Source organism: Amblyraja radiata, chromosome 2 (genome assembly GCF_010909765.2).
Source record: "Amblyraja radiata isolate CabotCenter1 chromosome 2, sAmbRad1.1.pri, whole genome shotgun sequence".
Taxonomy (NCBI): Eukaryota; Metazoa; Chordata; class Chondrichthyes; order Rajiformes; family Rajidae; genus Amblyraja; species Amblyraja radiata.
In genome coordinates, this window is record NC_045957.1 from 40,776,830 (window position 1) to 40,846,174 (window position 69,345).

At 42.8% G+C, this 69,345-nt stretch overlaps 1 protein-coding gene across 1 annotated transcript; it reads right to left on the reverse strand.

Moving 5' to 3' along the window:
* Positions 1-4,661: 4,661 nt before the first annotated feature.
* tspan13 (tetraspanin 13) lies at positions 4,662-57,241 on the reverse strand. The gene is made up of 6 exons (XM_033045515.1): positions 56,900-57,241; positions 25,209-25,376; positions 17,463-17,543; positions 11,686-11,799; positions 7,171-7,278; positions 4,662-6,042 (listed from the first exon to the last, which is right to left on the reverse strand). The coding sequence occupies exons 1-6, from the start codon at positions 56,960-56,962 to the stop codon at positions 5,968-5,970; spliced, it is 609 nt and encodes a 202-aa protein (XP_032901406.1). The 5' UTR covers positions 56,963-57,241; the 3' UTR covers positions 4,662-5,967.
* Positions 57,242-69,345: the final 12,104 nt, after the last annotated feature.

Consider the following 69,345-nt stretch of genomic DNA (forward strand, 5'->3'; position numbering starts at 1 on the left):
CTCACAATAAACCAGTTGCATTATTCTTAAGCTGCTGGAGAAGTATTACAGAGATGGCTGAACTACATTCCCAGTATTGTCATCAAACACACTGACAAGTGGGAGGCACCTTTGAGGTCTGGCAGAGTAACCTGTACCACGCTGGGGCCAGGCATCAGCTCCCATACACCTCCTCATACTTCCCCCCCCCCCCCCCCCCCCCCCATGAACATAGCCCCACAGAAGGACATTAAACTATCATCTCCAAGAATATCACAAATTGCTCAGCAAGACAGGCAGCATCTCACTCTCTAGAGAGAGAGAGAGAGAGAGAGGAAGGGTGACGTTTCGGTTCAAGACCCTTCTTCAGACTGAAAGTCACAGGAAAAGGAAACGAAAGTGAAATGAAAGTCCCGTGAAAGTCAGTCTGAAGAAGGGTCTCGACCCGAAACGTCACCCATTCCTTCTCCCCAGAGATGCTGCCTGCCCTGCTGAGTTACTCCAGAATTTAGTGTCTACCTTTGGCTTAAACCAGCTTCTGCAGTTCCTTCTCACATATCTCCAACAACGTCCTAGATCTCATCACTTCTGGCTATCTCCCCAACACAGCTTCCAACCTTACCATTCCCCCACTCCGTCCTGCCAATTTTTATCTCTTTCCCAAAATGCACAAGCAGGAGTGTCCTGGTAGAGGGCAGAGCTATTGTTTCTGCCTACTTCTGCCCCAATGGACACATCTCCAAACGCCAGCAACATCCAGATTCCAGCCTGCCATCAAACTCACTTGGATTATCTTTGAAACCTCTCACCCCTTTTTCCATGTTGTCTACCACAAATCCATATCCTCCCACCCCTCCTCTTGCAACAATGACATCCCTCATCCTCAATTTCTCTGACTCTGCTCCCAAGACGAGGTTTTCCATTCTAGGTTCTAATATTGATGTCCTTTCTTCACTAAACATGGTTTCCCCTGCTGTTGTGGATGAAGCCCTCACCAGTCACCTTTGTGTCCTGCAGTTCTCTTGTTCCAACTCCCACCCTCCCAAATGAAACAAGGAGAGTTCACTGGACCTCACCTTTCATCCTACCAGCCTACACAACCAACACATTATCATCTAACATTTTGACCACGTGCAATGCGATCCCACCAGTCGGTCATTTCCATCTCCACTCTTTTCAACAGGCCATTCCCTCCACAACTCATTGGTTTGCTCATCCCTTCCAACCTGACCAAACCCATCAGCAACAACAGCTACTTTCCTCTGCAACCACAGGGGATGTAACAACTGTCCTTACACTTCAATCCAGGGATTCCAGCAGCCCTTCCAGATGAGGCAGAGGTTCATATGCACCACAGCAAACCACATTGACATGCTTATAGATGCTCCTGATGTGACCTTCATTGTGTTGGTGACACCAAACATAGACAAGGCAACCATTTCACCAGTATTTGTGCTCTGTCCACCAAGGTCTGCTGGACCTACCAGTTGCTGATCATTTTAACTCCCCTTCCCATAAAGACCATTCTGTCACTGGCTTCCTCCATTGCCAGAGTTAGGGCACATGCAAACTGGACGAACAGCACATATTCCACATGTGTAGCTTACAATACAACAGTATGAACATTGAATTCTCCATATTCAAGAAAAAACCCTCATGCCTTTTCTTTCTTGGGCCACATGCCTATACGCACACATTTCTCCCACCCCCCTCAATCATCCTGATCCTTTCCCCTCCTTTATACTAATTTCCATCCCCAAGTCGTTCATTTCCCTTTGTCGTCCCCTCTCACATATCCCTCTGCCTTTACATTTCACTCTTTATCCAACATCCTTTTGCTTCCTTTTCACATATAGCACCCTTGCATCTTCCCTCTAATACCTTTGGTTTTTATGTTTAGCAGCCTCACATTTACCAACGTATCAAAGGCCTGTGCAAAACGTTGCCCTGCAGGTTCTTATTAAACCTTTCCCCAATCACCATAACTTATGCCCTCTAGTTCTTGATTCCCCAACCTGAGGAAAATGACTGTGCAATCACCCCTTCTAGTCCCTTCATGGTTTACACATCATTATAAGATTGTTCCTTATCTTCCTGTGTTCCACTGAATAAAGTCCCAGCCTCAAATCCCCGTAACATTCACGTAAATCTTCTTTGCACTCTTTCCAGCTTAATGGCATCTTTTCTATGGCAGGGTGACCATAATGAACACAATTTAACTAAATTGATGCAATATACATGCTTCCAAATTTGTATTGAAGTGGTTGACTCTTAAATGCCCTCAGAAAGGTCTTCGGGCATAAGTTGGTTCAGGTAATTTGGGGACAAGTATTTGAATTTGCCAGTAACACCAATTTCGCTTGAATTAATCAATTAATTAATTTAAGTATTGCAATCCTGCTGATATAGAAAGACTATTTCCACTGTGTTGAGTGGATTTAATGTAATGTACCCAAACATGAAGAAATTGCAAACAATGTAAACATACTTGGAAGACTCTATGGATGATGCTGCTTCTGAATGAGAACACATCTCATTCATTACTGGAGGGTATAGTTCCTGATGCTCAGCTCTTATTAATATAAACTCCAAACCTACTATTCTAACTAAAGACATGTCCACCACCAAGGATAATGTACAAGTGCAGCACTAATATTTTGCATGCTTTAGCAAATCAAATTCTGGACACATGTCTACTTGAGCCATTTTAATTCACGTCAAGAGTGTTACATATTTGAACTGAAGTTTACTTCTAGTCTTTATTACCATAAATTAATTAGAATTAATTTACTATAGTTATGTGTCAAAATCTACCTCAAATCATTTGTGATTTTTATTTTGTTTGATTCATACACATCCTGTCATCACTACAATTTCATCCTGGATTGCCTTTCAGCCATTTTAATCAGCTTCATTTTGGCAACTGTTCTCTTCAATCCCATCTTTCACCCATATAACAATTCGATAACATGGTGTTGGTAATGTCCATGTTGTGCATATTGTGTACATAATGTTGATATTGTGCATTAGGAGACATGAAGTACAGGTGCAAAGAACAGAAAGAAAATCATAGCAATCTCAAGTCTGTGAATATCACAAACCAGATCACGTGGAAATCTGTAATTCTAATCACTGCAATGGAAGTCCATCCAAAAATGATTGTATCTGGGAGAAGTTTTTAGAGCTATAAATGAAGGAATATAAAAGTTGTGATCGCTGAAGTGAAATAGACAATGGGTAGGTGGGGACCCGGCGTGTCCCGTGTTCAGAGATGGTAACGTTGGGGCATATTTTGTCAGGATGTAGAACTAGTCTTTCTCAGGTTTGGTATACTTGGCAGCATAACCAGGTCTTGAAGTGCATAGCTGCAGCAATTGAGAGGAGAGCACGTGAATTCAGTGGGCATCAGGACTGACAGGGTAGCGATTCATTTTATCCATGAGGGAGAGAAAGGTAGAGGAGGGAAGTTTTCAGACAGATACAAGTTTGAAGGGGGGTTTGGGGGTGAATTGGGGTTGGGGGGTTGTTCTGGGATGCCAGAACCACTGTTCAGCCTTCCCAAGGTGTCGTGGGCCTAACTCACCACAACACCAGTGAAGGGAGGTGCCTGCTTGATAACCCCTATACTTGCATCGATATGATTAGTTTTGTTTTTTAAGAGCTAGTTAACATGTAGGTAGCTGTTTTTTGCATTCAGAGTTATTTTTTGTCTTCAGCATAAGTTGACATATTCAGTTAGTTAGATAATACTTTGGTTTTGGGCTTGGTTTTCTTAGTTGGGCACTTATCCTGGAGTTATAGCACAATACTGTTTTAATAATAATTTAAGATGACTCGGAGGTGGCTTTTCAGAAATATGCACAAATGTCACTCACAGGTTCCCTAAGAAAGCCAAGCTTGCAGAATTACTGCAGATGGCCTAAATTTAATGATGGAATTGTAGGACCTACTGAAGCCCATGACAGAAAGCAAAGAACAAACAACACCTTGTCTCGCGTTTATTCCAGAATCCCCTTTTACCTACATTCTCACCAATCATAAACCATGTGTAGATAAGGCCAATTAGTGCATCTGACCTTGGAATTGTTATTGTGCTGGACCTTCTTGTGAGGCTGCTGGCGAATCGGCAGGGGTGGCAGGCTGTATGCAAAAGCATCGTGGGCGCGAAGGCGCCACAGAATGAATTACAGGGGAGGGATGTCAGCCTGGTGGTGGATGCAGGTTTAAGTGATGTGGCCAAATATCTTACTGTGCTTCAAATATATAAGCAAATAAAACTTGACACTGAACAACACAAGCAGATATATCAGCAAAGTTGGCTACAGACTTGGTCAATGAGGCACAAATGTAGGTGCTTTTTAAAAGGCTGAGAGATCACCTTTAGGAAAAGTATTCAATAACCTAGGCCTTTGCTAACTGGAAAGCTGTTGAAGTAATTATGTCCAGGTTGCCTGTATAGAAATTGGAAATAAAGATTAATGACAATGATAATAGGAAAAGGATAAAAGGTGAAATATATTACTATTGAGATACTGTTTAACCAGGAGCCAATGTGCATTAGCTAGGATAGGGTGATTGATAAATATGACAGGAGAAAAAAATAATTCTGGGTGTTCTCAAATTATACAAGGAAATTTAAGAATAGACAACTGTTAAACACAAAAATAGATAAAAATCAATTCACTCATTCACATGTGAAATTTTAATGGTTAGAATCCACAATTATCCATGGTCTCTTGAAATGTACTAATCCCATAAATTTATAATAATTCTCCACATTAACATATTTGAAATCACCTCCATTTCAAAGTTACAAATTATCAGTGACTTGTACACTTATTGAAATATCAAGCGACGAATGCCTATTGTATACAATTGGACAATATTTTAAATAACTGAATAAACAATTTCCTTAATCACATGCAGAGACAAAACAATTGCTACACAAACACATTTCCAATTTAGCTACGTTTCCAATCAAACAATCTTACTGTGCACTAAAAGCAAAATGCAAGTTTTCATCATCATCACGTTAAAATCAGTGTAAATAGACTAAGGTATTAACAATCAGGCGAATGCCAAAACTATACTAAATTTATCATTGATCAATACACAATGGTGCTTCATCAGAAGTTCACATTAATCACACTGACAGGTGCAAAGGCAAGTAAAAGAATTTCCAAAGCTAGAGAAACAGTATGGTCAGAAGGGACTGTGTCCCCCCCCCCCCCCCCCCCTGAGGAAATTAGTTTTGCTATTCACATCCATCAAGTACTTCTAAAACTTGAAGCTTTTACAGTATAGATATATGCAATCTCTCAAGTGACTATTCCTAGCAGCTGATCAAAAGATCGATATCCACAAATTCCTTAAATTATTCATTTTTGTCCTAGATAGAAAACATGTAACTGTCTTCTGAAAATTCACAAAGTACAGTATACTTTAACAAACCATTACATAAAAATAAATAGCATTGGCTTGTATTTAGTTATTATACTCCAACTTGTTTAATATTAGTAATGATCATCGATTAATCAAAATCTCTCCAATTTTAGCCAAATGCATTTGCTGAAAATGGATTTGTCAAAAGCCAGTACATCGTTTTAACACTGCAAATTCTTGAGGTGGCCGTTTTGTTTCGTAATAATGCAAATTACCTTGCTTTCCTTTCAAAAATACATCCAAAGAATTGCACAAAATGGTAATTTTGAAAGCCACTATTAAGGAATCCTCTTGTGCTGAACAAGAGACTACAACCAGGATTAAGCTGCAGTCAAAGAGAGTGGCTACAATTCCAAAAAAAATCAACCAAGTTCTGTTCTCAGTTTCATTACAACAGGAAGGAGTAACAAAAAAACTTAAATTCCACTTCAAAAATCATTATCTTGCAAGCAACTTGGGACTTGAGTTACAGGAAGTCTGAAGAAAATGCACAGGATGCATCAGAAATGCAATATTCTAGCAGTGGGACATTTCTGAAAAATTATCCTACAGGAAAGCACTTGGGTTTGCTCGTGGATCTTTCTGGTTCCTGTATCTGTGCGTTAGCCAAACTCCCAATATCTGAAACAAACATACTTGCAAGTTGTTTTAATTTGGTAACACACGAGAACAAATAAAACAGTGCGAGTACTATCTCATGTTAAACATTTTGAACGCAATGACATAGAAACATAGACAATAGGTGCAGGAGTAGGCCATTTGGCCCTTCGAGCCAGCACCGCCATTCATTGTGATCATGGCTGATCGTCCCCAATCAATAACCCGTGCCTGCCTTCTCCCCATATCCCTTGACTCCACTAGCCCCTATAGCTCTATCTAACTCTCTCTTAAATCCATCCAGTGATTTGACATATTATAAAAGAGTAATTTTTAACATTCATCATATCAATTATTTAAAAGGTAAGAACCTATCTCTGAATTTAGAAGTAGAAAAAAAGCACGTTACCCAACAGGATGAACAATGAATTCTCCAATTTTAAGTAATACCTCCCCTTCGTCTCTCTTTCCTGTGCTGCCCCCTTCCCAATGTGCACCCATTTCTCCCATTTCCCAGCCCCTCTTCCCCCACTACCACCTATATCCCTCTATCTGGGTTTACACTTCACTCCTCATCGCTCCTTACCTTCTCTCCTTTGTCTACCCATCTGCCAATCAAAACTCCTCTCACCTGTAACTACCTATCATTTACCAGGATTTCTCACCCCATCAGTCAGGAGGGTCCCAGCCCAAAATGTCACCTATCCATTCCTTCCACTGATGCTGCTGACCCACTAAATTCCTCTACCACTTGTGTTTTACACAAGATTCCAGCATCTGTAATTCCTTACATCTCCACACTTAGTTTAAATTAGTTTAGGACTAGACCAAAATAAAACTTGATTTATGCCCCACTGAGCATGCTACTTTTAACATTTGCTTTCTCATTTTGTTTCTTCAAGTCAAGGTGTCAATCAAATCACACAAATTGTTTAATTTGAGAAATATATATTCTTGGTTTTGATGATTCCTGTAAGGTTTTACATACAACCTTGAAATCATCATCTCATATATAAACTAAAACTGCTGTGTGACAATTGGAATAAAAACTATTTTAGTAAGAGTGTATCAGAAGAACTGCATCAAATCTTTATAAATACTCAATGATCAAACTACTTCTTTCATTAAGTTATTTTAAACAATTTAGCTAACCTCAGTGAAGCTGAAGAAAAGTCCTATACCGCCAACAAATCTCAGAACTTCACCGGCATAGGTTCTTAGAATTGGGCCACACGGCTTACAGGTAAAATTCGTACAATGCTGCAAAAACAAAGAGACAGAGATTATTTCCCATCACTATTCATTCACAAAATATGTTTTTTTTTTAAATTCTAAATAAATCTTGTGAACTTGTTGGACCATTTTTCCTCCCTCGAGGTAGGAACATCCCACCATTTGCTGAACATTGGTGGGCAAGCAAATATGCATTTCCCAAATCCAAAATGCCCTTAAGAATACTTTGTTCCATCCCCTCAAAACATTGCAGTCCTAATGGTGGAAATACTTCTACAGTGATGCACAGGAATGGCAACATAATTTCAAAAGCAGGATAGTGTGATTTGGAAGAGAATATGCAGATTGTTGAATTCGTAGGTACTTTCTTCCCCTCTCCACCTGGAAATTGATTGATTAGTGGGACTGGATGTTACCATCCCTAAGATTTCACTACAATTGACATTCTTGGTTATGACCACTAGGTGAATTTGTTAACAATCAGACACATCTTCAGTTGTGTACCTCAACGTCACTGGGTGTTTCGGCCTGTTATCACAAGACACCCTCAGTCGAGGCAGGCCCACCGCAGGTTGATCAGTCCTGGGTGTGTGTCTTATTGTTAGCCTCTAGATGGTCACGTGGCAGCCCAGACAGCATCTTTCCTCTTCAGCCACAGCCAGTGACTGCTCTGTTCGGCGGCATTGGCAAGTTCTTTTATTGCCCTCCTTTGTGGAAGGCCATACAGATCTAGCTTTGAAGTAACCTAGGTCATATTTCTGGGGTGTAACTTGTGAAAAACATACACCACAGCTACAATGGAAAGGAAGAAAATGTTTAGAATGAGGAATTGGATACCAAATAAGCAGACGGCGCATCATTCGGTGGCGTCAAGTTTGAGTTTTATTAAAGCGGCATTCATCTAAATGTACAGGGTATTCAATCTGCACTTAACAGATGGTGGAAAACCTTCAAGAATCAAGAGCCTAGATATATGCTGTAATATATCCAGAAATATGATTATACCCACATCATTTACAAGTAGCTGCTTTACTTAAGCTACAGATCCACGGGAAGTTTCCTCAAGGATGTTGATGGTGAGGAACTCAGTGACTCAAGGACTACAGCTGGAAGCCTATCAGTTTCCACTGCCTTTAGTTTCAACAGTATTAGTTTATCCTTTTCCTGGTATCAGTCCTCTGAATACATTTGTACAATAGGAGCTATCGCAGTGAACATTTTACATTATGATTCTCAAAAACCTCCAGAGACTTGATGGGCCGAATAGCCTAATTCTACTCCTATTCCTATTCCTTATGACAATGGCGATCTTTGCATCAGGGAAGATATCATAATATCAGATTAGTAAAACTGCAACACCGGAGGAGTCCATTCAGCGGAACCTCCGGTCGGTCCTCGAAGAAAGGGGAACTAAATCCCCATTCATAAAAGAGAAGGTGAGGGTACTTTGTTCATGCCAATGCTACTTGTATACCAGTGTTCAAATTGAACATAACCAGTCTAGTGGCCTCCACAGAAAGCCCTAAAAGGAGCTAGTGTACTTTGGCACAGAAATAGAGGAATGCAAATGTATGGGTAATTGTCATCAATTTCCATTGAACACCAACTGCATGGAAAAAGTCTCCAGTATGTTTTTTCATTTGAAGAAGTCAATTTCCATATGACTAATATGTCGAACGCACTGATATTTATTTGTACAGATAATTTCAACATTATATCAATAGACATTGAGTTTAAGAGTTATGGGCAACTTGTCAGGTGTTCTAGATCTATTCATTATTGATTGTCAGCTTGCTGGGGTTCACAGAATCTAGGGTCTTCTCAATTACCCATAAATTATGGTCATTTATGGAAGTCATCAGTCTGGTCTTTTAGTTAATCGTCATTCTCTTGCCTTCAACCTAGATATGGCAACTTCCACAAAATCCCGATAAGCAAATGACCCATTTCCAAGATGTATGATTCCAAAGCACTGCATGGCAACTGGGCTCTGTGTCTGCGCCTTAACATTAAGACAAGCAGCTGAAATAATCTTTGTAGATTTAGGCTACTTTTAAGTAAAGACCAAATTTAAATTTGTTTTTGTAAACAAATACGAAACTGAACAGTGGTATCAGTCATCAATAAAAAAAACTCTTGACACTAATCTAAAAAGAAACAGAACTGCTTGCTTCAGAAATATCACACATGCTGTTCAACAACAGACTCAAGGGATTTTGATGATTACAAATACATCTCATCAGCACCACTGTCCAGTTTTGTATCAGTACCAATACAGGTGCACAACCTTTTATCCGAAGTTCCAAATAACGAAAAGCTCCGAATAGCGGACATTTTTTCGGTCCTTGAAGAAAGGTCCTTGAAGACGTTCACCGAGGGCAGCCCGCAGAGGTGACAGCGGAACCTCCGGTCGGTCCTCGAAGAAAGGGGAACTAAATCCCCATTCATAAAAGAGAAGGTGAGGGTATATTGCGCGGGAGGGTTAATAATTGACAATCTGCTGCTGCCTGCCCGCTGAGTTAAAAAGTTCCCACGGTAGACTCACGATACACAGTGTATCATGAGTCTTGCGTAGGAACTTTTTAACTCAGCGGGCAGGCAGCAGCAGATTGTCGCTCCCTTCAGTTTCACCCCACCTACACCTCTCTGCTTCCCGGCCATGTGTGTGACCCCTTCCCTCCCCATTCCAGCTCCCCGCCCATTGCACTGGCGCGGGGGCTTTGCACTGCCTTCACGTCGGCGATGCCAGCAGGTCAGTGCCAGTCACCGGAGACGTCAGGACCAACGGGACACCGACCCCCAGGCCCACTGCAAGCACGGAGATCCCAGAGACCCACAGCCAGCAGCAGCCCAGCCCCGTTCCAACTCCAGGGGAACGCGCTTCCCATAGGGACAGAAGCTGATGGTGTGCAAGGTACGTCTTGGTCTTGGGGTTGCGGATGAGGGGGCGCAGCTCGGGCTGTGACGTCTCCGGCCATCCCCCTGTACAGGAGCTGTGACTGGGAACTGTGGGGTTGTTTGCAGTTGCAGAGGGAGGGGGCAAGGGCGGTACAGTTCCCAGTCTCAGCTCCAGTCCAGGGGGGTGGCCGGAGACGTCAGGGCCAACGGGACACCGACTGCAAGCACGGAGATCCCAGAGACTCACAGCCAGCCGCAACTCTAGCCCAGCCCCGCTCCAACTCCAGAGGAACCCGGGTTGCGGATGAGGGGGCGCAGCTCGGGCTGTGGGCGAACTGCCACTTGTCGCTGTAGCGGCCCATCGGGGAGCGGGTTCCTGTTGGTCCTGACGTCTCCGGCCACCCCCTGGACAGGAGCTGAGAGACGTCAGGACCACCAGAAGCGGCTCCCCGATGGGCCGCTACGGCGACAAGTGGCAGTTCGCCCACAGCCCGAGCTGCGCCCCCTCATCAGGACAACGACCCCCAGGCCCACTGCAAGCACGGAGATCCCAGATCAGCAACTCCAGCCCAGCCCCGCTCCAACTCCAGAGGAACACGCTCCCCGTAGGGGCAGAAGCTGATGGTGTGCAAGGTACGTCTTGTTCTTGGGGTGGCGCAGCTCAGGCTGTGGGCGAACTGCCACTTGTCGCCGAAGCGGCCCATCGGGGAGCGGATTCCTCTGGAGTTGGAGGGACAGGGAGACACAGCGGCTTTTGAGAATGGTGGGCAATCACTTCCAAAGTTCTGCCCACACAGTCAGTACACCTCTCCTACACTTGTCTCCCGCACTAAAATCATCTCGCAGAGAATGATCCCAGCCTAACCCTCCCTATTCTCTCCTATTCTGCAAGAAAAAACTACATTGAAGACTCAAACTCGCGATCGAGTAACTGCCGGGATCGAGGCGCAAACTCGCGACCTTGCGGATATGAGCCGAGCACTCTACCACTGAGCCAGCCGTTAAAATCTACGCTAAAAATCTTCCATTCCGAAAGACGAAAAATTCTGAATTACGAAAAGTGTCTGGTCCCAAGGCTTTCGGATAAAAGGTTGTGCACCTGTACTGTCAAGTATCAATTGTATCAAGATGATTAAAAAAAACATTTTAATTTGTGCTTTACCTGTAATTTATTGAAAAGAAGGCCAAATTTAGACTGATAATCTCATTTGCATATGTTAATGTCAACGTGACGTGAAGTATTAAGATTCCCAGAAAGAAACCACCTTTACAACGAGAGTGAAAGCATTAAGGAAGAAGCCCGAAGTGGTGCTACAACAAAAGGGTGTATTTGTCTTTAATGTTCAGGCACTCATTTCTTAACAATACTGTCATTTTTCTGCTCAGCTATATTGGTCAAACAAATGCACAACATTGTGCTGAATTAATATAGATTTAACACCCCCAAGAAAAACATGCTGGATTTATATCCCCCCCCCCCCAAAAGGACAATTAAAAACATTGATATATATTTTTCAAAGCAGCTTGTTCACTTACAGCATTGCAGGTCTCATTTATGCCCATTTCATTAAATCCACAGCACTTTAAGTATCCTTCCACATCTCCTCGGGTATCTACTGATTTGTTCCATCCCACTTCCAGAAAATGGTTCTAAAAGAAAAATAAATTACTTTGGTGGGCAAATAATTGGCAAAAATAGCTTATGTAAGATGCACTATTAATCTTTCACAGATTCCATAAAAGCTTCACAATGCCTGCTAAAATAGTTTAGTGTCTTGTTAATGTTGCATCCAAAAGCCAACTTATGTTAGTTTGCTGTATTTTACCATTGTATTTAAACAACTTGGCAATAAACAGGAAAGGACTAAAGCAATATGAATGAGTCCAAAATCACAAGGCTGAGGCTCAGTGGTATATATTTAGCTTGTATATAGTCTCATTTTGGGGGCATCAACAAACCATGTTTTTTTTTTTTTTTTAATGCAGATGCTGGAAATCTGAAATAAAAACAAAATGCTGGAAAAACACAGCGTCTAATAACATCCATGGAAAGAGAAAAGTTAATGTTTCAGTCTGGACCCTTCATCAGAATTGAGCGAGAGAAACAAGCTAGTTTTGGTAATAAAGAAGGTAGGGCAGACAGTAGGGGCTTTTGTAAAATAATGTGATGGTTAAAATCAGATTATAATTCTTTGTGTAATGTGTTGGTAATGTTGTGTCATCTGGTCTCTGGTCCATGTGCCCAGCAGGTCAGACAATACTAGAGGAAAAATTAAGGATGGCAAGTTAAAAAAAAAGCTGGTTCTTATACAAACAGAAAGAGAGAGTTATCTAAACTTGGAGAATTCAACATTAAATCCTGTAGGCTCCAATATGCCCAGGTGGAAGACGAGATGTTGTTCCCCAAGCTTGCATTAGCTTTGTTGCAACAATGGAGGAGGCCAAAGATAGAAAGGTCTGTGAATTAACACGACAGACAACTGGAAACTCAGTCACTTCTGTGGACAAAGCGCAGTTCACCCAATCACCACTTGGTTTCGCCAATTTAGAGGAGGCCATTTTGTGAATGTTGAACCACTAGATTGGAAGATTTGAAATGATTGATGTTTGGGCTCCTGGTTAGGGCTCCTGGATAATGGTAAGGGGACAATTGAAAGCAAAGATGGTGCACCTCCTACAGTTGCATGGGAAATATTCATCCGGCTGGGCAGGATCAGAGCCCGATGGACCCAAAAATAAACAAAAGGAAAAAACATATCTGGCCATTACTGGTATAACACAAAATGAGATTAAAACAGATATCTTATTCCACTTATTTTATTTAGCATTTGAAACCTTTAACAATATTTAACTGACATCTACCCCCCATCTTATTACAAACATTTAAAGTTGAGTATTGCTGCTTTTCAATTTTATTATTCTTTCATTTTGTTTGTCAGTCTGGAAGAAGTTAACCAAGTGAGCACAATTCCTCCTTCTGGGCAAGATTCAGCAGGGTTAGAAGATTTAGGTGATTTTTGTCCTGCGTCTCACTGGCAAGATCAGCAAAAAATGTGTCACATGTTACTCCTTACAACCATTTCTCCATCAGGTACCTCAGTGGGTCTGGAGTTACATCTAAGCCAAGGATAGAAACTTCCTTCCCCGAATGACAGTGCATCTGGTGGTTTCTCAAAAAAAACGGTGTGGTAATAGAGTCAGCGTCACAAAGCAGGAAAACAGGCCCTTCAGACCAACTTGTCAATGCTGACAAAGTAGCCACCATCTTAGGTAGTCCAATATCTAATAAACCTTACCCATTCATGTACCCTGTCTACATGCCTTTCAAATGTAGTTATTGCATCTACCCCAACCATTTGCTCTGGCAGCTTGTTCTATATACCTACCACCCTGTATGGAAAAAGTTGCCCCTCAGGTTCTCATTAAATTCTTCCCTTCTCGCCTTAAACCAATGCCCTCTAGTTCTTGATACGTGTACCCAGGGGAAAAGACTATACATTCACCTGATCTATTCCTCTTCAAGATCAGCCTCCCGTGCTCCAAAGAAAAAAGTCATGTCCTACCCAACCTCTTCCTTTACCTCAGGCCCTCAAGTCCTGGCAACATCCTCTTAAATATTCTCTGCAGTCTTTCCAATATAATGGCATCTTCTGATAAAGGGTAACCAAAACTGAACATTATACTCTGTGTGGCTTAACCGATGTATTTTAGACCTGTAACATAACATCCCAACGTCTATTGTCAATCCATTGCTGATAAGTCAGAAGCCTTCTTCACCACCCTATCTATCTACCATACCACTTTCAGGGAAATATTTATTTGTACTCCAAAATTTCTCTGCCTTACAACACTCCCCAGGGTATCACTGATCATTGAAGATCCTACCCCATTTTAACTTCCTAAAATGCAAACCTCACACTTATCTGAAGTAAACTCCATGAGCCATTCCTTTGCCCACATTTCCAGATGATCAGTATCTCGCTGTAATTTGTGATAACCATCTTCTGTCAATTATACCACCTAGCTTATATCGCTTCGCAGTGTCCTTGGATATACCCAATGGCCTTGAATATAACTGATCAGGTGATTTGTCCAACTTCATACATTTTAGGACATCCAGCATCTACTAAACTGTAATACAACTGTCCCCAGGATATTGCCAACAATGTTCTTTGGTTCCATAGTCTTCATGTCTTTCTCAGTGGTAAAAACAGAGGAAAAATATTCATTGCCAACCTTACCCATCTCCTGCAGCTCCGCATATAGATATCACTTAAGTTTATGAAAGGCCCCATTCTCTCTCTGGTTATCCTTTTCCCTTAATCTCTATATTACTAAAACTCTCATCTTGTTTGTTTGTTCGTTTGTTTCCCCGGTTTGTATTTGCGCAAAAACAGTACACGATAGTACTACGATGTTTGACCCATCTTACTTACCATTATCCTGTGATGTAAATTAAACAAGTTCCGTTCAGATTGATGGTATATTTTACACGTCATTGCCGTTTAAAATGTAAAAAATAAAAAATAAAACAGCGCCCACACTTGCCCCGCCCCCACTTGCCGTCTTTACTTGACAGGCATCACAAAGGACACCCCATGGTCCTCAGCGCGCCTTGACAAGCGTCACAAAGGACACCCTATGGGTCCCCAGCGTGGCCTTTGCACAATTTCAGACCGCCATCTTTTTTCCTGTCACAACGGCGACCTGACGGCTCTGCGGGTATGTTTCCTTCTATTCTAATTTCTGCCCCCCAGGCCCTGGGCTGGGGTTGGAGCCGGTGTAGAAACCGTGGGTGGGGAGAGGCCACAGGGAGAAGACGGGTGTAGGGAGGGAGAGGATGGGGAAAGTGGGGGAGGTGAGGATGGAGAGTGGGGGAGGAGGGGGGCGGGGGGGAGATGAGGGGGATAGGGAGAGAGGGGTTATGGAGGGAGGGTGACTGAGGGTAGGGGAAAGGAGAGGAAGGGAGAGGCGAGGAAGGGAGTGGGGGAGGGGAGAACAGGGGAAAGAAGAGGGAGGGTGAAGAGGAGGGGGAGGATGGAGTAAGAAGTGAGATGGCGAGGCAGTGGGGGGAGGGTTGCCGTGACTTACGTCACAACGGGGATCTCTGGCATCACAGCGGGAACCCCTCACCCGCGCCTGCGCAGTTAGGGGCTATGAGTGAGTGCTGGAATATTGCGTTGGGGGAACGGGACCTAACGGGTCCCACTTGGTCTAGTATACTTATAAAATACCTTTTTGCTTTCCTTAATCTTATCTGCCAGAACTATCTAATCCCCTTACTGCCTTCCTGATTTATTTCTTAAGTATGCCTCATAACCTGAAACTCCTCCAGGTACACACTTGATTCCAATCCATAACCTATACCATGCCATCTCCTTATTCCTGACCAGAATGTCATTGTCTATAGTCATCCAGGGTTCCTTATTCCCACATGCCTTGTCCTTCACTCTAACACAACATGCAGAGCTTGAATTCTCAGCATCACATTTTTAAAAGCATCCCACTTTCCAGACATCCGTTGTCCACTTAACTTATTCCAGTACATTTTCTGTCTAATACCAAAATTGGTCTAGCCCCAATTTAAAACTTTTAACTTGTGAGCCCACTCTGTCCTAATCCATAATTTTTTTGTGTGTGTTTTTTTTTTTTTGAAGCTACAGAATGGTCTCTGGTCCCAATGTGAACATTCACTGACATTTCAGTCACTTGCTCAGTCCAATTCCCCAAATGCAGGTCAAGCTTTGCCCTCTCCCTTGTGGTGCCCTTTGGAAATAGCCTGAGGAAACTTCCACCCATCTAAGCCCTTGATACAATGGCAGTACCAGCTGGGAGTTCCTGTTGGAAAAGTTAAAATCGCCTACTATGACAACCCTGGTAGTCGTGCAGTTTTATGTACTCATAGCGTATTTGATCTTTTAATTCCCGTTGACTATTTGGGGGCCTGTATTACACTCCCAACAAGGTGATCATCCCCTTTAAATTCACAATTCCACCCATAAGGCTCACTGGACAAACCATCAGTATTGTCATTGTGGAATATATCTATGATATTCACCTTAATCAATAAAGCAACTACCCTCTTCTTTTATCCCCACTTTTCACAGTACCACTTGTGCCCTGGAACATTAAGCTGTCAGTCAGTCCCTCCCTTTGCCAGGTTACTCTAATGGCTATAATATCCCTTGCGCATGTACCTATCTATCCACACCCAGAGTTCATCCACCTTGCGCATCAGGCCTCTCGTATTAATATATATTCAATTTAATCCAAGTCTTTCCTTGCTCCCAGACGTAGCACCATCCTATCCAGTCTACTGAACTTGCTGACATCAACCTTTTCCAACATCTTCCACCCTTCCACGTCTCACTACTACATTAGATCACATCCCCCCAGCTAATCTAATTTTATCCCTTCCATGTAGCACTAAACCTGCTCACCAGAATATTGGATCCCCTCCTGTTCAGGTGCAAGAGGGATGTGTTACACCAGAATTAGAGGGGAACCTGTCCCTCGTGCATAGTTGTTTTTATTTTTAATTCAGTGTTTACGTCACTAACTGAATTCAGCAGCCAGGGGATTTGGTAGTGCTGAATGAGCAGATTTTCTGGACCATTAAATGTTACTCCAAGAAATACCCCACAACTCTTATTTCACCTTCTGCTTTAAAAAAAACATGCAACGCACTTGCATATAAATGTTTCTGTGAATCCGGTGTATCTAAAGAGAGCAGGAAACTGAGACCCCAGTGAGTATAAACGCATTAAAACAAGCCCCACATTCATGCATTCTGAACCATGGGGCACACCAGGCCACACTCCATCCCACAGCGTCACACCCCCTCAATCACTCTCCACACCCCCAGCTCCCAACTATAAATCTGGATGTGTAATGAGGCAGAATTTCCAAACAATTATGTACCAGTTGGAGTTTAAATCTAAATTCCCTTGCTCCATGCAGGATTTAAATTTCCCTCTGACCAAAAATCATTTGGATACAGGTAGACATAAAATGCTGGAGTAACTCAGCAGGACAGGCAGCATCTCTGGAGAGAAGGAATGGGTGACGTTTCGCGTCGAGACCCTTCTTCAGATTCTTCATTTGGATATTACTTCAGTAACTTCACCATTATGCAGCTGCCTGCATACTGTTCAGATCCAAGGTAATCAGTGCAAATACTAACACAAAATTTCATTATTAAATGCAATGGGCAAGTAATGCCTGAGCAGGATAAAGGTTAGTTCACAACAAAGCAAAGGAGAACTTAAAGCCATTTCCAAATTTGTGAAATGAAGAATAAAGAATTTCCTCACCTGTTGATTCTCATTGAGCGCTAGGCTGGCACAGGAGATCGAGAATTGCACAACAAACACCAAGAACAGAATGATCATGTACTAATAGCCAGCAGTCAAGGAAGAAAACACCCTTTGATATACACGATACAGTACAAATACAGATACATACACATACTGAACTAACTCCTTGAAATCAAATACTGTTTAAAAAATTCTGGTTATAAAATGAGGAATAATTGTCACTTTTAATTTACATTTTAAAATAATATTAAAGTTTAAAAAAATAATCCCTGCACAAAACTCCTATTCTGATGCAACAAATATTATTCAACCCCAAAATGAATGTTCTGCTTGCCAATTGGATTAAGTAATTAGAAAAATCTCACGCATTATTATTTTCATCCCAATATATTAACAGATCGGAAATAAATCAAGGCGACTGCTGGTGAAAGGTAAAGAAGAAAAAACAATGTGAAAATTGCAATCATGCTTGCTCACGGAAACATTCCTCTTTCGGTTTAGGTTTATTATTGTCACATGTCTCGAGGTATAATGAAAACCATTGTTTCGCATCCTACCCATTCAAATCAGAAAATACCAAACACAAATACAATCAAGCTGAACTCCAGTACAATAGTTAGAGCAAAGGGATAGATACAGAGTGCTCTTTAAACAAATGCTGCCTGACCTGCTGCATATTTCCAGTACTTTGTTTATTTGTCTAGCACATGCAGGTTTCTTGAATCTCATCTCACAAAATGTTTGGACCACAAGCAAAAAGAATAAAGTAGCAATTGTATAAAGTACTTTCAGTCCATCAGAATATCGATTATTTTTTCAAATGAAATGGATGGGCCGCTCCAAAGGGGCTTCACAATATCCAGTGTTAATCACGGCAGACTTACATTATGTAACAGTGATAATTTTTTCAGCCGACTAAAAAAAAAAATCCTGACTCGGCAATTCCAGTTTTCTCCATCATTCTCTGCTCCAAAATTATAAATATATTAACCACGCTTTATGGGATCATTTTTCTAAAATGAAATAAGCCATTCAAATTCTAGCCATTGCTTCGGACAAGTAAGTAAAACTGAAATCTTAACATTTAAATTGCTTAGGGCTTTTGAATCATGGAATAGGTAACATTGATTAGTTCCAATGAACTGTGATGATGGAGGCGAGGTGTGTAGGTGTGATGAAATGGAAAATACATCTATTTTTAATTGCAATTCAGGTTTGAGAGGACTGGATAAGCCACATGTAATTGAGATAGTCATGTTGAGGTTTCGTCTCAAAACAAACAAGATCCACTTCAAAAATCTTCAGATGCTGGAGTTGATCTGAATGAGGGCGATCTCACACCTTTGATGGAAGGCAGCAAAATGATGCATGACCAAAGTTTAATTGCAGTGTTTTTAAACAAAACAATTTACCTTTTAAAAATATGGCAGTTTCAAATCTAAATCCAAAATATCATTTTGAGTAAAGTAACTTGTGTAGATTATTAGATGACTAAGAGACGTTCCACTAGAATACATTTCAAGTTAAAATTGTAGCTACAGAATGTTTTATCAATGAATCTCATTGGAATTTTAATCATGAAAATCTAGACAAATAATATTAATTTATTGAATAATATTCCTTGCAGAATCCCAATCAAATTTTCTGTCTTTCCCTAACTGAATTCATTCTCACAATTTCTCCTTTAATTTCACTCATTTACTGAGCATACACAGCAAGGGCCAGGAAGCGAGCGGGTAGGATCATCTGTAGCCTCTTTTTGCTCTGATATTTTATTTAATTCACATGTTTAATGAATAATTATTATTATTAATGTTTAATGTTTTATGTGTCATTCCTAACTGTCATTGTATGTCGTGCTGTCACTTGCGGGCGGAGCACCAAGGCAAATTCCTTGTATGTGAATACTTGGCCAATAAACTTATTCATTCATTCATTTTACCCCCGTCAAAAGATGCCAAGGGAACATACATGAATACAAACTATGCCCTTCTCTTAGTGGAATAAGTGAATATTCCTGTTCGTCCCCTTTCCTTACAGCACTTGCTGATACATCGATGACCATCTTGGTGCTGCTCCATCACATATGGAACAATCAACTTCCCCCCTGTCATCACTTGGACGTACACAATTCTGACTTCCATTTCCTTTCTTCTCTTCATCTCAGGGTGTAGAAACATAGAAAATAGGTGCAGGAAGCGGCCATTTTGCTCTTCGAGCCTGCACCGCCATTCATTGTAATCATGGCTGATCATCAACAATCAGTAACCCGTGCCTGCCTTCTCCCCAAATCCCTTGATTCCACTAGCCCCGAGAGCTCTATCTAACTCTCTTTTAAATTCATCCAGTGAATTGGCCTCTACTGCCTTCTGTGGCAGTGAATTCCACAAATTCACAACTCTCTGGGTGAAAAAGTTTATCATCTCAGTTTTAATGGCCTCCCCTTTATTCTTAGACCGTGGCCCCTGGTTCTGGACTTCCCCCAACATTGGGAACATCCTGCATCTAGCTTGTCCACTCCTTTTCTAATTTTATAATAATAATAATAATGCATTTTATTTGCTGGCGCCTTTCTGGACACCCAAGGACACCTTACAGGACATAAAATCACAATACATTTATCAATATTAAAATCAAGTTGATTAAAAACAAAAACAAAAAAAATACACAAAACATTTTAAGTCATTAAAATCAGGGTGAACATGGTGGAAGTTATGTCGGGTATGCTAATCAAAACAGGTGTGTTTTGAGTTGTGATTTGAATTGATCGATAGTGTCCAGGTGACGGATGGGAGGTGGGAGAGTGTTCCAGAGACGTGGGGCAGAGCAGCTTAAGGCTCTGGCACCCATGGTGCTGAGTCTAAATGTGGGGACAGTTAAAATTGCAGCTGAGGAGGAACGAAGTGACCGGGAAGGAGTGTATGGTACCAGCAGGTTAGAGAGGTATTGGGGAGCAAGGTGGTGTAGGGCTTTGAAGGTCAGCAGTAAAATCTTGTAGTTAATCCGGTGGTGCACAGGGAGCCAGTGGAGCTGAGTGAGGATGGGTGTGATATGGTCCGATGATCTGGTGCGGGTGATGATCCGGGCTGCAGAGTTCTGAATGCATTGGAGGCGATGAAGAAGTTTATTGGAGGTGCAAGTGAGGAGGGCGTTACAGTAATCGATGCGGGATGTGACCAGAGCGTGGATGAGGACTTTTGTATTGTCTTTGGAGAGGGAGGGGCGGAGTCTGGAGATGTTGCGGAGGTGAAAGTATGCAGAGCGTGTGATATTGCTGATGTGGGGGCCAAAGGAAAGTGTACTGTCCAGAATGACGCCGAGACTTTTGACATGGGAGGAGGTGGGTATGGGTGAGCCATCAACTGAAATGGTGAACGGGTGGGTTTTGGAGAGTGTGGACTTTGAGCCAATTAGCATGATTTCTGTTTTATTTCCATTGAGTTTTAGAAGGTTGAGTGACATCCAGTTGCTGATAGCTTGAAGACAGGTGGTGAGGGCAGTTGGGGGAAGGGAGGTGTTTGGTTTTGTGGAGAGGTAAAGTTGTGTATCATCGGCGTAGCAGTGAAAATTGATTCCAAAATGACGGAGAATATTGCCAAGAGGTTGAATATAGATGATAAAAAGCAGTGGCCCCAGCACCGATCCCTGAGGAACACCATGGGTGACTGTGGCAGTTGTGGATGTGACTTTATTTCCCTGGATGAACTGTTTTCTGTCGTGTAGATAGGACCTGAACCAAAGTAGTGCATTGTTGTTGATGCCGGTGGCAGATAGACGTTCCAGAAGAATTGGGTGGGAGATGGTGTCAAAGGCTGCTGGGAGGTCGAGGAGAATCAGGATGGATAAGTGGCCGGTGTCAGCTGCGAGAAGGAGATCATTTGTAATGTGTTTATGTGTTTCTATAAGATACCCTCTCATTCTTCTAAATTCCAGTCTTTCCAATCTTTCCTCATTTGACACTCACCATCCCAGGGATGAACCTCGTGAACATACGTTGCACTGCCTCAATAGGTTAAAGACCAATACCTATCACAAGCCCAGACATGCACTCCTTTCTTTACTATATCTCATCTCATTCTACTCCCAATACGAACTACATTTTCCCCAATGTTCTTTACTGTAACTGTTTTGAATGACATATGGTCACTAATAGGCTTACAGACCAATGTTTACAGTCCTATTATGGTGCTGCAAGTAAGAGTTTTATTCTGTTGTCGGTACATTTGACAAATAAACACTCGACTCTCGGCTCAGATTCTACACAGTGCTTACAAGATGGCTTCCCTCTTCCTTAACTATAGCTTTCCTTCCAGCATCGCCAGAGCCCTCAACCACATTGGTTCCACTTCCTGCACTTCTGTTCTCAGCATTTTTCCCCCTCTCCCAAAGCAATCTTGAAAAACACTTATTTTCAGTTTCTTTCTTCCAGTTGTCCATCACCTAAATGACTTATTTATTTAAGCTCCCACACTGTTCCAATGAAACCAAAGAAAGTTCAAGAGGAAGGTTCATCATAACCCAAAAGACGTCACCAAATTCACCAGTTTCGGATAGCAATTGTTTCAATTGATTTAATTTTGGCAGTTCTGATGAAAAATCAACCTGAAATAATCTTCTGTCTAGTTATTAACAAAGGGATTTTTTTTAAATCAACTGGATGCAGATAAAAATAATATTAAAAAAAGACAAAAGAATGATGATTAGACAGTGTATTTTAAACTACAGGTATCAAAAATTCAGTTTAACATCATTTCAGGAAATAAAGGATAGAATAAAAGGGGATGGGATATTTGAACCTCATCTAAACTTAGCTGCCATCTGCAGGTAATCAACAATTTAAATAATGCAAATGCACCATGTCCCAGAAACAGGTACGTGCTCAGTCTTATTGAATAATTAATTATTTACAGCCTTGCCTAGCGATTCTTCCCCTACACAGGAAATGAAAACTACATAACCTTTACAAATAATAAATTTTTATGATGTTGGACAAATAAGAACACAAAAGCCAATTAATCTTCAAACAAAAACTCTATTCAACCCTTTGTTTGCACTCCTGATGCAACCACCTTCTCAACCCTCCCTGTGTTTACCTGGTGACAGACTAATTTCATATTTTACCAGTGAGCAAAATAAAACAAGGATTTCCACATCTGTTCAATCCACCAGAATTTTAACAATCAGCATCTGCATGGGATTTGATCATTGTTGCAACAAATGTTGCAACAAATACTAGGAACCAACCGAGTTAACATCCTGCTGAAGTTACCGGTACTGTGCCAAGCCTTCAAAGCAGATGAAGGAATTAGAAAAGGTGAACTTAATTTATGTGTTACTCTAAAATGGAGCATAAAGTAAACTGTTTCAAAACAGATCTGCATTTTTTCTTATCGATGACTGAGTATCAATATGCACTGAGGAGCATTCAGAGCCCAGACTGGGAAAACAAATACACTCAAATTAGATTAACTTCCCAGTTGCCAAATTGATAAAGGGCAATATTCAAGATTTCTCGTGAAAGTGAAACTTCTCAAATTTCATGGCAGTATAGACATGTAACTTACTTAAAAACAAATTCCCTGCATTACAGTTCTGCCATTTTTTAAGTATAGAATTTGATGGCAAAGACCTCGTGGATCAGATCAAATAGGTCCTGATGCAGTGTCCTAGACCACAAATTTCAATAATTCCTCCCTCCCAACCCCCACAGATGGTGCTTGAATGCCACCACCAGATTGATTTTGCTGCATATTCCACCTTGTGCAATCTCTGATGTCTCCAGTCCAAATAGATCTTTGCCAATTTGTGCTCCAGACCAGCTTGTTGCCACCTTGCATCACCTTTCCTTATCCATAAATCAATTGACAATCTTGTTCCGAATATGATTAATACACAAAAGCCTCTCAGGCAATGTCAGAAATGGCATTTATAGATGAATGAAACCAGTACTGTTGAATTACGACTTCCATTAAATATTGCTCCTCAAGTTAATTAACGCTTTAGCTATAATCGCTAAATATTCTCTGCGTCAAATTTGATGGCACATAAACCGCACTATAAGCCAGAAATTCACATGGATATTGCCTCGATTGGATGGCTCGACATAAGCTTTTGGTACATTGGCCTTCATCGATCAGGATACTGAGTATAGAAATTGGGATGTTATGTAGCAGTTGTACAAGTTATTGATGAAGCTGCATGTGGAATACTGTATTCAGTTTTGATCACCCTGCTATAGGAAGGATGTCACTATTAACCTGGAAAGAGTCCAGAGAAGATTTACGAGGAAGTTGCAAGGACTTGAGGGGCTGAGTCAGAGAATGGTTGGGCATACTAGGATTTTATTGCTTCGAAGGCAAGAGGCTGAGAGGTGACCTTATAAAGGTGTATAAAATTGTTTGGGAAATAGAATCCATAAAGGATTTTACTGAGGGTAGGGGACATGAGACACATATGTTTAAGGTAAGGGGCAAAACAAGGGGCAAAACCACCTCCAGTTTAAATTCCATTTGGAATATTTTGGAGGACCAAGAAACCAAGAACCAATAGAACATATGTTTAAGGGGAAAAACGTAATACCAACTTGAGTGGCAACCTTTGTCCCTCAAAAGGTGGTGGGTACATGGAATAAGCTGTCAGAGGAGTTAGCCGAAAGAGGTACAAAAATAGTATTTAAAAAGACACATGGACAGGTACATGATTAGGAGAGGTTTGGAGGGATATGGGCCGAAGGCAGACAAATGGGACTAGCTTAGATTGGGCATTTTAGTCGGCCTGGATGAATTGGGCTGTATGGCAGTTTTTGTGTTGCACAACGCTATAAAGTTTAGTATGGATTGGACAGATAGCACAGAAGTGTCAAACTGAATTCAATCGGTAGAAATCAAAATGATGGATTTAGGAAGGTGAAACGAAACAGGAAAATACATGAAATAAATCCAAAGATACAGAGGTGTACAGGAACAGAGGGATCTGGGATAAAGAGGCCCAAAGACGTCAGTAAGATATAGGATGCTGATGATGAAAGCATTCAAGATTCTTGACATTCATTTGAGGTGCAGAAGATAAGATTGCAGGATTCTGCAGTGTAGAATAACATGAGGGCAGATTGATGCAGTTTTTTTTTAGGATGGAAAAGGAACTGAAACAGTTTAATTAAGCTGTGAACCGTGAACTGGAATGGTTTACTTTCTCTGGTAGATGAATCACAGCTCAGCAATACAAGGATTAGCAGGCTCAGGATTTGAAAAAAGGATTCAACAGTAGAGAATGATAAAATGGGTAATTAAGGACAAATGGTTTAACTTTGCATCTACTTCCAACATTGGATTTTTTTGATGCAGATATTGCATAACAGGGAAATAGAGCCCAAATACAAAATGCCACCATGTACTTTGGGCAAGCATTATGCCTTCATCAAAAGAGCACGCATTAATTAAATCCATCCATTTTTTTTCAATTTTCACAGCAGCCACTGTCATTTCCGATCACGATGGCTAATTAGGGGAAATTGATTGAATGAATACAATACAGATGTCTCCAAAGTGTCTTACACCCAGCAGATTTGCCTCTCATTAATCTTGGTTGGCGACCAGAATTCCTGTTGAATAGAAAAGCCAGTATCCCCCGATCTACTATGTCACCCAACAAATCATTATCAATCCTTCCCCACCCCCATATTTTCACCTAAATATATTTAAAACCAAGTTTCAAAACACAATATTATTCTGTTCAAAAGGATACAAAAAACAGCAACACTTGGTGGTGTTTAATTGCTCCCAGCAGTCCAATCAGAGCGATTAGGAAGAGAAAGATTCCCACGCCAATAACTCCTGCGACGACAGAGAAGCTTGTAACAAGTCCAAAGGTTTTACCCCATGCTGCAATTCCAATCAGCAACAGACTGACCAGCTGTAGAAAGATAAGAGACATAAATTCATTATTAGAGGTACCCATCATATAGTTACACAATACACTGAAAACATTACCACTCAGAATCAGCTATTTAATATCAAAAGTCCCATTTTTTTTCTCTCCTGAATTCCCAATCACTGTGGCTTCAAATAGTTGTCCAGGTTTCTCCACAAAGGAATGCCGAGCCATTTTTCTATACACCAAAAAAAATTAAATACAAATAACAAAGCCTTATTTAGTTCGAAACTATTGTTTCTTCTTCAACATTGATCTGATAATTACTAAGATTTGCACGTCTCAATCTTATCTCTGTTTCAGCAGAAATAATTAAATCCTTCAAAATTGCTTTTCCAATGAGTTTCCATCCATGTCATTCCCTTGATGAACATTAACCAATACGTGTGTGTAGGAAAGAACTGCAGATGCTGGTTTAAATCGAAGATAGACACAAAATGCTGGAGGAATTCAGCGAGAGACAGCATCGCTGGAGAAAAGGAATGGGTGACGTTTCCGGTCGAGACTGTTTTTCAGATTGATGTCAGGGGAGTGGGCGGTACAGAGATAAAATGTAGTCAGAGACAGTAAGACTGGCTGGAGAACTGGGATGGGGAGGGGATGGAGAGAGATGGAAAGCAAGGGCTACTTGAATTTAAATGTCAATGTTCATACCGCTAGGGTGTAAATTGCCCAAGCGAAATATGACGTGCTGTTCCTCCAATTTGCCCTGGGCCTCACTCTGACAATGGAGGACACCCAGGACAGAAGGGTCAGTGTGGGAATGGGAGGGGTAGTTAAAGTGTTGAGCAACCGGGCGATCAGGTAGGTTTAGGCGGACTGAGCAGAGGTGTTCAGCGAAACGATCGCCGAGCCTGCGCTTGGTCTCGCCGATGTACAGGAGTCCACACCTGGAACAGCCGATACAGATGAGGTTGGTGGAGGTGCAAGTGAACCTCTGCCTCACCTGAAAAGACTGTTAGGGTCCTTGGATGAAGTCGAGGGGGTAGGTAAATGGACAGGTGTTGCATCTCCTGCGGTTGCAGGGGGAAGTACTTGGGGAGGGGATGGTTTGGGTGGGAAGAGATAAATTGACTAGGGAGTTGCGGAGGGAACGGTCTCTGCGGAAAGTAGAAAGGGGTGGTGATGGGAAGATGTGGCTGGTGGTGGGATCCCGTTGGAAGTGGCGAAAATGTTGGAGGATTATGTGCTGTACGTAATCCTCAGACATTTTCGCCTTCAAAATGAATCGGGGAGAGCTGGCTGCCTGGATACAGAATTGGCTTCATGGAAGGAAGGTTTTTTTCAGACAGGAAGCCTGTGACTAGTGGTATGTGGTTCTGGGCCCATTACTGATTGTGGTTTATATCAACAATATGGATGAGAATGTAGAAGAAGTAATTAACACATTTTCGTATGTATTAATACATTTTCATATGTGTTAATGTACTAAAGTAGATGCTTTCACAGATAGCAAAAACAGTTATCAACAATTAAGCCAGAATCTTTATCAGCCGGGCAAGTTGGCTGAGAAATGTTTTAATGAAGTTCAATGCAGATAAGCGCAAGGTGTAGAAATTTGGAAAATCAAACCAGAGCAGGACCGACAGGGAGAATGGTAGGGCCCTGGGGAGTATTGTGAAGAAGAGGAATCGAGGAGTACAGGTGCACAGTTCCCAGATAGTGGTGTCACGGAGATATGGTGGAAAAGGCGGCTTTTGCTACATTAGATTTCATCAGTCAGGGTATTGAGTATAGAACTTGGAACGTTCTGCTACGGTTGTACAAAATGTTGGTGAGACTGTATTTGGAGTATTTTTGGTCACCCTGCTACAGGAAATACGTTGTTAAGTTTTAAAGAGGTCAGAGAGGATTTGAGGATGTTGCCAGGACTCGAGAGAGTGAGCTTATAGGGAGAGATTGGGCAACTTTGGGGTGGAAGCCAAGGAGTGATCTTAAAGAGGTGTATAACATAATGAGAGGAATTGATAAAAGGCTTTCACACAGAGTAGAGGACATACGTTTAAGGTGAGGAAAAGATTCAAGAGGCACCTGAGGGGCAATTTCTTCCATTCAGAGGTTGGTGGGTGTATGGAATGGTATAGGCAGTACAGTGGCACAGTGGTAGCGTTGCTGCCTTACAGCGCCAGAGACCCGGGTTCGATCCTGACTATGGGTGCTATCTGTACAGAGATTGTACGTTCTCCCCATTACTGTGTGGGATTTCGCCGGGATCTCCAGTCTCCCCCCACACTCCAAAGACATACAGGTTTATAGGCTCATTGATTATGGTAAAATTGTAATTTGTCCCCAGTGTGTAGGATAGTGTAAGTGTGTGGGGATCGCTGGTCAGCGCCAACTGGGTGGGCCGAAGAGCCTGTTTCCGCACCAAATTTCTGAAGAAAACTAAGCAGCCAGAGGAGGTTGGTGAGGTAGAAACAATATCAGCATTTAATTGACACTCAGGCAGGTACATGGATCGGATAGGTTTAGGATATGGACCAAATGTTAGGCGAGTGGTAGCTTGGATAGAGCATCTGTCGGCATGGATGAGTTGGGCTGACGAGCCTGTTTCCGTGCTGTATGTCTATGAATATTTTCAGACCACAAACATTTAGCCTTGTTCTCATTCTAATCAAAAACAAATATGCAAATGACCCGCCTCAAAACTGTACTAGCCGTCTTTGATTCATTCATTTTCAAATGCTTCCAATTCCTTACAAACTAAGGATTTATGTTGTTAAGTCTCAGGAAACTGAATTACGGGATCAAAGTTCGTCAATTACGTCACCCAGTTCCTTTCCATTTTACATACATTTCCTTTGCTCACCGATGGCAAAGAAAGGTGCAGCATAGTTGTGTTTAATATAATTTTTAAGATAAAAATGTTTGTTCACAATTTTCCCCAAAGATTTCCTTGCAAGAAGTTACAAACTGGCTGCAGATTAGTGCTATTTGTTTTGAAGAAACAATGAGCTGTGCTGCCAAATGAGGTCATTGTTATTTTGTTTGCCACAAGAGACGACGTACAAAAGGTGCCATGCAACACAACTGACAATTCATCCAAAAACTGAGCTCAGATAACAATGTCATGCATAGTACTTATTCTGTAACTTGCCAAGAGTTATCATGCATAATTACTCTGGCCTTAGTTTTCGGCATGTATCATATACTTAGAAATGTTCACTAAACAGATTATTAAAGTAAAATTTTGAAATAGTATAATCTGAATTAATCTTAATACACTGCATGAAAAATGTTCTATTTTACAGTCACTATTTCGCAAAAAAATATGGATTAGTTGAAATGTTCTCTGCAAGAAATAGCACGAGAGAGGTATAGGGGAAATTTCCCTGGCAAGGGAAATGAAGCATTTTCCTGCAGGTTTATGACTAAAGATAGTATTGGCAGAGCTTTGCATAAAATTGGTTGCCTCAGCTACCATCACAAAGCCTGACCCGTTGAGTTACTCCTACATGTTGTGTCCAATTTGTAGTCAATTCAATTTTACTAAAATCATTCACTATTGAGGATTGAGCTTTGCTGACAAGGCCCACGGTTACTGCCCATTTCCCAAGTTTATTCAGAAGGTAGTTTAGACACTCCTTTACAAGCTGCTGCTGTCTCCCTAAATGGAATCCCACTGTGCTTCTGGTGATTGAACACATCAATAATTATTTTCAAATCAGGGTGGTGTGTGGCTTGCAGGAAGTGGAGCTACTGTGCTTCTGCAGACCATGGCCCTTTGCTGCTGGAGCATACAGGTTGGAAAGTGCTAGTAAAAGAGAAAGCAAATTACCACAGCACATTTTGTATGTACAAGGTGCAGCCTCTGTAAACTGGTGGAGGGAATAGAAACATAGAAAATAGGTGCAGTAGTAGGCTGTTCGGCCCTTCGAGCCTGCACCGCCATTCAATATGATCATGGCTGATTATCCTACTCAGTATCCTGTACCTGCCTTCTCTCCATACCCCCTGATCCCTTTAGCCACAAGGGCCACATCTAACTCCCTCTTAAAAAATAAATATTTACAGGCATTGATGGGGTGCCAATAGGATTGATTGTTTTTTCCTGGTTGGGTTGTTGGCAGCTTTTTGGGTTGTTGGAGTTGCACTCATCTAGACAAGTGAAAGTATTCTATCGCACTCCTGATTTTGTGCCATGTAAATATTGGAAAGGCCATGGTGCTATTCACCATAGGATACCCAGCCTCCAATCTGTTCACATACGGATGGATAGATCAGTTGAATTCTTGCTCAGCAGTGACCCACAGGATGTTGATGGTGGGATACATAGTTTAGACTTTAGATTCACAGCGTGGAAACAGGCACTTCGGCCCACCGAGTCCACGACAATGGTCGGCAACCTACGGCCCACGAGCTGGATCCGGCCTGTAACTTGAGATCATCCGGCCCGCAGGCGTATTTATTTTTTAATTAATTTTCTCAACCTGGGTGCTACAGCCAGTCCCGGGTCTCGCAGGCGACCTGGGAACTGCAGCTAGTCCCGGGGACTCAAGGCAGCTGGGATTATTAGTATGTATTATTACTAATTTATGTATTATTAGTATGTATTATTACAAATTACTAATTTAGTTAGTATGTATTATTATTATTACCTCCATTTATAAACTATGGCGATAGATGTGGCCCGCCATCCGCTCACAAACATGGGTCCTGGCCCCTATGCAAAAAAGGTTGCTGACCCCTGCACTAGGGACAAAAAAAATACAGAAGCCAATAAAACTACAAACCAGTACATCTTTGGAATGTGGGAGGGAAACGGAGCACTCGGAGGAAACCGACGCAGTCACAGGGAGAATGTACAAACTCCACAGACAGCACCCATAGTCAGGATTGTACCCACGTCTCTGGTGTTGTTAGGCAGTAATTCTACCACTGTGCCAGGCAGATAATCAGAGTATTTCTTGTTGAAGATCATCTGCTATGCCAGAATATTGTTTAAGTCTAGCTGTATGCAGGACTCTCGCTTAACTTTTTTTCCCTGGTGCCAGCCGGGCAACCTTGGTAGCATTTTAGGTTACCAAATGACAGTTTAGATTACTTGCATGATGCGTGCGATAATGTGCTCGGAAGTGTGTAGTTACCAGTCGGAATTATACTCAATGAAGCATTCACATATTATTTCTGCTTCAAATAAAGTCACAAACTAAACATATTCACCAATCAAGACATGATATATCCCACAATGACATGCAGCAATTAGAAGGCAGTCGGTGCCGAATGGATGGATTGAAGCAGGTGAATTTGTACGTGTTGGTTGGAGTAGGTAAAATTGTGAGGGGAGAGCACAGGGGATGTCAGTAGTGTTGAATGTGGGATTCAGTACGGGATGGATGGGGGTAGACAAAAGTGCTGGAGAAACTCAGCGGGTGAGGTAGCATCTATGGAGCGAAGGAAATGGGCAACGTTTTGGGTCGAGACCCTTCTTCAGACTGTTCCCACCATTCTTCTTGAATGGGAGGATCAGTACAGGATGGATGGGGAGGGTGGGGGAGATCAGCGCAGGATGAATGGGGGGGGGGGGGGGGGGTCAGTACAGTGTGGATCGGAGGGTCTGTGCAGGATGAATGGGATATCACTACAGGATGAATGAGGGGAAGGTGCAGGGTAAATGGAGGGTGGGTCAGTACGTTATGGATGGAGGAGAAGTGCAGGATGGATGGGAAGGGGGGTAAGTACAAGATTAATTGGGGAACCAGTGTAGGATGGATGGGGGGGTGGCAGGAGAATCAATGCGAGGTGGATAGGGCGATCAGCGCAGGATGAATAGAGGGGGGGGGGGTGGGGTAGATGGGGAGGGGAGCACAGGGAGGACTGAATAGAGGCGGGAATGGGGATCAGTGCGGGATGGAGAGGTGGGGTCCCAGGATAAGGGGGGTTGGAGGGGGCGTACAAGAGAGAGAGAGAGAGAGAGGAAGGGGGGGGGGGGGGGGGGGGGGGGGGCGAGGTGGGGAGGAAGGAAGGTCAGCGCTCCTCGGACAACATCGCCCCTCTGCCTTGGCCGTTGGGATCTCCTCGCCACCGGCTCCCTCCTCCGCCAGCCAACAGCAAGGTGCGGGGCCGAACGGTGCAGCTCAAAGATCCTATAGCTATAGGATCTATGGTGCAGCTGCTTCAGAAGGGTCGGAGTGAATGACGGGCCTCGCACAGCGGCAGCAGCGGCCGCGACAGCGGCTCCAACTCCTCCTCCTCCCTGATAGTGGCCGCTGCTTGCAAACCCGCTAACAGCACTTTCAAAACAAACCCTCCCGCATGCCGAGTCCTCCCCCTCCCTCCCTCGGCGTGCAGGAGGGTTTGTTTTGAAAGCGCCATTAGTGGATTTGCAAGCAGCGACCCTTATCAGGGCGGGCGGGGGACGGGTGGAGGAGGAGATGGAGCCGCTGTCGCGGCGCTGCTGCCGCTGTGCGGGGCCCGTCATTCGCTCCGACCCTTCGTCACCACGCACCTAGTATCTTTGCCCCGCAATACAGCCAACGGCGACACAAAACGTCACGTTCCTTTTCTCCAGAGATGCTGCCTGACCCGCGGAGTTACTCCAGTTTTTTGTGTCTATCTTCGGTATAAACCAAGTTGCCAAGCTGGGCAAAATGACTCGCTGTTTAGGTTGCCCGGCGGCACTTTGGGTGGTGAATGGCACCCGGGCAACCGCTAATTTCGAGCCCTGTGTATGTAAGCAAGGACAGGTACATTCACCAAACTGTGCCAAATGGAATTAAAAATTGTACTATTGTCAGTAAACATTCCCTCAACTAATGTAAGATTGAAGGAAGGGCATTGATAAAGCAGCTGAAAATGGATGTGAATGCACCGATGTGGCTAAAAAAGGGATTCACCTGGCTCTTTCTGGGATGTGGCAATTCATCCATGAGGAAAAGGACTTGCTGGCTGGGTTTGTGTTCTTTGAAACAGAGAAAGTAGAGGGAGGAATTTTTATCTTGAGGTTACATAGAACAGTACAGCACAGGTACACGACCTTTGCCCGTGATGCCTGTACCAACCATCAAAGACTCCCATATGCCTTGCATATGGTCCATCCCCTACCTGTTCATGTGTCTATCTAAACCAAAGATCTTTGATCTAAACTGCTCTTAAATGTCACTATCGTGTCTGCTCCCATCACTTCCCCATGACATCACATTCCAGGGACCTACCAATGGAAAAAACCCGATCGTAAATTTCCACCTCTCCCCTTAAAGTTATACCCTTTAGTAGTGATATTTACTCTGATTGTCTACCCTCTCAATTTCAGAGGTCTATCAGGTCTCCCCACCAGCCTCCGACACTACAGAGAAAATAATCCAAGTTTGCCCAACCTCTCCTTTTATTCTCAGATCAACATCCTGGTGAACCTCTTCTGCACCCTTTCCAAAGTCTCCACTTGCTTCCAGTAATGAAGTGACAAAACTGCATTATCCAGTATCCCAAACATGGCCTAACCAAAATACACCCCAATCAACGAAGGCAAGCATGTCTTATTAACCACCCTATCTGCTGATGTTGCTACTTTCAGGGAGATATTCTTTGATGCAAGAGAAAAGGCTGAAGAATGTCACAAAGTTAAGACTGAGCATCGTAAAGTTGACATCATTGTTGTTAAATTTTAGATTTTGTTGTACGTTCAACCGCCATCACAAAAATAACACATTACAAGGACAAATGGAAAAGTGAACAAAGGAATTGACGATGGATCCATTGTTTTTAAAGAGCATGACAGAAATTGTGCAGGATATATATATACTCGCGTAACAGGCCTAACAGGAAACTGCACTTAGTGATTTCAAGCTGCGCCAAAGAGCTCAAACATACAGATATTTACATTTATTAAAACGATGGCTCTCCATACTCCACTGCACACAAATGTTTGTAAACCGAGATAATATGAACACTTCCTCAGCTGAGCCTTGCTAAATTACTATGCTGATTACAGGAGGTCAATTTTTGTTTCTAACAGGTAAAGTAATGTGAAAGTGACCTAGTGGCATAGATTAAATTGTTCTTGAAACATCAGTAACATAGTTCACAAACAGAAAATACTGGAGGAGAGATGGACGCTTCATCAGGCCTGTTGAGTGTTTCCTGCTTTGCATTTCCATGCTCTCGTGATACAGCTACATGATGTACTAGCAAAATGTTGCAGGATCAGCATTTCCTCATGATGAGCAAGTGTGAAAGAACATAACATGTGACGTGACAAGTTATACAAATAGAAACATATACCATACCATATACAAGAAAAGAATGTTTCAATTATTAGCATGGAGGCTATTATTAATCCTTATTAATGCCCATTTCAAAACCATTAACTGATATTATCAGTCCTCTTTGAAAGCATTTACTTCCTGCTTTTTGGCAAATAAAAAACACCTGGCATATTCATTAGCTGTTTCATGGAAAATTAAGGAGAGAAAGAAAATAGATTGCCGTTTACTAAATCAGTAATACCCTTTAACAGAATGATAGTCCTCAACAATAAAAGCTATCACAAAACGGAAGTGAATTGGTTGAAACAATCTGGTGTTCAATGGAAAATTGATTTAAATAATCCATGATGAAGTAAACACAAATAAATCCAGGACAAAGTAAGATTATTATTAGAGGGAAACCTATTATGTAAGTAGAACAGATGAGACTGTAAACTGAAATGAAAACTTAGATATGGCAGTACATTAGTGACGCAGTGGTGCTGGTTTCCGACGGGCACGGTGATGGACGCATCACACATCTCTGTTCTCCATGTAGCTGGCAAGCTCCTCTTTTGTCTCTACACATGTGTCTTCCATCAACGTCTTCAGCACCGTCTTGATTGGCCGTCCCGGGTCACGTCTTCCATGGGTGGGTTCCCACAGCACAACCTTTCTGGGTGGCGGTGAAATGAAAACAGCTTCTGTCAATGAAGATGAAAGGTCTAAACTGCAAGTAATGAAGCTCTCCATCTCATCCACAAACACTTATTACTCCTCACCAACACAGAGAACTGTGTTTCATTGATAACCACCGCCTCTACTACAACAATGGAATCCACATGGATTTGGGGAGCATCTCTTCAGCCATTTGGAGAAGTTGATCTGGTAAAGTTGGTTGTGGAGGACCATGACATGACTTTATGCCAGACAGCATTTCCGGGGAGATTCGACAGATCCCTCTCTTTCCAGATGCAAATGGTCGGATTGCAAATTTGTAACAAAAACTCTTCATCACTGAGTTTTAGGAATTAATTCCAGTTATTGTTTGCTTCCAAGCCTCATTATTTTCTAAGTTTGGATACAACCTTCTTGACTTTCTGTCAGTATGAAATGGCAGCAGAGGTGACTGTTGGATGAAGTCAAGATGGATGAAAAACAACGTATGTTTGAGGGGTTTTTCAAATCTTTCTTCCAGAGAGTATTGGCTGCCTCTCCCTGCGCCAATTTTTAGCTCCCATACTGCTCATGGTCAGCAGCATCCTCTCTCCATTCACAAAGTTTAGGTCTAGTTGTCTACACGACGCCAAGGAATATGCGGGGGACAGCACCAATGACTGACTCTCCATGATCTTACTAAAACATTTTGACTAATTGTCAAATTTGACTACCCACAATTATTCACCTTGTGTTTGCTCCATCACAGCTTGCAAGCCATGTTTCTTGCCAATCCCAGTGAAGACAAACAAGGCAAAGCCCCAATAATGCCCAACATTTGTGGATTATTCTCACTGCAACATTGTGCTTCACCACCAACAAACGTGGTAGTGGAACTAATGGGAAATTATTTGATCTACAGCCAGTAAACTCAAAATAAAAGTTACCTGAACATTAGTGGCAAGATAGGATTGGTGCGAACTGGGAGGACAAAGTCCAGTACATTGCTGACTCGTTAACCAAAACATGAGGAAGCTGCTTACACTCAATATCCGCAAGACACAGTTCCTGTCACATCCTGCCTCTGCTGCACAATGCTGCCCTCCAAGAATAAAGGTCACTGCAAAACACCTAAACACATGAACTACTTACTGTGTTATGGAAACCACCACACTAGAGATGGAAAACATCAATGAAATGCACCACAACCTTCAATTCAAAAGCACAAACTTTAGTTATTTGAGAAAAGTGGACATAGGAAGATTAAGACTTTGAACCTGGTGCCAAATGCAGTCTATCAGGCAGCAGTGAAACCTGGACTACCTACGCAGGTATCTCCAGACACTGGGAAAATAATACATGTCAATTCCAGAAAATCCTCCAAATTAACTGGAAGGTTAACCAACAGCAGTGTCAGAGTCTCTGTCACTTTTTTGTTGTTTGCATTCAGGTCTGTATTTTTCATTTTGTCTCCTGATCTCTTCTCATGGATAAATATCCTCCAAGCTTATAAAATACCTATACTTCATTCTGGATATAAAGGAAGTTTCATGACTTTAATTGCAACTTTGTTTATATTAAATATCTGTTGTGTATCTGAAGTTGGCGATTGGCGTTGAGGTGCAGTGTAGTATCCCGTGTGAAATTGGCAACTTCAAGCAAATGAATGATGTCAAACACATTCTTATTCAATAAAAGTCTCTATAAAACATTTAATGTAGCTTTGCATTTTTCATCGACCATCTCCACCATGCCCAACTAAATCTATCCCACAGCTAAGACATAAGATATGTCATCAAACTAAAATAATAGCCAGACATGATCTATTCCAAAGCAAGACTGTTCTGAAAGATTGAGTCATGTTGAGCTAGTCCTAACTAGCTCAACAATTTCAGCGGTTCATTCTGGAATGTGATTTCTAAACAAAAATCCATTTATGAACGCATTCAATGTCTTAATTATTAATTTATATCTAGCAAACATTTCATTAATAATTACAGCCAACGACTAAGTTTCAATGCAAGTAGAGGACATGTAGCAAACACTAGGAAAGAGTGTTAGATTTAGCTCTTAGGGCTAAGGGAATCAAGGGATATGGTAGAAACGGTGTACTGATTTTGGGTGATCAGCCATGATCATATTGAATGGTGGTGCTGGCTCGAAGGGCCAATTGGCCTACTCATGCACCTATTTTCTATGTTTATATCAATTTTTTCAATTAAATACCATGATGATTGATACCAATTATTAGGTTCATCTAAAAAACAGCTCAATAGACAATAGACACTTCGAGCCAGCACTGCCATTCAATGTGATCATGGCTGATCATGCACAATCAATACACCGTTCCTGCCTTCTCCCCTGATTCGGCTATATTTAAGAGCCCTATCTAGTTCTCTCTTGACAGTATCCAGAGAACCGGCCTCCACCGCCCTCTGAGGCAGAGAATTCCACTCACAACTCTCTGTGTGAAAACGTGTTTCCTCATCTCCGTTCTAAATGGCTTACCCCTTATTCTTAAACTGTGGCTCCTGGTTCTGGACTCCCTCAACATCGGGAACATGTTTCCTGCCTCTAGCGTGTCATAGAAACATAGAAAATAGGTGCAGGAGTAGGCCATTCGGCCCTTCGAGCCTGCACCGCCATTCAATATGATCATGGCTGATCATCCAACTCAGTATCCTGTACCTGCCTTCTCTCCATACCCCCTGATCCCTTTAGCCACAAGGGCCACATCTAACTCCCTCTTAAATATAGCCAATGAACTGGCCTCAACTACCTTCTGCGGCAGAGAATTCCAGAGATTCACCACTCTCTGTGTGAAAAACGTTTTCCTCATCTCGGTCCTAAAAGATTTCCCCCTTATCCTTAAACTGTGACCCCTTGTTCTGGACTTCCCCAACATCGGGAACAATCTTCCTGCATCTAGCCTGTCCAACCCCTTAAGAATTTTGTACGTTTCTATAATAGTCCCCCCTCAATCTTTTAAATTCTAGCGAGTACAAACCAAGTCTATCCAGTCTTTCTTCATATGAAAGTCCTGACATCCCAGGAATCAGTCTGGTGAACCTTCTCTGTACTCCCTCTATGGCAAGAATGTCTTTCCTCAGATTAGGAGACCAAAACTGTACGCAATACTCCAGGTGTGGTCTCACCAAGACCCTGTACAACTGCAGTAGAACCTCAAATCCTTTTGCTATGAATGCTAACATACCATTCGCCTTCTTCACTGCCTGCTGCACCTGCATGCCTACTTTCAATGACTGGTGTACCATGACACCCAGGTCTCGTTGCATCTCCCCCTTTCCTAATCGGCCACCATTCAGATAATAATCTACTTTCCTGTTTTTGCCACCAAAGTGGATAACCTCACATTTATCCACATTATACTGCATCTGCCATGCATTTGCCCACTCACCCAGCCTATCCAAGTCACCTTGCAGCCTCCTAGCATCCTCCTCACAGCTAACACTGCCCCCCAGCTTCGTGTCATCTGCAAACTTGCAGATGTTGCATTCAATTCCCTCGTCCAAATCATTAATATATATATCGTAAATAGCTGGGGTCCCAGAACTGAGCCTTGCGGTACCCCACTAGTCACTGCCTGCCATTGTGAAAAGGACCCGTTTACTCCTATTCTTTGCTTCCTGTCTGCCAGCCAGTTCTCTATCCACATCAATACTGAACCCCCAATACCATGTGCTTTAAGTTTGTATACTAATCTCTTATGTGGGACCTTGTCGAAAGCCTTCTGAAAGTCCAGATATAACACATCCACTGGTTCTCCATTATCCACTCTACTAGTTACATCCTCGAAAAATTCTATAAGATTTGTCAGACATGATTTACCCTTCATAAATCCATGCTGACTTTGTCCAATGATTTCACCACTTTCCAAATGTGTTGCTATCCCATCTTTAATAACTGATTCTAGCAGTTTCCCCACTACCGACGTTAGACTAACTGGTCTGTAATTCCCCGTTTTCTCTCTCCCTCCCTTTTTAAAAAGTGGTGTTACATTGTGTCCAATCCCTTAATAATCTTATATGTTTCAATAAGATCCCCTCTTATCCTTCTAAATTCCAGAGTATACAAGCCCAGCCGCTCCATTCTCTCAGCGTATGACAATCCCGCCATTCCGGGAATTAACCTTGTGAACCTACACTGTGCTCCCTCAATAGCAAGAATGTCCTTCTTCAAATTAGGAGACCAAAACTGCACACAATACTCCAGGTATGGTCTCACTAGGGTCCTGTACAACTGCAGAGGGACCTCTTTGCTCATATACTCAAATCCTCTTGTTATGAAGGCCAACATGCCATTCACTTTCTTCACTGCCTGCTGTACCTGCATGCTTACTTTCATTGACTGAAGAACAAGGATCCCATTGTACTTCCCCTTTTCCCAACTTGAAACCATTTAGATAATAATCTACCTTCCTGTTTTTGCTACCAAAGTGGATAACCTCACATTTATCCACATTAAACTGCATCTGCCATGCATCTGCCCACTCACCCACCTGTCCAAGTCATCCAGCATTCTCATAGCATCCTCCTCACAGTTCACACTGCCACCCAGCTTTGTGTCATCCGCAAATTTGCTAATGTTACTTGTATCCCTTCACCTATTAATATATTGTAATTAGCTGCTGTCCGAGCACCGAGCCTTGCGGTACCCCACTAATCACTGCCTGCCATTCTGAAAGGGACCCGTTAGTCCCTACTCTTTATTACCTGTCTGCCAACCAATTTTCTATCCATGTCAGCACTCTACCCCCAATACCATGTGCCCTAATTTTGCCCACTAATCTCCTATGTGGGACCTTATCGAATGCTTTCTGAAAGTCCAGGTACACTACATCCACTGGCTCCCCCTTGTCCATTTTCCTAGTTACATCCTCAAAAAATTCAAAAAGATTAGTCAAGCATGATTTCCCCTTCGTAAATGCATACTGACTCCGACCGATCCTGTTACTGCTATCCAAATGTTCGGCTATTTCATCTTTTATGATTGAATCTATAGAACATTGGAAAATGCGTCCATGATTTCTAGAGCCACTTCCTTAAGTACCCCGTTATGCAAACCATCAGGCCCTGTGGATTTATCAGTCTTCAGTCCCATCAGTTTACCCAATGCCATTTCCTGCATAATGTGGATTTCCTTCAGTTCCTCCATCACCCCAGATCCTCTGGCCACTAGTACATCAGGAAGATTGTTTGTGTCAAAGTACCTGGTCAACTCGTGCGCCATTTCCTTGTTCCCCATAATAAATTCACCCTTTTCAATCTTCAAGGGTCCAACTTTGGTCTTAACTAATTGTTTACTCTTCACATACCTGAAGAAGCTTTTACTATCTTCCTTTATATTCTTGGCTAGCTTACCTTCGCACTTCATCTTTTTCCCCCCGTTTCAGCCAAATTATGACAAAATATAGAATGTAGGTTATTTGTTATCAGTCACCTCATTCCAGAAACAACAGTACTTAAAAAATAACATTTGTTTTACTAATTTACGAGCATGTACCATACAGAGTCTGTTGAGCCATATTCAGCAAAATGTTGTGATAATTGCATAAAAGGTATTATTGTCTAAGAAATTTGGTGTGGAATGATAATCCATCTCAGTACTCATTTAGGCAAGTCCCAAGCTATAAATACTTTTCCCCCACCCCAATCCCCCTCGCCTGATCTTCATTGAACCTACCATTTGACCAATCTGTTACTCAGCTGCTGTAATGTTTCCTTCCTATCAAAATCTCTGTGTAGCGTCTCTGTCCCTATCTTCCTATTCCCACTTTGAAATAAAATACAACTTTAGACTTAAAAATGTCACAGGATCGCTATATGAATGCAAATATATGGTATTTTATCCTAGCATCAACCAGGTGCGAGAATCTAACGATGATTGAAAACAGGTGGGAATCTACTAAACGCGATCCTCCTGCAAAATGTTTAAGTCGAAAGTTGTATTTTATTTCAAAGTGGGAATTTGAAGATAGGGACAGAGATGCTACACAGAGATTTTGATATTTAAGTGAGTTTTAAGAAATTCTCAATGTGTCACCAATGCATCGATCTACATTTCTCAGTAAATGTAATAGTGTTTTGAACGTGTTGTGTTAATGACGCCGCGTGAATTGTATTCAAAGTAACGCAGCGTCATTAATACTTGTTCAAAACACAATTACATTTACTGAGGAATGTGGATCGATGCATTGATGACACATTGTATAACTACTTGTTAACTACTGGCTGTTAACATCTGCTACAGTAGTAGTTAACACATTGTTTGTGTCTGATGGCCGTGCAGCGGTTGTTATCCAGGTTCGTTTTGTAAAAAAATCCATATTGCGAATGTTTAAAAAAAAAAATCTTTATTTAACAAAGCGAATTTGTATTTCCATATGAAATACGGAAAATTAACGCGGGGCCCCCCTTGGGCGCGGGGCCCAATTTGGAAAAATCGGTCCAATCGGCTTAAGGCCGGCCTTGTGCATGGGGGAAACTTAGAGAGGCAAGACTTTGGACCCTAGTGAGCAAAGGCAATATCTCCAAGATGGAGGCAAAGACATCCTAGAATTCTTGTTAAAGGTAAGAGCGAGGACAATAGAAAGAATGCCGTAATAGGACAGGGGTTCATAAAGAAAATTAGACTAGTTATTGTTGCATATCACTGTGACTCAGAGCAAAGATTTTGGGAGAGTGAAGCTTGATATGATTAAGCCATATATAACGATCAATAACCATGCCAAGTTACAATTCATAATGTACCCCTTGGACCCAACAGGCTGAAGGTGATAAGCATCATGGAGGCAAAGCAGTAGGCAAACAGCTGCAAAAACATGACTCATGTACAACCAAATGATGGGAGTTCCAGAATTTGTGGCTGCAACTGACTTTAGGAACAGTTTGTGTTTTGACATAATCCAATTGAAAATAGAATTAAAATGTGATTGAATGTTGAGAATTTTTAAGGATAATTTAACTATTTGAAGGTAGATTTACCAATCATCAAGAAGTTGAAACACCTGAGAGTTTGACACTGTCACGGTGCTAACCTTTTGCATTATAGTCAGTTTTTAATATTAATTTAAAGATCTAGCTGACAGAAACAGATTACTGAGAGGAGAGGCAAGTGGATCTAAAATTACTTTCTAGAATGAATAATCTTATGGTACAAAAGATAGGAATAGCGATCAACAAAGATTAACTCAACGAGGTAAAGCCAAATGAAAAGAAGGAACATTTAAGAGTATTGTGTACAGTTCTGGTCACTGCATTACAGGAAGGATGTGAAGACTTTGGAGAGGATGTGGAGACTTTGTAGAAGAGGTTTACTAGGATGCTGCTTGGATGAGAGGGTATTAGCTATAAGGAGAGATTGGAGAGAACGGAATTGGGTTTTTTCCTGGAGCATCAGAGGCTGAGGGAAGACTGAATAGGTTTATAAAATTACAAGATCGGGTAGAGTCAAAATCTTTTCCCCAGATGGAAATGTGCAATACTAGAGGGGAGAACATTTGAAAGGAGATGTGCAGGGCAAGTTTTTTTGCTTTACATTGAGAATGGCAAGTGTCTGGAACATACAGAGAGGTACGGTGGTGGAAGCAGACATGATAGTGGCATTCAAAAGGCTTTTAAGTAAGTACCTGAATTTGCAGGGAATGGAGGGATATGAATCATTTGCTGGCAAAAGGGATTTGTTTAAATTAGCTTCATATTCAGCACAGACATCATGGGCCTTTTCCTGTGCTGCTCTATGCTCCTATGATAATAACAGCATGGGCATTTGATGGTCAGAATGGACTTAATGGGCAAGAGCCTGTTTTCAATGCTGCCTTTCCATGATTAATACTATTATCACGAGGACTTTAAAAAAAACTGAAGCTTGAAGGAATTCATATTGATTTAAAATAAATTAGTATTTGCATATAACTGCAAATGTTATGAAAATTGGTGGCTTGTTGATAATAAGCACAGTTTGGTAGAAGAACAATATTTATCAGCATGTATTTTGAGTAGAGCAAATGGTACATGGAATTTAATCCTGATAAGAGTTAGGCAATACATTTTGGGAGGTCTAATGAACATAGGACCTAGACCATGATTGGTCAGATCCTGGGGTTACGAAGGAACAAAAGGAACTTGAGGTACGTGAATCCTAAAAGAGGCAGTAAGGGTAGGTTACATGACAAATATGGCATACAGGATGTAGGCTTTCATTACCTAAGGCATAAAAACAGAGGATTTTTTTATTTCACCAAACTAGAATCTGGAACTCACTGCCCTAGAAGATGGTGGAGACGGGTATTCTCACATTTAAAAAGTATCTGTGAGCATTTGAATTGCCAAGGCATAGAAGGCTACAGAGTAGGTGCGGATAAATGAGATCCATATAGATGGATACATAGTCAGCATAGATAAGGTAGACCAAAGAGTCAGTCTCTGCATTCTATGACTCCATGATTCATCATGCAAATCCTATTGAAACAGTACAGAAACAGGCTCATCAGCCCAACCCATTCATACCGACTATGATGCTCCACTGAGGCTAGTCCCATTTGCCCGCATTTGGTTCATATTCCCCTCAACCTTTCCTAACCATGAACCTATCTGTCTTTTAAATGTTATTATTGTACCTGCCCCAACTACTTTGTTTGGCATCTTGTTTCATATTTCCTTGGTGTGTAAAAGTTGCCTCTCAATTCCTATTAAATCTTTTCCACTCAACTAAAAACTATACCCCTTAATTTTTTGATTCCCTTGTTCTGGGCAAAAAGACTGCATTCTTCCTATCTATTCCCCTCATGATTTTATACACTTCTATAAGATCATTCCTCAGCCTCCTGCAATGAATTGAATAAGAGTTCTAATTTGCCCAATCTCTCCCTATTGCTCAGTCCCTTGATTCCTGGCAACATCCCAGTAAACCTTCTCTGCACCTTTCCCACCTTAACAGCATCTTTCCTTCAGCAGAGTTGACAAAAACTGAACACAACACTCCAAGTGCAACCTCACCAATGCCTTGTAAAACTGTAACATAATGTCCCAACCTTTGTACTCAATTTCATGACAGATTATGACCAGAGTGCCAAAAGGCACTTTCACCTGATTGAATGTTCTCAAAACTCAAATCTGAAGATATAACAAATGTTTTGTATATTATTCATCAAGTAGCATCTGCCTCGTCCTGATTCTGAGCAAAAATGTAGCTGCTAAAACCTTCAGACTGACTGCATTGCACTATGTATTACAAAACAGATCAATTCTCAACTTGCCTGGTACAAGCAATAATAATTACTCCAATTACGACCATTAAAAAAGTATACTCCTCTGCCTTAAATGACTCAACACCTCTTACATTATTCCTGCCGTTTGGAGCTTTATACATTTTTTAAATGATTCATAAATGATTATTTTTTTAATATAAAGCACAATTGGAACATTAATGCAAGAGAGAGCAGCTTAAAGAAAAAGACACTTCACATAATCCACTCTAATATTTATCTAACCTGTTGTCAAATCAATATTGCACTGAAGTCTAAGGGTTTTTTTTTAAACATTCCTATTGGGATAGTCCAAACCTCTAAATTATTGTTTGAAATATAGGAAATACACCTCTCATTTGCGTGCATCACCTTTCCAAAAAACGCAATGTGCAATTACATTTAATTTTAATGGTCATTTTGAGTGAGGGATAATTATTGGGAAAACATGAGATAGCTCATCCAATGCCTAGGATCTACAATATCTTCCATTTAAGACAGTGATAAGCATATGGGCCCTCGAGTTTAATAAATTATCCCAAAGAGAGATGGGGGAAATAGTGGCAGCAATTCCGATATCCAACAGATGTCAAGAAACATCTATTAGGAATTTGGGCACTGAAGGCATGATTGGCTTTGTTGAATACTCCAGAGATCTTCCACGAGGTAGGTATTTAAAACATATGATCACCTTCAGAGTACACTGTAAATAGCCAAAGAATACAATCTGAAATTCAAGATCATCTTTAATCAGTATTCATATTATAGCAGTACAGCAGGTTGTTAGCTATTAGAATGTTGTGACCGCTTCCAAGACTGACCAGTGTAGGAAGTGGATGATGGTATAAATCGTACAAGAGGGTGGGATTAGTGATGCTATTCTACTATGATTGGTTCTCATGCATAAACCAATCTACAACCTTCCCCGTAAAGAGTGAATATGGTAAGCATACATGTCGTAAGAATTTAAACATAGTCGCCATATCTATCAGGCGGTCTAATAATACGGCCCGAACGCATACAGACCAAGCCCTCTCCTTCTTCGCCAGAAAGATTAAAGGGAGGTGGTGAACCCGGAAAAAAAAGAAAGCAGCAGGGGACACCCGTGGTGACCGACAGGGGGAGCATGCAGGAGAGTTATTTTTGTGGTTAGTCATAGCCGCCGGTCGTGGAGGGGTACGGGACAAGCTGGAACTGGTGGTGGGCGCGGCTGCAGACGGCTGGAACTGTAGTGGTGGAGCGTAAGGACCAGCTGGTGGTGGACGGGCTCCTTCACAGCAAGCAAGTGTTGGCGGCTCCGACGATATAGGGTGCCATCATAGTCCACAAGGTAAGATCGTGGTTCTTCAGCCAGGCCAACAACACTACCCAAACGGGAATGTCCCACGGAAGTTTGTAAACGAACGACTTGGCCCAGTAGTTGAGGTTTGAGTGGTTTGCTGGACTTGTCATGCGACCGATGCTGTGACTCTGTTGGGCATCCACGCATTCCAGGATTTGGGGCTGATTTCCTTTGACCAGTCGGTCCACAAGCTACTGATATCTGTAAAAAGAATACCCAGATTTGTTCGATGGCAAACTAGGCAAGCTGCCTGTGACCTACAAGATATCCATTGACCCCAATGTTGACCCTGTCGTCTGCGCACCGCACCGTGTGCCACATGCCATGAGAGACAGGATTGAGTCTGAACTAAAGAACATGGTCTCCTTAGGTGTGCTAGAAGAGATCAGTGAACCCACTGAATGGGTTTCTACCATGGTTGCTACTCTCAAGAAGGATAAAAACGAGCTCAGCGTGTGCATCAATCCAAAGGATTTGAACTCTGCCATCAGGCGCCCTCACTATCCTATGAGGACTGTCGAGGACGTTACGGCACAGATCGGACGAGCTACTGTATTTTCTTTCCTTGATGCAAAGAGCTCTTTCTGGCAGGTACCGCTGGACGATGAGTCGTCAAACCTCATCACATTTGCTACTCTATTTGGCAGATTCAAGTTTCTAAGAATGCCATTCGGCATCAACTCAGCTAGTGAAGTCTTCCAGAGGAACATGGAACTGCTGTTCCAGTTCCTCCCGTGTGCTATTATAGTTGTGCCATCATCTTGGTTTATGGCAAAGACACACCGGAGCACGACTACAACCTAAAGCTTATCATGGACCGGGCACGTCAGATAAACCTGAAATTCAACCCGAACAAGTGTAAGTTCAGGGTTTCAGAGGTCACCTACATCGGTCATGTGTTCACTCCTGACGGTCTCAGGCCGGATCCTAAGAAAACTGCTGCCATCACAGAGATGCCTGCCCCCACCAATGTGCTCGGCCTGCAGTGATTCCTGGGTATGGTGAACTATCTTGGAAAATTCATACCAAACCTCAGTGAACTGAGTTCGCCTCTGCGACAACTAACTAGAAAGGATATTGCTTGGTCCTGGTTCCAGCAACACCAAAAAGCATTTGACGTTTTCAAATCGAAGCTGACCAGCGCACCAACCCTGACATTTTTCGACCTGATGCGCCCGGTCTCCTATGCTTCCCGAACCATGACTGACACCGAACAGCGCTACGCGCAAATCGAGAAGGAGCTGTTGGCCGTTGTCTTCGCTTGTTCCAAATTCAAAGACTTTATCTTTGGCAATGTATTCACGGTCGAGACAGACCACCAACGCCTGGTGACGATCCTCAACAAACCTATACACGCAGCACCTGCACGTCTGCAGCATATGATGATGCAGCTCCAGCGCTTTGACTTTAAACTTGTTTCCAAGAAAGGTAAATACATGCTCATTGCAGACACTCTCTCTCGTGCACCACGGGCATCCAACAACGAACAAGACGAGTTTACGGTTCTCAGCCTTGACTTTGTCCCTACAAAACAACTGCGCCGCTTAGCCGAACACACAGCCGCCGACGCTACCCTCCAGATACTTTCATCCATGATCAAAAGAGGTTGACCAGACAGACAATCCAGCGTACCGCCAGAGGTGCAGCCGTTCTTCTTAGTCCGCGATGAACTGGTAATACAGGGTGGTGTCATAGTTAAGGGCCGCAAGGTCGTGATTCCACTTCTGACACCATGCAAATAGCCAAAGAATACAATCTGAAGTTCAAGATCATCTTTAATCAGTATTCATATTATAGCGGCACAGCAGGTTGTTAGCTGTTAGAACATCGTGACCGCTTCCAAGACTGACCAGTGTAGGAAGTGGGTGTTGGTATAAATCGTACAGTAGGGTGAAGTTAGTGATGCTATTCTACTATAATTGGTTCTCATGCATAAACCAATCTACATACACCAAATAAATATTCTCCCTTATTGTGCATTCTTTCTTCTCTTCATTACAGAGGTGCACTGTTAGAAACATTTTGAAAGAGTATTGCGTTCTATATAATGCATTTATTTCAGTGACTGTAATGGTTCAAACATAAAATGGTTGAAAATAATTACACTAGCTTCAAGCTCCTGGATTCCACAATACAAGGTATCATGGACTGTGGCACATTCAAAGACCAGTGTGCTGAAGGATCTAGAATACATGCCTGTTACATGCCAGGGTCTGAAGAAGGGTTTCGGCCCGAAACGTCGCCTATTTCCTTCGCTCCATAGATGCTGCTGCACCCGCTGAGTTCCCCCAGCAATTTTGTGTACCTTAGAATACATGCCAACTAGGCAGTCACGGTATAAAAATCGTTATGAATATGAACACGGCATTTACAAGCTCTTTTTATTGTGAATAGTGGGAGCTTTCTTAAAGACAGTGGTCTATGTGCTTTTGGCTTCAAAATGTTTATCACCTACTCTATGTTCCACAACACCACTCCTTCCCCATCAAAATAAACATCTTTATTCAACCAGAAGCCCATTCTAACCACCTAGAAGCAGAAACTCTTAATCCCTCACATCATTCCATCAGCCAACATTGTTTTATCTCATGTATATTTTTTTCCACTGGGATTTTGGTTTGCGTCTACAACTATTATTCACCAATAAACTATTATATAGTTGCTTATAAATCAAACAGTTGTGCTCATGTACCATTTAATAAATCTACACCCAACTAAACCATGCAGAGGTGTGATAACTTTAGAAGCAAGTAACAATGGGTTTCAAATAAATAGTATTGTAATAATGCACATGTACTGTCAACAGTACTTTAAATGAGCCTCACTAAAATTGGTATCTTAATTTTCTTTAATAATGAGAATTTATTATAGGTCCTAAAGAGTTCAGTTACACAAACTCTAATGCATTTTCAAACATTCAATATGCAAAGTGTTCATATTGCATAACCATTTAGTTGAGGTCTCAAAATGTCTTCCCCAATTCCATTACTTAGCTAAAAGTTGCATGACTTTATTTCAGAATTATTCATTAAAATTAAAAGATACTATGACTAGATTTTATAGTTATGGAGATGCAGTGTATTAAAGCCAGCAATAATGCACAACTCTTCAGGTGTGCTGTGTGAAGGAATCAAGTGCACACGACTTGCATCATGTGAGCACCACCTGACTTGCAGGAGAATAAAAACATCAGCATGGTTTTCTCTTCTGAGCTCCACCCAGTGACCTGTGCCACAAGTCACTGCTAAGATTCAGATATTCTTCATGATAAAGCCACCTACACATTTTCTATGCCTTTGGGAATTAATTTATTCACATCTTCTATGTATTCAGCATTACAAATTTCAGTAATTGCATTTATTTTCTATAATAAATATACGGTTGAGAGGGCAACCTCTCAACCCTGTTCCCCCACTGAACACAATCATATTAATTTCACTCCAAATGTGTTGCAGATCAATACCTTCCATTTTTAAGAATTCCCTCTGAAATTAAAATTATGTACCACTTTCTCATCTTTGGAAAGTCCGATTTCAAGATCAACATGAACATTCTGGGTTCAGATCATGTGATAACCTCCACATCCACAATTTAGTTTTTTTAGTTTAGAGATAGCGGGGAAACAGGCCCTTCGTCCCACCGAGTCCGCACCGACCAGCCATCCCAGTACATTAACACTATCCAACAACTCGGGACAATTTACACATACACCAAGTCAATGAACCTACATACCTGTATGTCTTTCAGATTCAGATTCAAACTTTATTGTCATTGTGCAGTGTACAGTACAGAGACAACAAAATGCAGTTAGCATCTCCCTAGAAGAGCGACATAGAATATGAGCAATAAATAAATACATTTACGTGCATACAGTCGTATAGTGCAATTTTTTCTGGTGGAAGGAGTGTCTGGGGGGGGGGGGGGGGGTGACAGGCAATCACTGAGGTACAGCAACGGAGAGACCTGTAGCGCTTCCCGGATGGTAGGAGGGTAAACAGTCTGTGGTTGGGGTGAGAGCAGTCCTTGACGATGCTGAGCGCCCTTCGCAGACATCGCTTGTTTTGGACAGACTCAATGGAGGGGAGCGAGGAACCGGTGATGCGTTGGGCAATTTTCACCACCCTCTGCAGTGTTTTCCGGTCGGAGACAGAGCAGTTGCCATACCATACTGTGATACAGTTGGTAAGGATGCTCTCGATGGTGCAGCGGCAGACGTTCACCATAATCTGAGGAGACAGATGGACCTTCTTTAGTCCCCTCAGGAAGAAGAGACGCTGGTGAGCCTTCTTGACCAGAGTTGAGGTATTGTGGGTCCAAGAGAGGTCATCGGAGATGTTGACCCCAGAAACCTGAAGCTGGAAACACATTCCACCTCCGTCCCGTTAATGTGGATGGGGGTGTGCGTGCCGCCCCTAGACCTTCTGAAGTCTACAATGAGCTCCTTGGTCTTCTTGGAGTTAAGGGCCAGGTTAGTGTCAGCGCACCATGCTATTAGGAGCTGGACATCCTCCCTATAGGCTGACTCATCGTTGTTGCTGATGAGGCCAATCACCTTTGTATCATCTGCATACTTGATGATGGTGTTAATACCATGTACAGGTGTGCAGTCGTAGGTGAAGAGGGAGTAGAGGAGGGGGCTCAGCACACAGCCCTGTGGAACGCCGGTGTTCAAGGTGAGGGTTGAAGAGGTGTGCTTGTCTAACCTAACAGATTGGGGTCTGTTGGTTAGAAAGTCCAATATCCAATTGTAGAGGGAGGGGTCGATGCCCAGGTCACCGAGTTTGGTGATCTGTTTAGAGGGTATAATGGTGTTGAATGCTGAGCTGTATTCAATGAACAGCATTCTTATGTAAATGTCTCTGTTGTCGAGGTGGGAGAGGGCGGAGTGAAGTGCCGTTGAGATGGCATCCTCCGTACTCCTGTTCTTGCGGTAGGTGAACTGATAGGGATCCAATGTGGGAGGTAGGCAGCCTTTGAGGTGTGCCAGGACCAGCCTCTCGAAGCACTTGGTGATGATGGGAGTAAGTGCAACTGGGCGGAAGTTGTTGAGGCTCGCCGCAGTAGAGTGTTTTGGCACCGGCAAGATGGAGGTGGTTTTAAGGCACGTGGGGACAACTGCTTGGGCAAGTGACAGGTTGAGGACGTCAGTCCAGACGTCTGTCAGCTGCGCAGCACAGGCCCTGAGAACGCGCCCAGGGATGCCGTCAGGGCCAGCGGTTTTTGTAGTTTTATTTTCATACAAATACCACATCAAGATGCGCATTTCTTGTTGTGGCTTTCTGAATTGGTCTTCGAATCTAATTTCTCATGTTCCATGCAATTATAGGTATGCAGGGGTGGGAGATTGCAACCTTCATATAGTCCGGCCTGTTTTCGAATGTAATCAACCCGGCATGCACAATCAAATAAGATCAGATAGAACAAGTTGTTCTACAGCTTTAGACTGTGCATGCCATACGCAAGAAGAAGAAGATAGGTATGCCAAGCTATAATTCTACTTTCTCGTGCATTCACCAATGTCAAACCTATTCTTGGTGTCAACACATTGAGTGTCAGTGTTGTATTCAGCACTTCCATTTCCATTCTACAATGCACATGGCCATTTACATAACAAGAGCAAATAATTATCTCTAGAGGGACCTACAATCTGCATACTTGTTCAGAACTGGTGTCTCCGATGTTCAAGAGAATCTGGAACTTACACCAAGATCTTTTCTAGATCTTCAACAAATAAGGAAGCTTAAAATGTGTTGATAAAGTCCAGGGGTCAACAGTATTTATTTTTGTCGTGCTTGCTTCTACCCATTTTATTCCACTTGATGCCCTAATTACTCAGTTTCTCACATGCCCTAATTGCAATGGTCTCTTGTTTCAATGTCCAGTTTGAATCGCTTATTGAATCTAATAAAAAAAATACCATCAAATCCCTAATTTCCACCTGCCCTTGAAAGTCCACATCCTTTCCAAGAGCACATTTAAGGTTTTATAGATGGCAAATTGTTCAACATGTTTTATTTATATTATTTATGCTATTGGCAAATAACTGGTTTGATATCACCTGCTTTATTGAATATTTAATCCATTTATATTTTAAAATAATTATTTTGTGTTAGAGTAATCATCATTAAATGTTGTACTATTTTAGGAAAGTACACATCTTGCGGAAAAAATGCACACATTAAAGAGCAATTTCCAAATATCCTGTGTATCTTCAAAATGAATTCACAGGAAATGCACAATTTAATTGGCAGACATCCCCTTCCTGAGTTAAAGGAATTTAGGCTTTCCTAGATAAAGGTAAACACACAAACCTGTCTCCATGCACAATAAATCATACAATTTAGTTTCAACCCGTTTCAGCTATTTCATGGGCAACAAGAAATTAGTCATTAAGTTTATTTTTGATTGATCATGTTAGAATCCTAGAAGTTGAATCCAAATAACAAATGATCCACAATACCCAAGCTAACTGCTGGAACTCTACATTGTTATATCTGGAGGAATATTGAAAATAGTCAGAATGCAAAGACTGCAGATGTTGAAAACTTGAAATAAAGTAAAGCTGCTGAAAATGGTCAGCATACGGGCAGCGCATGTAGTAAGAGGAACAGAGATAACATTTCAAGTCAATGAGCTTTCATCAGCTCCTGAAAGAATAACTGCCCCCCTCCTCTCTCCGAGGAAGTTGTATAACTTGCCGATTCCTTCCAACACTGGAAGTTAATCAAGTCTTGCATTAATAATACATGCTGAGATCATGTTGTGCACGGACTTCGTTGTCATTTTATTTTAAAATCGGTTTTGTGCACAAAGATGATTCAGTGTATCAGTTTCCAAACAGTAATTACTAAACCACAACCACTAGTTTCGCATAAGGTTGTGCCCAAAGATTATGGCATTTGAACTCTGGTCAATGTATTCAATTTTATAAACACATACTATTCCCATCAACTGTCATGTTATTCTTATAATAAGGCTCGTACAACGACATAATCGGAGTCTGTCTTTATTTAGCAACTCTGTACAGCAGCAGCATCCTCGTGTGCATGCCCGGGCCTCTCCTCAGCCCAACCTCCGGTTCCGCCCCACAGTGCCCTCTTCAGCCCGGATGCCGGCACTGCAGCCTGTCCTTACACTATTATTCCATAATACCACATCTCCCTTTCTTTGAGAACAAAGGGTGGACTACCTTTGTCTCTGCAGGTCTTAAGGGGTTTATTCTGCCCTTTTGCTGGAAGACCTGTCCCTGATCTGTCCCTGTTTCAAGCATGCAAACTAGAAATAAAATAACTTACGCGTTACCATACTATGAACTATTACTTTAGCAGGCTGTGTTCTTCAAAACTTAAACTCTCAGGTTTCAGGTAAATGTAACAGGTTTAGCAGAACAATTTCACAATCACTTTTTCTTTACCGTAGAAAACAAATCAATAAATCACCAATCAAGTCTCTTCGGCTTTCTAACCTCTCTCCCACACCTGGTCCGCACAGTCTCTGTGGTGGGGCCCTCTCTGCTGGGTGATGTTGTCACTGGTGGAGCTGGCTCTGGTGTAGGTGAATCTTTTCCCACCGGTGGCTCATCCGCGTCGACTACCCCACTGTTGGTCTGCAGCGGCACCAAGTGATGCCGGTTCCTCCTCAGTGTGCCCTGAGGCACCTGGACGATATAAGAGCGAGGGGTATTGTGTGTAGATAGCACTGTGCCCTGGACTCGTGCATCGGTGATCCACACATCCTCCCCAGGTACGAGTGGCTCCAGATTTCTCACTCCGTGCCTCTTGTACCACCACATCTGTGGACCTTGTGGGTGACAGCAGCGCAACTTCCACATACCTTGAGAAATAATCTACTACTAGTAGATATGTCTTGTCTTTCAGCGTGAATAGGTCAGCTCCCAAGGTTTGCCAAGGCCTGTCTGGCATCTCCGTTGGCATCAGCGGCTCTTTGACGTTCCTTCTCTCTTGGATGCAGGTTCTACATTTCAGCACCATGTCATTCAGCTGGCTGCTGAGTCCTGGCCACCATACCGTCTGTTTGGCCCGGCCCCTGCACTTTGTCACCCCCAGGTGTCCCTCATGTAGTCTCTGCAGCACATCACCTTGTAAGGCTGATGGGATGACGAGCCTCGTGCCCCGCAGCAGCAGCCCATCGTGCACAGTCAGCACTGCTCTATCAACCCAGTAATGTCTCAGCACTCCCTGCAGTTGGCTTTTTGTCGGGCCAGCCGTCTGTGCAGTACTCCATCAGTGCAGAGCATGTGCTGTCTGCCTTCAGGTGCTCACGTAGGCTGCTCAGATAATCTCCACTGACAGGAAAGTTGCTGATGACAGAGTCTACATAGATGTTGATGTCCTCTAATAGGCTTGTGTCTGTGTGTGTTCTTGCGGCTCTCAGAGGAGCACGAGATAAGGTGTCGGCTGTCCACAGGCTTTTGCCAGGGACATGATCGACTGTATAGTTGTACCTCATGAGTCTCATCCTAAATCTTTGGATTCTTGGTGGGAGGTCATCCAAAGCTTTCCCTCCCAGCAGACTCACCAACGGCTTATGGTCAGTTTCCAGCTCGAATGGTCTTCCCAGGATGAAACAGCTGAACCTTTCACATGCCCACGTTGCAGCCAATGCCTCCTTCTCTACTTGAGCATAGCGCTGCTCTGTTGGTGTCATTGACCTGGACGCATATGCCACAGGTTACCACATGGCATCGCTCTTCTGCAGCAGGACTGCCCCCAGGCCAAAGGAAGAGGCATCAGCAGAGATCTTTAGAGCACTGTTTGGGTTGTATAATGTGAGCACTGGTGTGGATGACAGCTCTGTTTTTAACTGATCAAAGGCGGCCTGCAGCTCTGTCCCCCAGTACCAGTGGTTCTTCTTGGACAGCAGGTCTCGTAGCACTTTGTCTTTTTCAGCCAGGTTAGGCAAGAAGTGGCCCAGCTGATTGACCATGCCCAGAAAACTCCTGAGTTCGCTGACATTTTTGGGTGCATCCATCTCTTGTACTGCTCTCGTCTTCTCTGGATCTGGCTTCACTCCATCTGCTGAAATCACATGACCCAGGAATCTGACTGTGTGGCGTGTGAGCTCACATTTGTCCATGTTGAGCGTAATGCCGGCCTTTTGTGCCTTCTCTAGCACCGCATGTAGCCGCACATCATGCTCCTCCTGCGTCTGTCCCCAGACCAGGATGTCATCCATGTGACACAGTACCCCCTCCAGGCTACACGTCTGTCATCATCATCCGTTGAAAGTGCTCGGGGGCTGATGCTATGCCAAAGGGTAGACGGTTAAAATAGTAGCGCCCAAAAGGCGTGATGAAGGTGGTGTATTTGGCAGACTCTTTTGTCAATGGTACTTGCCAAAAGCCCATGTTGGCATCTAATTTGCTGAATACTGTTGCGCCAGCTAGCATGCCCAGAGTGTGCTCGACAGAAGGCAGGATAAACTTTTCTCTGCATACTGATTCATTCATCATTGTGAAGTCCACACAAATGCGAACATCACCTGCTTTTTTCAGCACCACCACCATCCCGGCACACCAATCAGTCGGCTCCTCAATCTTGGTGATTACGCCCATCTTCTCCATACGGTCTATCTCCTCCTTCACTTTTCCCCATAAGCGGCAGAAGGACTCTGCGTGGTGTGTGGAGAGAGAAGGGCACAGCCTCTGGCTTCAATTTAATTGAGTATGGCCTCCGAACAAGACCCAAGCCGCTACACAGCTTCGGATATTGTTATTTCACTGATTCCAAGGTGATGCCGTCAACCCTGCACACAAGCTGAAGCCGTTCTATGGCAGGCCTTCCCAACAGTGCAGTGTGCAGGTCTTTTACTACATAAATGTTCTCTATGGCTGTCTTTTTGCCTCTGCGCAGTGTTTCTCTGGCTACACCCAGGACAGAGAGTGCATTGCCCCCTGGCCCAAACAATGGGTGTGTCGACACTGCCAGGCGCTTCACATCATGCCCCCCTGTAATGTCATGGTACACCTCGGCTGGCATGGCGGTGACATCAGCACCAGTATCTATTTTAAAGCACACTTTTTTTTGTCTCACTTGTAGCTGCACCGTCCACGGGTCTTTTCCAGCATCCACGGCTCCCAGGAAAAAGCTCTCTTCTTCCTCTGTAGTGACAGCATTCAGAGATTTTGCACTGTTTCTGCACACTTTGCCATAATGTCCCTTTTTGCCACAGTTGTGACACACAGCATCTTTAGCAGGGCATTCCAATTTTCCATGCGAGGGCATTTTTCCACATCTATAACATGCCTTTGAACCTGGCTGTGGCCGTGTATTAAGTTTATTTTTGCCTGGTGTTTGTGCTTGTGGCTGAGGCTTTGAGGGAAATTTGGGTTTTCTGTAGCTTTTAGCATGCACAGCATCAACATTAGAGCACTTGCTAGCACCGCTATTTTCTCCTCTTAAGTCAGACCACTGTCGTCTAACTTCTTCAGACTGCCTTGTCTTTGTTATAGCAGTTCCAAGGGTTAGGTCTCTGTCTAGCTGTAGCTTTTCTGACAATGAGACGTTTCTCAGCCCGACCACTAACCTGTCGCGGATCAGCTCGTTCTGTAACTGTCCATAGTTGCAGTGTTCAGCTAATCCGTATAGAGCAGTGATGAAGGAATCCACCGTTTCTCCTGGCAGTTGCACACGCTGATTGAACTTGGCTCTTTCGTAGATTACATTCTTTTTAGGCACAAAAAAATGCATCAAAGCCCGCCTTGACATCCGTGTACATCCTCCTCTCTTCTGCAGTTAGCGTTAGCCCCTTTAGCACATCTTCGGCTTCATCGCCCATGCAATACACTAACGTGTTCACCTGGTTTTCTGCCGACGTCGCGTTTAAGTTGCTTGCAAGCTGAAAGCGGTCGAATCTCCTGATCCAACGCTCCCATTCTTGAGGCTTGGTAAAATCGAATGGCTCTGCAGGTTGTATTGTGAACGTAGCAGTTGGTGTAGGTTGCGCCATATCTGCCGGCTCGTCTCCCCTTTCCCGCCAAAACGATACACCCTCCTCTTCTTATTTTTTTTTTTCTACTTACAAGTCTCCCAGTTCTGACACCATGTCAAGTTCTTCTTATAATAAGGCTCGTACAACGACGTAATCGGAGTCTGTCTTTATTTAGCAACTCTGTACAGCAGCAGCAGGCTCGTGCATGCCCGGGCATTCCCTCACCCCACCCCGGTAACCACGTCACATCCGGTTACGCCCACAGCGCCAACTTCAGGCCGGATGCCGTCACTGCAGCCTGTCCTTACACTATTATTCCATAATACCACATCAACGATGAGGAATTAAACATCTTAATCCACAATGCGTTATTAAAAATCAGAGGTTATAATTTCTAAATTACGTTAATTATTCATCGAATTGACTTTTTTGGAAAAATAACACGATTCTATTATGTCGTCCTTCCAATATTCCAACAGTCAGTCAATTGAGTGTGAAATGAGTTCAGTGCTTAAAACTGTTCACGCTTAATGCAAAATAAATAATTAAATGCTCTAGAAAGATTGAACACGCCTTTCTACAGGCACTGAATCGTTTAAAGATGAACGCCCAACCCAGGAGCTTCCTGAACCGTCATGCAAATTCACCTCTCCACTGCGTTGACAAAACTGCTCTGCGCAGATTAGTAAAAAGAACATGACCGTGCGACATAGTTGAAAATTATTTTCACAGCGGAATGATGTTATTCAAGGGGACACGGCCCGAGTCCTCCCTCCACCACCTCCAGTTTAAATTCCATTTGAAATATTTTGGAGGACCAAGAAACCAAGAACCAAGAAATAAAATATCTCGTACGTTAATAACAGGCAATGAGTGTGCAAGACCTTCCATCTCCGCGCATCAAATCAATCAGCCTTCCATATAACAATTATTTAACTCGAACGCAGTCGGGAAATTATAATTTGCAAAATGAAATACATGTCTATGACAATGGCGAAAATGATATTATCAGTTCGCATTTCGAGCACCTGCTGGTGGCAAAGCTCCGATATGTCTAACCGCTCCTCTCGTCTTGTCTCACACACACACACACACAGACGCTACTCACAATATACAGCAGGTTCAGGACACAGAGGGAGTTTTTCGAGCAGGTGAAGCCGCCGCAAACCATCCTCACAATCGAAGCGCGAGCTCTGGGGACTCGGCGCTGTTGTCCGCGAGCTCCGGGACCTGCAAGTCACCGGCGCTTTATTGCTCCACTGCCACTTTCCTCTGTAATATATTGGAAGCCTTGGTGGGGGGGTAGAGAGAAATAAGTGGCAAATCCACCTGCGGAACTTAACCCCGACGTTGCCTCCGTCAAAATGCAGGATCGTGAAATGGGTGAGAAGCGAAAAAAAATGCAGGAGCGCGGTAAGTGCGCAGGCGCTGCTGCCTGGACTCGCCTCGGCTGACGTTACTTTCACCTCGGATCCAACCTGCTGCTGGGAATGGGCGGCTTAATGCGCACAATGCGTAAGCAATATCCTGCTGGAGATGTTGGAGATCTGTATTAAAATATTCAGCGAGTGAGGCAGTCACAGTGGCAAATGTTGCAGATCGGCCTCTTTTTTTTCTCACGATTTTTCAATCAAAAAATGCCAGAGGCGCAACGACATATGGTGGACGGCAGAGACGTTATATGAACCGAGTTTGTACCATCGCATACTCATTGTGTGCCAGCAGAACGTGGAATGGTTTCATTACATTCTGCTGCACGCCAAGACAATGTCACTACGTCCCCGCAACCTTGTGCAAAGTGGGTAGCAGCACGGCCCAACAAAAGAATCTGAAAATTAAACAAACAAAAAACAGAAAATGATGGGAAACTCAGCAGGTCAGGCAGCGCCTGTGGATTTTCTGGTTTTATTGCAGATTTCCAGACATGCTTTAAAGTGTTCTATTAAATGGCAACCACGTATTACTCCTTTGCAATATCAACCCAAGTAACCTTTCCCCGAGACAGTCGGTTAGAGCTGGTTGTGTGATGGATCTCAGCATCAGTAGCATAGTATATCAGCTGGTTTTGTTTTGCAAGTCTGAAGATCACCAACTTTGCCAAGTACAAAAACACACAGAGTAAAAAGAAAACTGTAGATGTCGGAAAGCGAAAATAAAAACAGAAAAACATGGAAAAACTCAGAACTCAGGGTCGTAAACCAGAAATATTGTTTGGGGCCAAAAGATTGCAGGTGCTGGAATCTAGGTCAGGAATTTGTGGAGGGAATTGGACGGGACGGCCTTTCAGGTAAAGACTTTCCTTCTCAACTGAAAGTGTGGAGGGAAGATAGCCAGTAGAAAGTGGTGAGGATGAAGAGGTGGCATCCTACTAGCTACAAATTGGTCCCACTTCGCTCCTGATCCCTTTCTGCTTTCTCCAGAGACCACTCTCTCCGTGCCCCCCTGGTTCACATCTATCCCCACCCAAATCTCTCTCTCCCACTCCCCCCACCCCCCCCCCCCCCCCCCCCCCCCCCACACACCCTTCTGCAGGATGGGAGCGGAAAGAAGATGCTCTTTACCATGGCTACCTGGTGCTCCCAGTTGCTAGTCCTTTCAATTCACCTTGCCATTCCCACACCATCCTGTCTGACTCCGCATCATCCACTGTTGGGGGAAGGCCAAACACAAACTTCAGGAAAAGCACCTCATATTCTGCCTCAATAGTTTCCAACACAACAACATGAACATTCAATTCTCTAACTTCAGGTCAACTGCTCCCCCTTCATGTGCAGAAAAGACCATTCAGCCCATTGAGTCAACTCTGTCATTCAATCATGGCTGATTTATTTTTCTTTCTCAACCCCATTTCCTGAATTGTCCCCATAACCTTTGATGTCCTACTAGTCAAGAACCTATCAATCTCCACCTTAAAAATAATACATGGCTTGTCCTCCTCAGCCATCCATGGCACTGCATTCTACAAATTCACTATCCCCTGGCTAAAGAAATCCCTTCTAATTTCCATTCTAAAGGTACGTCCTTTTATACTGAGGCTGTGCCCTCTGGTCTAGACTCTCCCATTACTGGAAACATCCTTTCCACGTCTAGCCTAGTTATTTCATTATCCGGTAGGTTTCAATGAGATCCCCCCAGCTCATCCTTTTAAACGCCAGCGAGTATAGGCCCATAATCCTCCCACACATATCCTTCTTACCCACAATATTAATGAACCGGTTTTGATAAAGGAACTCGAGGTTAATGACTCATTAGGAGGTGGTGACCATAACATGGTCAGGTTTAATCTACAATTGGAGAGGGAGAAGGGTAGATCGGAGGTGTCAGTGTTACAGTTGAATAAAGGGGACTATGGGGCCATGAGGGAGGAGCTGGCCAAAGTTGACTGGAAAGCTACACTAGCAGGGATGACCGTGGAACAAAAATGGCAGGTATTTCTAGGAATAATACAGAAGGTGCAGGATTAGTTCATTCCTAGGAGGAAGAAAGATTCCAAGGGGAGAAAGGGGCGACCATGGCTGACAAGGGACGTCAGGGACAGTATAAAAATTAAAGCGAAGAAGTACAACGTAGCAAAGACGAGCGCGAAGGAACAGGATTGGGTAATGTTTAAAGAACAACAGAAGATAACCAAAAAGACAAATCGGGGAGAAAAGATGAGGTACGAAGGTAAGCTAGCCAAGAATATAAAGCAGGATAGTAAAAGCTTCTTTATGTATGTGAAGAGGAAAAAAATTAGTTAAGACCAAAGTTGGACCCTTGAAGACTGAAACAGGTGAATTTATTATGGGGAACAAGGAAATAGCAGATGAGTTGAACAGGTACTTTGGATCTGCCTTCACTATAAGGAGGACACAAACAATCTTCCTGATATAGTAGTGGCCAGAGGATCTGGGGTGACGGAGGAACTGAAGGAAATCCACATTAGGCAGGAAATGGTTGGGCAGACTGATGGGACTGAAGGCTGATAAATCCCCAGGGCCTGATGGTCTGCATCCCAGGGTACTTAAGGAAGTGGCTCTACAAATCGTGGATGCATTGGTGATAATTTTCCAATGTTCTATAGACTCAGGATCAGTTCCTGTGGATTGGAGGGTAGCTAATGTTATACCACTTTTTAAGAAAGGCGGGAGAGAGAAAACAGGGAATTCTAGACCAGTTAGCCTGACATCGGTGATGGGGAAGATGCTGGAGTCAATTATAAAAGATAAAATAGCCAAACATTTGGATAGCAGTTACATGATCGGTCCGAGTCAGCATGGATTTACGAAGGGGAAATTATGCCTGACTAATTTTTTGAAGATGTAACTAGGAAAATGGACAAGGGAGAGCCAGTGGATGTAGTGTACCTGGACTTTCAGAAAGCATTCGATAATGTCCCACATAGGTGATTAGTGGGCAAAATTAGGGCACATGGTATTGGGGGTGGAGTGCTGACATGGATAGAGAAGTGGTTGGGAGACAGGAAACAAAGAGTAGGGATTAACGGGTCCCTTTCAGAATGGCAGGCAGTGACTAGTGGGGTACCGCAAGGCTATTTACAATATACATCAATGATTTGCAGATGACACAAAGCAGGGTGGCAGTGTGAACTGTGAGGAGGATGCTATGAGAATGCAGGGTGACTTGGACAGGTTGGGGGAGTGGGGGAGTCCAGAACCAGAGGCCACAGTTTAAGAATAAGGAGTAAGCCATTTAGAACAGAGACGAGGAAACACTTTTTCTCACAGAGAGTGGTGACTCTCTGCCTCAGAGGGCGGTGGAGGTAGGTTCTCTGGATGCTTTCAAGAGTGAGCTAGATAGGGCTCTTAAAAATAACGGAGTCAGGGGATATGGGGAGAAGGCAGGAATGGGGTACTGATTGGGGATGATCAGCCATGATCACATTGTATGGCGGTGCTGGCTCGAAGGGCCGAATGGCCTACTCCTACACCTATTGTCTATTGTCTAATATTCCATCCCCTCTTCCCCACCACTCCACCTGCCCATTACCGAAACAGTCCTCCCAACAGTACACTATCTTTACTGTTCCCCTCTGCCCACTGCACCTTCTTTATTTGGTTCCATACTTCACCTTCCTCTCCTATTAGATTCCATCATCTGCAGCCCCTGGTTATCTTTCACTATAATGTGTCAGCCTCTGTTGTTATCTCCATCCTGACTCCATCCATCAATTCACCCCACCACTCCTGGATCCACCTCTCACATGCATGTTTTTGGCCCACCCCTTTTCTGGCTATCATCCCTCCACTCTTTCATTCCAAAATAAGGATTTCAACCGTAACATCAACTGTCCATTTCCCTGCACAGATGCTGACTGACCCACTGAGTTTGTTTTTTGCTCTGAAATATTGGTTGTTTTTCTTTCCACAAATATTGCACTGATCTGCTGAGTTTTTCCCGCATTTCGAATTTAAATTACAAAACAAGATATACAGTAATATGTGGAGGCAAGAGAATGTAGATGCTGGCATCTTAAGCAAAACAATGCGTATGTAGATAATTATATAATGTGTACATGGTATTTGATTGCGTCTTTTAGGTTTGATAGTAATTCTGCTGGTGTTAAATTCATTGAGAATGTTAGGTTCTCAATAGAAGGCTGAGCATATGTGGAATGCACAGACATGGCAATTAACGGAATACGCCTGACTCTTCAAAAGACATCACTGATGAATGAAAGGTAGAGCTGGTGATGAAATTGGATGACAATACAATGCAAATGGGAGTGATAATTGGACGTTAAAGAAAACAAATAAATTGAAAGTAAATGGCAATTGCTCTGTCGAGAACCACCATGAACTCAATGAGCGCATTCTGTGTCATAATAAATTGAGATCAGAACTGCAGACTAAACAGACATGTTCCACAAGTAGTCACAGAGGCTGTGTTGAATTTCACTAACCCACATATACCAAAGGCATCTTTCATGCAGCGTAAAGTATACTAGCCTGTTGTGTGAGACATTGTCAAAATCTTTGTAGAGACCAATGTAGACAATATCAAACACACTGCCTCATTAGCCTGCCCTTCCTGCCCTTTTACCTCATCAGGAAATTTAATCAAATTAGTCAGATATATATCAACCTTCTGTTGATATATCCGTGCTAACTTTCTTTGATTAATCTGTGCCCTTCAAAGTGAAGGTTTATCCTTTCCCTTAGAATTCCTTCTAATAAGTTGCACAATAATTTTAACTGGCTGTAATTAGTTAGTTTATCATTTCTTCCCCTTTAAACACAATGTTCTTCTTCTTGCGTATGGCGTGCACAGCCTAAAGTTGTAGGACCTTGTTCTATTTGATCTTATTTGATTGTGCACGCCAGGTTGATTGCATTCGTCGAAACAGGGCGGACCACGTGAAGGTTGCAATCAAATATGGTGTTGACAATCCTCCGTTCCTCTGGCTCCTGTGGCCAGGGAGAATTTTAGAAATGGTGATCAGAGGGCCTTGGCAGTTTCTTAACTGCCAAATAATATATTTAATCTGGGTCTGAAATCTTACCCCCTTTTTAAAGATGCCAAACCTCTTAATAGTTACTCTCGTCCACTTTTAATCCCATCCATAACTGAGATTCTTCCTTCTTAATGTTAACATCAGCATCAGTCCCCCTTTATTATGATGACACATTCAGATTATTGAAACAAAACTAATTTTACCCACCTCCAACCATGGGTAATCTTTTTAGTCCCTAAGAGACCCTATATTTTATTTAGTTATTCTCTTTAACTTTATGTGTTTAAAAATATTTTTTTAATTTTCTTTGATTTTCATGCCCTCTCTTTGTTTTCCTAATTTCCACATTTCAATTTTAATTTCATCTCTGCATTGGGCGGCACGAAGGCGCAGCCGTAGAGTTGCTGCCCTACAGTGCCAGAGACCCGGGTTCTATCCTGATCATGGGTGCTGTCTGTACGAAGTTTGCATGTTCTCCCTATGACCACATAGCTTTTCTCCGAGTGCTCCGATTTCCTCCCACATTCCAAACATGTGCAGGTTTGGAGGCTAATTGGCTTCTGTAAATTGTCTCCAGTGTGTAGGATAGAATGAGTGTGTGCTTGATTGTTGGTCAGCGCAGACTTGGTGGGCCGAAGGACCTGTTCTGTGTTACTAAACTAAACTAAAATCATCTAAACATTTCTGTACTCTTCCAGGATTTCTACAGCAATAGGCTGCTTGTATCAAATATAATCTTCCTACTTCTGCTTTACCTTGCCCTCTGGGCATCCTGTCATCCATGGAACACAGAATTTTATATCCCCACCCTATCCATGAGAACATCTTTACCCTAGATCTTAAATCACCTTGAACGTTTGCCATCACTCAAAGTGTTTAAGAAGGAACTGCAGATGCTGGAAAATCGAAGGTACACAAAAAAGCTGGAGAAACTCAGCGGGTGCAGCAGCATCTATGGAGCGAAGGAACTAGGCAACGCTCCATAGATGCTGCTGCACCCGCTGAGTTTCTCCAGCTTTTTTGTGTGCCATCACTCAAACACTGATTTGCTTTCAAGCAAAGATAGACACAAAATGCAGGAGTAACTCAGCGGGACGGTACCCGGACGTGGCGTCGAAGGACGAGAAGCCCAAACAAAGAAGTGGAAGCCAAATAACCAAACGGAAAAGAAGCCGAAACGCCAAATAACCGAAAGGGCTGGACGCCTAAAAGCAAACTAACCGAAAGGTCGGGACGCCTAAAAGCAAACTCACCGAAAGGTCGCTCTGCCAAAGCGGTAACTCACTGAAAGGCTGCGCCGCCTACAAGCCAACTAACCGAATAGCGGCTCTGCCGAAAAGTCAAATAATGGACAATGATGTCGCCGGGGGGCGGGACTTGTCAGCGATTGGTCCAGACCCCCGTGTCCATCACATCACTGGCCGATGGAGACGGGAGGGTTGGGGTCATTTTCCCCACACAAGACATAGGTGACTGGAACTCTGAACCCGAGCACCAAGTTGTAAGCGGCCGAAGGAGCACATCCCTCGGGACAGCCCCCACTCTCCCACAGCCGCCCTCCGCCTCGTCTCCACCGTGCGGCCGCACTGTGACGGGCTGAGTGTTGGCAGTGCTGGGTGGAGCAGAGGTGAAAGATCAGCACCTACCAACAATGAAGGCACTATGAAACCAGCTGCCGCAAGCCCTTTCCACAGGACGGGGTCGGCATTAAAACTCAAAAAAAGAGGTACTGATTTAAAAACAAAAATCTTACATGTATAAATAGTTCTTACATTCAGGAACCTGGTTAATTAAGTGGGGGATGGATAGCGAGGGCAGCAATGGCGATGCCGCCCAGGGGTGGAGGGGGGGGGATAGCGGGGCCGATGCCACCAGGGTGGGGGGGGGGGAATAGCGGGGTGGGGGTGGCGGTGGCGATACCGGTGGCGATGCGTTGGGGGATATGGGTGATATTGCGTTCAGGTACCAGGCCTCCTGTGTGAGAATGGGACCCAACGGGTCCCAATTAGTCTAGTCTTGCACTAAATGTTGCACTATGGACCAATTGTAATAATGTATAGTCTTTTTGACTGGATGACTAGCTTTTCTCGGCACACATTACAATAATAAACTAAACTTTAACAAAAACAAAAAAAATCACTCTGGATCATTGCACTTTCTAGTACTCCGTAGTATAAACATATTTGGCCTTTTGTTTCTTTTTAAGGGATGACCTAATTGAAACAAATCTGCCATATCTATATCCAGTCACTTAAATAATTAATGTTTGTAATTTCATGCTCCATGTTACTGAGTGACCAATGACAGCTCTCCAACTCTCACCTTGATATCTCTGATGTTTAATTTAGAGATGCAGTGTGTAAACAGGCCCTTCGGCCCACTGAGTCCATGCTGACCTGCGACCGCCTGTACACTAGATCTATCCTACACACTAGGGACGATTTACAGAAGCCAATTAACCTACAAACCTGCTCGTCCTTGGGAGGAAACCGAGCATCCGGGGAAAACCCCCGTGGTCACATGGAGAATGTGAAAACTTCGTGCAGACAGCACCCGGGTCTCTGGTGTTGTAAGACAGCAACTCTAGAGCACCTTCTTGTTCCTCAGGATCTATTATTGGTTCTCTTCAACTTCACACTCACATTCTGGCTGTTAGATATATCATCAGGTTCTACAGATGCTTTGACAACAACATATCTCTCAGTTTCTTTACAACACTGGTGTGACATGCGAGGATGAATTCGCATAAATTTCCTCCAACAAAATAAGAGGAGACTAAAGCAGTGGCCTTTTGAGAATTCAACAGCTTGCAAGGCAAAGTAGCCTGTTTGATTGGTACCTCATTCACCATTCTAAATATTCATTCCACTATCAGCACACAGCAACTGCAGATACCCAACACAAGAACATTGGAGCAGGAGTAGACCACCGGACCGTTCAATCCTTGCCCACCATCGGATATGATCATGACTGATCTATGATAGACACAAAATGTTGGGGTAACTCAGCACGTGGGGCAGCATCTCTGGAGAAAAGGAATAGATGACGTTTTGGGTCAAAACCATTCTTCAGACCAATCTATGCTGGCCTCAGCTCCTATTCTGTGTCATTTCTCCACATTTCTCTATTCTGCAATCTATCGTACATTTATCAACCTCTACTCGAAGTACTAATGATCCAGCTTTTCTCCACCTGTCAGGGCTGGGAATTGCAGAGATTTATCAAGAATCTTCAAGAGTCAAGTCAAGAGTATTTAATTGACATGTATCGACAACGAAACATTGTTTTACTTCGGAGTCACGTGAGTGGCTATGTGAAGAAGGCCATCCAGGCGCACGCGCATCTCGTCAGACGCATTGCGCTGTGACCGCGGTAGGAGGACGGACCTCCAAGCGGTGAATGAAAGAAAACCTGAACGTAAGTATTTTACTTTCATTTCAGGCTGCTTTTCTCCGTGGAGACTGCGTGCAGAGACACAGGCAAGTCTTATGTATGGAGAAAGGTGGAAGGAAGAATGTTAAGCGCACCGCAGTAAGCACTCAATAAGACAAAGTGTCTGAGAGTAGCGGGCGCCCGACTAAAAGTCTCCCTGGAAGACTCGGAGGAGTCTGAACTATAGAATTTATAAACTGGAATTCCTCATGGGTAAAACAAACTCCAGAAGGAGTATAAAAAACGCGGGCTTAAAGAGCAACCGCATGGAACACCCAGAAGAGGTTCTGGGAAACGTTGGCCCAGATTTGAGCCAGCGACCGAAATGCCTGATGATAAAAATGATATATGGGCTGACCTGACACGGAGGCAGCACCAGAAATGTCTGAAAGACAATACAGGCGTTGCTCTACAGGAGACCCAGAATATGGAGCAACACCCAAAAGTGGGCTGCCAATATACAGCTCAATAGAAGAGCTTGATGTACCCCAAAGAGGGACAAAAAAGCGTAGGCTTATGAGAGAGCCATCACATGAAATACCTGATGATGAATATCCAGGTGAAACCCATTTTGAGGAGGAATATCCAGAATACTCTGATAACGAATCATATAAGGACCAGAGCCCACACAAAAAAGAAATGTACCAGGGCTGGTCCATAAGTTCTCTAGTCCCAGAAAAAAAGGGACAACCTCTAAAAGAGGATATAGCAGAAGTATAAATACCTGCTTTCCCATCATTTGGAAGAACCAAGGATGGATGAGATTGAGAACAAATATGAAATCCCGCAGAATTGCGATCTGCTAGTAGTCCTATCTGTCAACAGTGAAGTTGGAGTTATGGGCACTGCAGTATGCATTCAAGAAATAGATTACAGCGGGTACTAAGAATGTGGTCAAGCATCAAGGCATGGCCAGAGACCTGGAAGAAGGAAATGTGACGTTGTCACATCAGGATGTTATGGGAATGATGTGTAATGCACAATTTGAAATAAACTGTATTCGCAAAAATGCGATAAGACCTAACATACATCCTAAGTTTGCAGGGCTCTGTAAACCATCTAATATACAATTGCCATAACGAAGGCAATATTCATACCAAAGGGTGGCTGGAACTGGTGAAGGAACAAGTCGCTCGTACCCGCATACACAAGATGCGTATTACTCTGTGGCTGTGCAAGGTAAGATCGTAGATATTTGAAATTTATCTGGATGCATCAATTGTGGCAATTCAAAGCATTGCCTTATGGCTTAACCTCAGCCCTAGAATGTTTACTAAACTGCTAAAACCAATCTTAGCATTGTTAAGAGCCCAAGGCCATTTGATAATGGTTTATTTGGATGACATTTAGTTGTGGCACTGAAGCCATAACAACAGCATCAGTTTTAAAAGTCAAATTAACATTCAAAATCTGGGCTTCTTTATCTCCAGATAAATCTAGATTGACACCTAACAATATAATTGATTACTTGGGGTTCACTATTAATTCAGAGCACATGACAGTGATTTACCCAAGGACTAAAGCTACAGTGAATTGAGGGTTGTAAGGAACTAATTGCAGGCAAACAACCATCAATCAGGAAAGTGACAAGCCTAATTGGCAAACTAATTGTTTCTTTCCAGTTGTTCAGCTTGGCCCACTGCATTACCATCAACTGCAGTGAGCAAAGGTTAAAAGACATTTCGGGTATTTGATAGACCCATGTAACTACCAAACACAGCAATTATGATATAAAATGGTGGATTAATAATGTTGATTGATCTTACAGAAAAATTCTGGTTGAATCACCAGCTATCAGCCTACAAACCGATGCAAGTGCACTAGATTGGGGAGATGCTGATACCATCTCAAGCTCTGGAGATAGACGTATGCAGAGGAAGAACCTTTGCTCGAGACACATGGCATTAATTATCTTGAATTACTAAGTGTATTTCATGGGCTTAAAGCCCTTTAACGTAAGGTACAAAATTTGAATGTACAGGTTCAGATTGACAATACTACGGCAGTAGCTTATGTCAATCATATGGGTGGAATCAAATCAGAAGCATTTGACAGATTAGCAAATAGGAATTGGCACTGGTGCATTAAGAGAGACATTTGGTTCTGAAATTTACCTATCAGGTAAATTCAATATATTGCAGACATTAGGTCACGAAAATTTAATGACAATACAGAATGGATGTTAGAAACATAGAAAATAGGTGCAGGAGTGGGGCATTCGGCCCTTCGAGCCTGCACAGCCATTCAATATGATCATGGCTGATCATCCAACTCAGTATACTGTTAAACCGTGACATTTTCCATAAGATTGTGAATAAATTTGGGAAACCAGAAATTGACTTGTTTGCATCCAGATTGAACCACCAGTTACCTCAATATGGTTGTGGGGTGGAATGTTTATACGTTAAATTGGGGTGGAATGTTTATATGCATTTCCTCCCTTTTGTCTGATCAGTAGAGTCTATAGAAGATCAAACAAGATAATGCTTCAGGATTGTTCGTGGTTCCAGACTGGCCACACAAGCATGGTATCAACTAGTGTTAAAAATGATGACAGAACCTATAATGCATGTCTCAAGACAAGAAAGCCTACTCGTGCACCCTGAAACTGATGTTTTCATCATTTACATGATCGTATTGATTTGCAGATTCAAAAAAGGCCATATCTTGGAAGAGACTAACGGATCGCAGTATGTATGTAATTACAGGATCCTGGAGGGATAATACCCAGAAGCAGTATATCTCTTACATTAAGAAATGGGAGCAGTTTGTTCAACACAAAATATTATTATCATACTGCACACGTCAGATGTTGTAGAATTCTTGTCAACATTACATTTTGATGCTAATTTAAGTATAGTGCGATCAACGCTGCAAGGAGTGCCCTCTCTGCATATTTATCGAGAACATCGGAACAACAAGTTCTAGGATCACACCCCTTGATTTGTAGATATATGAAGGGCATCTTTAATGCTAAACCTCCCAGACCGAGATATACGGAAATCTGGAATGTAAGGGATGTACTCACACTACTTAGGGATTGGAGTCACATTTCAAATTTGTCTTTAGACAAAATCACTATGAAAGTAGTCATGTTAATGGCTTTAGTCTCAGCCCAAAGAGTACAAACTTTACACAAGTTACGAGTAGACAGAATGGGAATGGCAGAAGAGGAAATTACATTCTATGTCTATGACCTGCTAAAACAGAGCAGACCAGGAGTCTCGGGGTGTAAATTGGTTTCAGTAAATCCTACAGAAAAGACTAGGTGTAGTTACATATTTGAAACACTACATTGAGACCACCAAGCACCTTAGAGGTGTAGAATCCGCATTATTTATCAACCATAAATAGCCACACAAAAAAGTGACAACACAAACAATTTCAAGATGGCTGAATAAGGTGCTATTGGATTCAGGAATTGATACTGAGAATTTTTTAATCTTATTCCAACATCGGCGGCCAAGGATTTGGACGTGCCAATAGACCATATCCTCACGGCCGCAGGATGGTCAAATGAAAGGATGTTTACAAATATTACCACAAAGAGATTGCAGACCCTGGTGTAATTGGTGGTACTGTTTGGATTCAGTATTAAATGTTCCCAGTGATTAAAATGGGACACATAATAGTTTATCATAAAACAAACCATTAACTGATTAACAAAT

What these genes read in the sequence shown, in the direction of transcription:
- tspan13 (XM_033045515.1), bottom strand. Translation starts at nt 56,962, where the DNA reads ATGGTTTGCGGCGGCTTCACCTGCTCGAAAAACTCCCTCTGTGTCCTG. An exon ending in CGCTCAATGAGAATCAACAG is followed by an intron (nt 11,800 to 17,462) that starts GTGAGGAAATTC and finishes TTTTTCTTTTAG; the next exon opens with AACCATTTTCTGGAAGTGGG. An exon ending in TAAATGAGACCTGCAATGCT is followed by an intron (nt 7,279 to 11,685) that starts GTAAGTGAACAA and finishes TTGTTTTTGCAG; the next exon opens with CATTGTACGAATTTTACCTG.